Consider the following 72,089-nt stretch of genomic DNA (forward strand, 5'->3'; position numbering starts at 1 on the left):
CATTCCGAAACTCCTCGTGACATCCGGGATCTCATCCGGGACTCCGAACAACATTCGGTATACTACATACTCATATTCATACAACCCTAGCGTCACCGAACCTTAAGTGTGTAGACCCTACGGGTTCGGGAGACACGTAGTCATGACCGAGACGGTTCTCGGGCAATAACCAACAGCGGGATCTGGATACCCATGTTGGCTCCCACATGCTCCTCGATGATCTCATCGGATGAACCACGATGTCGAGGATTAGAACAACCCCGTATACAATTCCCTTTGTCATTCGGTACGTTACATGCCCGAGACTCGATCGTCGGTATCCCAATACCTCGTTCAGTCTCGTTACCGGCAAGTCACTTTACTCGTACCGTAATGCATGATCCCGTGACCAAACACTTGGTCACTTTGAGCTCATTGTGATGATGCATTACCGAGTTGGCCCAAAGATACCTCTCCGTCATACGGAGTGACAAATCCCAGTCTCGATACGTGTCAACCCAATAGACACTTTCGGAGATACATGTAGTGCACATTTATAGTCACCCAGTTACGTTGTGACGTTTGGTACACCCAAAGCACTCTTGCGGTATCCGGGAGTTACACGATCTCATGGTCTAAGGAAGAGATACTTGACATTGGAAAAGCTCTAGCAAAACGAAATACACGATCTTGTGCTATGCTTAGGATTGGGTCTCGTCCATCACATCATTCTCCTAATGATGTGATCCCGTTGTCAATGACATCCAATGTCCATAGTCAAGAAACCATGACTATCTATTGACCAACGAGCTAGTCAACTAGAGGCTCACCAGGGATGTATTGTGGTCTATATATTCACACATGTATTACGATTTCCGGATAATACAATTATAGCATGAATAAAAGACAATTATCATGAACAAGGAAATATAATAATAATGCTTTTATTATTGCCTCTAGGGCATATTTCCAACAGTCTCCCACTTGCACTAGAGTCAATAATCTAGTTACATTGTGATGAATCGAACACCCATAGAGTTCTGGTGTTGATCATGTTTTGCTCGCGAGAGAGGTTTAGTCAATGGATCTGCGACATTCAGATCCGTATGTACTTTGCAAATATCTATGTCTCCATCTTGAACATTTTCAAGGATGGAGTCGAAACGACGCTTGATGTGCCTGGTCTTCTTGTGAAACCTGGGCTCCTTGGCAAGGGCAATAGCTCCAGTGTTGTCATAGAAGAGTTTGATCGGCCCCGACGCATTGGGTATGACTCCTAGGTCGATGATGAACTCCTTCACCCAAATAGCTTCATGCGCTGCCTCCGAGGCTGCCATGTACTCCGCTTCACATGTAGATCCCGCCATGACGCTCTGCTTGCAGCTGCACCAGCTTACTGCTTCACCATTCAACATATACACGTATCCGGTTTGTGACTTAGAGTCATCCAGATCTATGTCGAAGCTAGCGTCGACGTAACCCTTTACGACGAGCTCTTCGTCACCTCCATAAACGAGAAACATGTCCTTCGTCCTTTTCAGGTACTTTAGGATATTCTTGACCGCTGTTCAGTGTTCCTTGCCGGGATTACTTTGGTACCTTCCTACCAAACTTACGGCAAGGTTTACATCAGGTCTGGTACACAGCATGGCATACATAATAGATCCTATGGCTGAGGCATAGGGGATGACACTCATCTCTTCTTTATCTTTTGCCGTGGTCGGGCATTGAGCCGAGCTCAATCTCACACCTTGCAATACAGGCAAGAACCCCTTCTTGGACTGATCCATTTTGAACTTCTTCAAAATCTTATCAAGGTATGTGCTTTGTGAAAGACCTATGAGGCATCTCGATCTATCTCTATAGATCTTGATGCCTAATATATAAGCAGCTTCTCCAAGGTCCTTCATTGAAAAACACTTATTCAAGTAGGCCTTGATGCTGTCCAAGAATTCTATATCATTTCCCATCAAAAGTATGTCATCTACATATAATATGAGAAATGCTATAGAGCTCCCACTCACTTTCTTGTAAACGCAGGCTTCTCCATAACTCTGCATAAACCCAAACGCTTTGATCATCTCATCAAAGCGAATGTTCCAACTCCGAGATGCTTGCACCAGCCCATAAATGGATCGCTGGAGCTTGCATACTTTGTTAGCGTTCTTAGGATCGACAAAACCTTCCGGCTGCATCATATACAACTCTTCCTTAAGATAACCGTTAAGGAATGCCGTTTTGACGTCCATCTGCCATATCTCATAATCATAGTATGCGGCAATTGCTAACATGATTCGGACGGACTTAAGCTTCGCTACGGGAGAGAAAGTCTCATCGTAGTCAATCCCTTGAAATTGCCGATAACCCTTAGCGACAAGTCGAGCTTTATAGATGGTGACATTACCATCCGCGTCCGTCTTCTTCTTAAAGATCCATTTGTTTTCTATCGCTCGCCGATCATCGGGCAAGTCAGTCAAAGTCCATACTTTGTTTTCATACATGGATTCTATCTCGGATTTCATGGCTTCAAGCCATTTGTTGGAATCTGGGCCCGCCATCGCTTCTTCATAGTTCGAAGGTTCACCGTTGTCTAACAACATGATTTCCAGGACAGGGTTGCCGTACCACTCTGGTGTGGAACGTGTCCTTGTGGACCTCCGAAGTTCAGTAGCAACTTGATCAAAAGTACCTTGATCATCATCATTAATTTCCTCTCCAGTTGGAGTAGGCATCACAGGAACATTTTCCTGAGCTACACTACTATCCTGTTCAAGAGGTGGTACTTCATCGAGTTCTACTTTCCTCCCACTTACTTCTTTCGAGAGAAACTCTTTTTCCAGAAAGGATCCATTCTTGGCAACAAAGATCTTTCCCTCGGATCTTAAGTAGAAGGTATACCCAATGGTTTCTTTAGGGTATCCTATGAAGACGCATTTTTCCGACTTGGGTTCGAGCTTTTCAGGTTGAAGTTTCTTGACATAAGCATCGCATCCCCAAACTTTTAGAAACGACAGCTTAGGTTTCTTCCCAAACCATAATTCATACGGTGTCGTCTCAACGGATTTAGACGGTGCCCTATTTAAAGTGAATGTAGCTGTCTCTAGAGCGTATCCCCAAAATGATAGTGGTAAATCGGTAAGAGACATCATAGATCGCACCATATCCAATAGAGTGCGATTACGACGTTCGGACACACCGTTTCGCTGAGGTGTTCCAGGCGGCGTGAGTTGTGAAACGATTCCACATTTTCTTACGTGTGTACCAAATTCGTGACTTAAATATTCTCCTCCACGATCCGATCGCAAGAATTTTATCTTTCGGTCACGTTGATTCTCTACTTCATTCTGGAATTCCTAGAACTTTTCAAAGGTCTCAGATTTGTGTTTCATCAAGTAGACATACCCATATCTACTCAAGTCATCAGTGAGAGTGAGAACATAACGATATCCTCCGCGAGCCTCAACGCTCATTGGACCGCACACATTGGTATGTATGATTTCCAACAAGTTGGTTGCTCGCTCCATTGTTCCGGAGAACGGAGTCCTGGTCATCTTGCCCATGAGGCATGGTTCGCATGTGTCAAATGATTCATAATCGAGAGACTCTAAAAGTCCATCAGCATGGAGCTTCTTCATGCGCTTGACACCAATGTGACCAAGGCGGCAGTGCCACAAATATGTGGGACTATCGTTATCAACTTTACATCTTTTGGTATTCACACTATGAATATGTGTAGTATTACGTTTGAGATTCATTAAGAATAAACCATTGACCATCGGGGCATGACCATAAAACATATCTCTCATATAAATAGAACAACCATTATTCTCGGATTTAAATGAGTAGCCATCTCGCATTAAACGAGATCCAGATACAATGTTCATGCTCAAACTTGGCACTAAATAACAATTATTGAGGTTTAAAACTAATCCCGTAGGTAAATGTAGAGGTAGTGTGCCGACGGTGATCACATCGACCTTGGAACCATTCCCGACACGCATCGTCACCTCGTCCTTCGCCAGTCTCCTCTTATTCCGTAGCTCCTGCTGTGAGTTACAAATATGAGCAACGGCACCGGTATCAAATACCCAGGAGTTACTACGAGTACTAGTAAGGTACACATCAATTACATGTATATCAAATATACCTTTAGTGTTGCCGGCCTTCTTATCCGCTAAGTATTTGGGGCAGTTCCGCTTCCAGTGACCCTTCCCCTTGCAATAAAAGCACTCAGTCTCAGGCTTGGGTCCATTCTTTGACTTCTTCCCGGCAACTGGCTTACCGGGCGCGGCAACATCTTTGCCTTCCTTCTTGAAGTTCTTCTTACCCTTGCCCTTCTTGAACTTAGTGGTCTTATTGACCATCAACACTTGATGTTCTTTCTTGATTTCAACCTCTGCCGACTTCAGCATTGAAAATACTTCAGGAATGGTCTTCACCATCCCCTGCATATTATAGTTCATCACAAAGCTCTTGTAGCTTGGTGGGAGCGACTGAAGGATTCTGTCAATGACCGCCTCATCCGGGAGGTTAATGTCCAGCTGGGACAGGCGGCTGTGCAACCCAGACATTTTGAGTATATGCTCACTGACAGAACTGTTTTCCTCCATCTTACAACTATAGGACTTGTCGGAGACTTCATATCTCTCGACCCGGGCATGAGCTTGGAAAACTAGTTTCAGCTCCTCGAACATCTCATATGCTCCGTGTTGCTCAAAACACTTTTGGAGCCCCGGTTCTAAGCTGTAAAGCATGCCGCACTGAACGAGGGAGTAATCATCAGAACGTGTCTGCCAAACGTTCAAATCATCTTGCAGTGCTGGGATAGCAGGTGGGTCACCTAACGGTGCTTCGAGGACATATGCTTTCTTGGCAGCTATGAGGATGATCCTAAGGTTCCGGACCCAGTCCGTATAGTTGCTGCCATCATCTTTCAGCTTGGTTTTCTCTAGGAACGCGTTGAAGTTCATGTTGACATGAGCGTTGGCCATTTGATCTACAAGACATATTTTGCAAAGATTTTAGACTAAGTTCATCTAATCAAATTATTTTAATGAACTCCCACTCAGATTTGACATCCCCTTAGTCATCTAAGTGTTACACGATCCGAGTCGAGTAGGCCGTGTCCGATCATCACGTGAGACGGACTAGTCATCGTCGGTGAACATTCTCATGTTGATCGTATCTTCCATACGACTCGTGTTCGACCTTTCGGTCTCCGTGTTCCGAGGCCATGTCTGTACATGCTAGGCTCGTCAAGTTAACCCTAAGTGTTTTGCATGTGTAAAACTGTCTTACACCCGTTGTATGTGAACGTAAGGATCTATCACACCCGATCATCACGTGGTGCTTCGAAACGACGAACTTTAGCAATGGTGCACAGTTAGGGGAGAACACTTCTTGAAATTGTTGTAAGGGATCATCTTATTTACTACTGTCGTTCTAAGTAAACAAGATGCATAAAACATAATAAACATCACATGCAATTTTATAAAGTAGTGACATGATATGGCCAGTATCATATAGCTCCTTTGATCTTCATCTTCGGGGCTCCATGATCATCTTGTCACCGGCATGACACCATGATCTCCATCATCGTGTCTTCATGAAGTTGTCACGCCAACGACTACTTCTACTTCTATGACTAACGCGTTTAGCAATAAAGTAAAGTAGTTTACATGGCGTTCTTCAATGACACGCAGGTCATACAAAAAATAAAGACAACTCCTATGGCTCCTGCCGGTTGTCATACTCATCGACATGCAAGTCGTGATTCCTATTACAAGAACATGATCTCATACATCACAATATATCATTCATCATTCATCACAACTTCTGGCCATATCACATGACATGACAATTGCTGCAAAAACAAGTTAGACGTCCTCTAATTGTTGTTGCATCTTTTACGTGGCTGCAATTGGGTTCTAGCAAGAACGTTTTCTTACCTACGAATAACCACAACGTGATTTTGTCAACTTCTATTTACCCTTCATAAGGACCCTTTTCATCGAATCCGCTCCAACTAAAGTGGGAGAGACAGACACCCGCCAGCCACCTTATGCAACTAGTGCATGTTAGTCGGTGGAACCGGTCTCACGTAAGCATACGTGTAAGGTTGGTCCGGGCCGCTTCATCCCACAATACCGCTGAAGCAAGATAAGACTAGTAGCGGCAAGCAAGTTGACAAGATCTACGCCCACAACAAAATTGTGTTCTACTCGTGCAATAGAGAACTACGCATAGACCTAGCTCATGATGCCACTGTTGGGGAACGTTGCAAAAAATTAAAATTTTTCCTACGGTTTCACCAAGATCCATCTATGAGTTCATCTAAGCAACGAGTCAAGGGAGTGAGTTTGCATCTACATACCACTTGTAGATCGCGTACGGAAGCGTTAGATGGAGCGGTAATGATGGAGTCGTACTCGCCGTGATTCAGATCACCGGAGATCCTAGCGCCGAACGGACGGCACCTCCGCGTTCAACACACGTACGGTGCGTGTGACATCTCCTCCTTCTTGATCCAGCAAGGGGGGAGGAGAGGTTTATGATGATGGCTCCAGCAGCAGCACAACGGCGTGGTGGTGGTGGAACAGCAGCACTCCGGCAGGGCTTCGCCAAGCACGTGACGGAGGAGGAAGAGGTGTAGCAGGGGGAGGGGGCGCCAGGACTTCAGGGTGCGGCTGCCTCTCTCCCCCCTCCCTTTATATAGGCCCCCAGGGGGGGCGCCGGCCCTGGGAGATTCAATCTCCCAAGGGGGCGGCGGCCAAGGGGGAGGAGTGCCCCCCAAGGCATGTGGTGCGCCCCCCCCCCCACCCTAGGGTTTCAACCCTAGGCGCAGGGGGTGGGCCTAGGGGGATGCACCAGCCCACTATGGGCTGGCTCCCCTACCACTTCAGCCCATGGGGCCCTCCGGGATGGGTGGCCCCACCCGGTGGACCCCCGGGACCCTTCCGGTGGTCCCGGTACGATATCGGGTGACCCTGAAACTTTCCCGATGGCCGAAATACCACTTCCTATATATAATTCTTTACCTCCCGACCATTTCGAAACTCCTCGTGACGTCCGGGATCTCATCTGGGACTCCGAACAACATTCAGTATACTGCATACTCATATTCATACAACCCTGGCGTCACCAAACCTTAAGTGTGTAGACCCTACGGGTTCGGGAGACACGTAGTCATGAGTGAGACGGTTCTCGGGCAATAACCAATAGCGGGATCTGGATACCCATGTTGGCTCCCACATGCTCCTCGATGATCTCATTGGATGAACCACGATGTCGAGGATTAGAACAACCCTGTATACAATTCCCTTTGTCATTCGGTACGTTACATGCCCGAGACTCGATCGTCGGTATCCCAATACCTCGTTCAGTCTCGTTACCGGCAAGTCACTTTACTCGTACCGTAATGCATGATCCCGTGACCAAACACTTGGTCACTTTGAGCTCATTGTGATGATGCATTACCGAGTGGGCCCAGAGATACCTCTCCGTCATACGGAGTGACAAATCCCAGTCTCGATACGTGTCAACCCAACAGACACTTTCGGAGATACCTGTAGTGCACCTTTATATTCACCCAGTTACGTTGTGACGTTTGGTACACCCAAAGCACTCTTACGGTATCCGGGAGTTACACGATCTCATGGTCTAAGGAATAGATACTTGACATTGGAAAAGCTCTAGCAAAACGAACTACACGATCTTGTGCTATGCTTAGGATTGGGTCTCGTCCATCACATCATTCTCCTAATGATGTGATCCCGTTGTCAATGACATCCAATGTCCATAGTCAGGAAACCATGACTATCTGTTGACCAACAAGCTAGTCAACTAGAGGCTCACCAGGGACGTATTGTGGTCTATGTATTCACACATGTATTACGATTTCCGGATAATACAATTATAGCATGAATAAAAGACAATTATCATGAATAAGGAAATATAATAATAATGCTTTTATTATTGCCTCTAGGGCATATTTCCAACAGTTACGTGATGCATCATTCCGTAACTAACTCATTAGCTACATTGCTTGCAAGGATTATAGTGATATGCATTACCGAGAGGGCCCAGAGATACCTCTTCGACAATCGGAGTGACAAAACGTAATCTCGAAATACGCCAACCCAACATGTACCTTTGGAGACACCTGTAGTACTCCTTTATAATCACCCAGTTACGTTGTGACGTTTGGTAGCACCCAAAGTGTTCCTCCGGTAAACGGGAGTTGCATAATCTCATAGTTACATGAACATGTATAAGTCATGAAGAAAGCAATAGCAATATACTATACGATCAAGTGCTAGGCTAACGGAATGGGTCATGTCAATCACATCATTCTTCTAATGATGTGATCCCATTAATCAAATGACAACACATGTCTATGGTTAGGAAACATAACCATCTTTGATTAATGAGCTAGTCAAGTAGAGGCATACTAGTGACTATATGTTTGTCTATGTATTCACACATGTATCATGTTTCCGGTTAGTACAATTCAAGCATGAATAATAAACATTTATTATGATATGAGGAAATAAATAATAACTTTATTATTGCCTCTAGGGCATATTTCCTTCAGTCTCCCACTTGCACTAGAGTCAATAATCTAGATTACACAGTAATGATTCTAACACCCATGGAGTCTTGGTGCTGATCATGTTTTGCTCGTGGAAGAGGCTTAGTCAATGGGTCTGCAACATTCAGATCCGTATGTATCCTGCAAATCTCTATGTATCCCACCTGGACTTGATCCCGGATGGAATTGAAGCGTCTCTTGATTGCTTGGTCCTCTTGTGAAATCTGGATTCCTTTGCCAAGGCAATTGCACCAGTATTGTCACAGAAGATCTTCATTGGTCCCGATGCACTAGGTATGACACATAGATCGGAAATGAACTCCTTCATCCACACTCCTTCATTTGCTGCTTCCGAAGCAGCTATGTACTCCGCTTCACATGTAGATCCCGCCACGACGCTTTGTTTAGAACTGCACCAACTTACAGCTCCACCGTTTAATAAAAACACGTATCCGGTTTGCGATTTAGAATCGTCTGGATCAGTGTCAAAACTTGCATCGATGTAACCATTTACGACTAGCTCTTTGTCACCTCCATATACGAGAAACATATCCTTAGTCCTTTTCAGGTATTTCAGGATGTTCTTGACCGCTGTCCAGTGATCCATTCCTGGATTACTTTGGTACCTTCCTGCCAATCTTATTGCTAAGCACACGTCAGGTCTGGTACACAGCATTGCATACATGATAGAGCCTATGGCTGAAGCATAGGGAACATCTTTCATTTTCTCTCTATCTTCTGTTGTGGTCGGGCATTGAGTTTGACTCAACTTCACACCTTGTAGTACGGGCAAGAACCCTTTCTTTGCTTGATCCATTTTGAACTTTTTCAAAACTTTATCAAGGTATGTGCTTTGTGAAAGTCCAATTAAGCGTCTTGATCTATCTCTATAAATCTTGATGCCCAATATATAAGCAGCTTCACCGAGGTCTTTCATAGAAAAACTTTTATTCAAGTATCCCTTTATGCTATCCAGAAATTCTATATCATTTCCAATTAATAATATGTCATCTACATATAATATCAGAAATGCTACAGAGCTCCCACTCACTTTCTTGTAAATACAGGCTTCTCCAAAAGTCTGTATAAAACCATATGCTTTTATCACACTATCAAAGCGTTTATTCCAACTCTGAGATGCTTGCACCAGTCCATAAATGGATCGCTGGAGCTTGCACACTTTGTTAGCACCTTTTGGATCAACAAAACCTTCTGGTTGCATCATATACAACTCTTCTTCTAGAAATCCATTCAAGAATGCAGTTTTGACATCCATTTGCCAAATTTCATAATCATAAAATGCAGCAATTGCTAACATGATTCGGACAGACTTAAGCATCGCTATGGGTGAGAAAGTCTCATCGTAGTCAACCCCTTGAACTTGTGGAAAACCTTTTGCAACAAGTCGAGCTTTATAGACAGTTACATTACGATCAGCGTCAGTCTTCTTCTTAAAAATCCATTTATTCTCAATGGCTTGCCGATCATCGGGGCAAGTCAACCAAAGTCCATACTTTGTTCTCATACATGGATTCCATCTCAGATTTCATGGCCTCTAGCCATTTTGCGGAATCTGGGCTCATCATCGCTTCCTCATAGTTCGTAGGTTCATCATGGTCAAGTAACATGACTTCCAGAATAAGATTACCGTACCACTCTGGTGTGGATCTTACTCTGGTAGACCTACGAGGTTCAGTAGAAACTTGATCTGAAGTTTCATGATCAATATCATTAGCTTCCTCACTGATTGGTGTAGTTGTCACAGGAACCGGTTCTTGTGATGAACTACTTTCCAATAAGGGAGCAGGTACAGTTACCTCATCAAGTTCTACTTTCCTCCCACTCACTTCTTTCGAGAGAAACTCCTTCTCTAGAAAGGATCCGAATTTTGCAACGAAAATCTTGCCTTCAGATCTGCGATAGAAAGTGTACCCAACAGTCTCTTTTGGGTATCCTATGAAGACACATTTCTCCGATTTGGGTTCGAGCTTATCTGGTTGAAGTTTCTTCACATAAGCATCGCAACCCCAAACTTTAAGAAACGACAACTTTGGTTTCTTGCCAAACCACAGTTCATGAGGTGTCGTCTCAAAGGATTTTGATGGTGCCCTATTTAATGTGAATGCGGCCGTCTCTAAAGCATAACCCCAAAATGATAGCGGTAAATCAGTAAGAGACATCATAGATCGCACCATATCTAGTAAAGTACTATTACGACGTTCGGACACACCATTTCGTTGTGGTGTTCCGGGTGGCGTGAGTTGTGAAACTATTCCGCATTGTTTCAAATGTAAACCAAACTCGTAACTCAAATATTCTCCTCCATGATCAGATCGTAGAAATTTTATTTTCTTGTTACGATGATTTTCCACTTCACCCTGAAATTCTTTGAACTTTTCAAATGTTTCAGACTTGTGTTTCATTAAGTAGATATACCCATATCTGCTCAAATCATCTGTGAATGTGAGAAAATAACGATACCCGCCGCGAGCCTCAACATTCATTGGACCATAAACATCAGTATGTATGATTTCCAACAAATCAGTTGCTCGCTCCATAGTTCCGGAGAACGGCGTTTTAGTCATCTTGCCCATGAGGCACGGTTCGCAAGTACCATGTGATTCATAATCAAGTGATTCCAAAAGCCCATCAGTATGGAGTTTCTTCATGCGCTTTACACTGATATGACCTAAACGGCAGTGCCACAAATAAGTTGCACTATCATTATCAACTCTGTATCTTTTGGTTTCAACACTATGAATATGTGTATCACTACTATCGAGATTCAATAAAAATAGACCACTCTTCAAGGGTACATGACCATAAAAGATACTACTCATATAAATAGAACAATCATTATTCTCTGACTTAAATGAATAACCGTCTCACATCAAACAAGATCCAGATATAATGTTCATGCTCAACGCTGGCACCAAATAACAATTATTTAGGTCTAAAACTAATCCCGATGGTAGATGTAGAGGTAGCGTGCCGACCGCGATCACATCGACTTTGGAACCATTTCCCACGCGCATCGTCACCTCGTCCTTAGCCAATCTTCGCTTAATCCGTAGTCCCTGTTTCGAGTTGCAAATATTAGCAACAGAACCAGTATCAAATACCCAGGTACTACTGCGAGCATTAGTAAGGTACACATCAATAACATGTATATCACATATACCTTTGTTCACTTTGCCATCCTTCTTATCTGCCAAATACTTGGGGCAGTTCCGCTTCCAGTGTCCAGTCTGCTTGCAGTAGAAGCACTCAGTCTCAGGCTTAGGTCTAGACTTGGGTTTCTTCTCTTGAGCAGCAACTTGTTTGCTGTTCTTCTTGAAGTTCCCCTTCTTCTTCCCTTTGCCCTTTTTCTTGAAACTGGTGGTCTTGTTAACCATCAACACTTGATGCTCCTTTTTGATTTCTACCTCCGCGGCTTTTAGCATTGCGAAGAGCTCGGGAATAGTCTTGTTCATCCCTTGCATATTATAGTTCATCACGAAGCTCTTGTAGCTTGGTGGCAGTGATTGAAGAATTCTGTCAATGACACTATCATCAGGAAGATTAACTCCCAGTTGAATCAAGTGATTATTATACCCAGACATTTTGAGTATGTGTTCACTGACAGAACTATTCTCCTCCATCTTGCAACTATAGAACTTATTGGAGACTTCATATCTCTCAATCCGGGCATTTGCTTGAAATATTAACTTCAACTCCTGGAACATCTCATATGCTCCATGACATTCAAAACGTCGTTGAAGACCCGGTTCTAATCCATAAAGCATGGCACACTGAACTATCGAGTAGTCATCAGCTTTGCTCTGCCAGACGTTCTTAACGTCATCAGTTGCATCAGCAGCAGGCCTGGCACCCAGCGGTGCTTCCAGGACGTAATTCTTCTGTGCAGCAATGAGGATAATCCTCAGGTTACGGACCCAGTCCGTGTAATTGCTACCATCATCTTTCAACTTTGCTTTCTCAAGGAACGCATTAAAATTCAACGGAACAATAACACGAGCCATCTATCTACAACAAACATAGACAAGCAAAATACTATCAGGTACTAAGTTCATGATAAATTTAAGTTCAATTAATCATATTACTTAAGAACTCCCACTTAGATAGACATCCCTCTAATCTTCTAAGTGATTACGTGATCCATATCAACTACACCATGTCCGATCGTCACGTGAGATGGAGTAGTTTCAACGGTGAACATCAATATGTTGATCATATCTACTATATGATTCACGCTCGACCTTTCGGTCTCCGTGTTCCGAGGCCATATCTGTTATATGCTAGGCTCGTCAAGTTTAACCTGAGTATTCCGCGTGTGCAACTGTTTTGCACCCATTGTATTTGAACGTAGAGCCTATCACACCCGATCATCACGTGGTGTCTCAACACGAAGAACTTTCACAACGGTGCATACTCAGGGAGAACACTTCTTGATAATTTAGTGAGAGATCATCTTAAAATGCTATCGTCAATCAAAGCAAGATAAGATGCATAAAGGATAAACATCACATGCAATCAATATAAGTGATATGATATGGCCATCATCATCTTGTGCTTGTGATCTCCATCTTCGAAGCACCGCCGTGATCACCATCGTCACCGGCGCGACACCTTGATCTCCATCGTAGCATCATTGTCATTACGCCATCTATTTCTTCTACGACTATCGCTACCGTTTAGTGATAAAGTAAAGCAATTACAGGGTGTTTGCATTTCATACAATAAAGCGACAACCATATGGCTCCTGCCAGTTGCTGATAACTTCGGTTACAAAACATGATCATCTCATACAAAATATAGCATCACGTCTTGACCATATCACATCACAACATGCCCTACAAAAACAAGTTAGACGTCCTGTACTTTGTTGTTGCAAATTTTACATGGCTGCTACGGGCTTTAGCAAGAACCGTTCTTACCTACGCATCAAAACCACAATGATAGTTCGTCAAGTTAATGCTGTTTTAACCTTCGCAAGGACCGGGCGTAGCCACACTCGATTCAGCTAAAGTGAGAGAGACAGACACCCGCCAGTCACCTTTAAGCACGAGTGCTCGTAACGGTGAAACCAGTCTTGCGTAAGCGTACGCGTAATGTCGGTCCGGGCCGCTTCATCTCACAATACCGCTGAGCCAAAGTATGACATGCTGGTAAGCAGTATGACTTGTATCGCCCACAACTCACTTGTGTTCTACTCGTGCATATGACATCTACGCATAAAACCTGGCTTGGATGCCACTGTTGGGTAACGTAGCAATTTCAAAAAAATTCCTACGTACACGCAAGATCATGGTGATGCATAGCAACGAGAGGGGAGAGTAATGTCCACGTACCCTCGTAGACCGTAAGCGGAAGCGTTATGACAACGCGGTTGATGTAGTCGTACGTCTTCACGATCCGACCGATCCAAGTACCGAACGTACGGCACTTCCGAGTTCAGCACACGTTCAGCTCGATGACGATCCCTGGACTCCGATCCAGCAAAGTGTCGGGGATGAGTTCCGTCAGCACGACGGCGTGGTGACGATGATGATGTTCTACCGGTGCAGGGCTTCGCCTAAACTCCGCGACGATATGACCGAGGTGGAATATGGTGGAGGGGGGCACCGCACACGGCTAAGGAACGATCACATAGATCAACTTGTGTGTTCTAGGGTGCCCCCCTGCCCCCGTATATAAAGGAGGGAGGGGGGTGTGGCCGGCCCCCAAGGGGTGCGCCTGGAGGAATCCTACTCCCACCGGGAGTAGGACTCCCCCCTCTTGCCTTGGTGGAGAAGGAAAGGGGGGAGGGGAAAGAGGAAAGGGGGGCGGCGCCCCCCCTCCCTCCTTGTCCTATTCGGACTAGAGGGGGAGGGGGCGCGCGGCCTGCCCTGGCTGGCCCTCCTCTTCTCTCTCATGGCCCATGTAGGCCCAATAACCCCCGGGGGCGTTCCGGTAACCCCCCGGTACTCCGGAAAAATCCCGGTTTCTCCCGGAACGTTTCCGATATCCAAATATAGGCTTCCAATATATCAATCTTTATGTCTCGACCATTTCGAGACTCCTCGTCATGTCCTGGATCACATTCGGGACTCCAAACAACCTTCGGTACATCAAAATATATAAACTCATAATAAAACTGTCATCGTAACGTTAAGCGTGCGGACCCTACGGGTTCAAGAACTATGTAGACATGACCTAGAACTATTCTCGGTCAATAACCAATAGCGGAACCTAGATGCTCATATTGGCTCCTACATATTCTACGAAGATCTTTATCGGTCAAACCACATAACAACATATGTTGTTCCCTTTGTCATCGGCATGTTACTTGCCCGAGATTCGATCGTCGGTATCTAATACCTAGTTCAATCTCGTTACCGGCAAGTCTCTTTACTCGTTACGTAATGCATCTTTCCGTAACGAACTCATTAGCTACATTGCTTGCAAGGCTTATAGTGATTTGCATTACCGAGAGGGCCCAGAGATACCTTTCCGACAATCGGAGTGACAAAACCTAATCTCGAAATACGCCAACCCAACATGTACCTTTGGAGACACCTGTAGTACTCCATTATAATCACCCAGTTACGTTGTGACGTTTGGTAGCACCCAAAGTGTTCCTCCGGTAAACGGGAGTTGCATAATCTCATAGTTACAGGAACATGTATAAGTCATGAAGAAAGCAATAGCAATATACTATACGATCAAGTGCTAGGCTAACGGAATGGGTCATGTCAATCACATCATTCTTCTAATGATGTGATCCCATTAATCAAATGACAACACTTGTCTATGGTTAGGAAACATAACCATCTTTGATTAATGAGCTAGTCAAGTAGATGCATACTAGTGACTATATGTTTGTCTATGTATTCACACATGTATCATGTTTCCGGTTAATACAATTCTTACATGAATAATAAACATTTATAATGATATGAGGAAATAAATAATAACTTTATTATTGCCTCTAGGGCATATTTCCTTCACGCACCAGCCCACTAGGGGCTGGTTCCCCTCCCACTTCAGCCCATGGGGCCCTCCGGGATAGGTGGCCCCACCCGGTGGACCCCCGGGACCCTTCCAGTGGTCCCGGTACAATACCAGTGGACCCCAAAACTTTCCCGATGGCCGAAACAGCACTTCCTATATATAATTCTTTACCTCCGGACCCTTCCGGAACTCCTCGTGACGTCCGTGATCTCATCCGGGACTCTGAACAACTTTCGGTTTGCTGCATACTCATATTCATACAACCCTAGCGTCACCGAACCTTAAGTGTGTAGACCCTACGGATTCGGGAGACATGCAGACATGACCGAGACGGCTCTCCGGTCAATAACCAACAGCGGGATCTGGATACCCATGTTGGCTCCCACATGCTCCTCTATGATCTCATCGGATGAACCACGATGTCGAGGATTTAAGCAACCCCGTATACAATTCCCTTTGTCAATCGGTATGTTACTTGTCCGAGATTCGATCGTCGGTATCCCAATACCTTGTTCAATCTTGTTACCGGTAAGTCACTTTACTCGTACCGTAATGCATGATCCCGTGACCACACACTTGGTCACTTTGAGCTCATTATGATGATGCATTACCGAGTGGGCCCAGAGATACCTCTCCGTCGTACGGAGTGACAAATCCCAGTCTCGATCCGTGTCAACCCAACAGACACTTTCGGAGATACCTGTAGTGCACCTTTATAGTCACCCAGTTACGTTGTGACGTTTGGTACACCCAAAGCACTCCTACGGTATCCGGGAGTTGCACGATCTCATGGTCGAAGGAAAAGATACTGGACATTGGAAAAGCTCTAGCAAACGAACTACACGATCTTTGTGCTATGCTTAGGATTGGGTCTTGTCTATCACATCATTCTCCTCATGATGTGATCCCATTATCAATGACATCCAATGTCCATAGTCAGGAAACCATGACTATCTGTTGATCAACGAGCTAGTCAACTAGAGGCTCACTAGGGACATATTGTGGTCTATGTATTCACACGTGTATTACGATTTCTGGATAATACAATTATAGCATGAATAAAAGACAATTATCATGAACGAGGAAATATAATAATAATCATTTTATTATTGCCTCTAGGGCATATTTCCAACAGTCTCCCACTTGCACTAGAGTCAATAATCTAGTTACATTGTGATGAATCGAACACCCATAGAGTTCTGGTGTTGATCATGTTTTGCTCGCAGAAGAGGTTTATTCAACGGAGCTGCGACATTCAGACCCTATGTACTTTGCAAATATCTATGTCTCCATCTTGAACATTTTCACGGATGGAGTTGAAACGACGCTTGATGTCCCTGGTCTTCTTGTGAAACCTGGGCTCCTTGGCAAGGGCAATAGCTCCAGTGTTGTCACAGAAGAGAGTGATTGGCCCCGACGCATTGGGTATGACTCCTAGGCCGGTGATGAACTCTTTCATCCATATTGCTTCATGTGCTGCCTCTGAGGCTGCCATGTACTCCGCTTCACATGTAGATCCCGCCACGACGCTCTGCTTGCAACTGCACCAGCTTACTGCTCCACGATTCAACATATACACGTATCCGGTTTGTGACTTAGAGTCATCCAGATCTGTGTCGAAGCTAGCATCGACGTAACCCTTTACGACGAGCTCTTCGTCACCTCCATAAACGAGAAACATGTCCTTTGTCCTTTTCAGGTACTTCAGGATATTCTTGACCGCTGTCCAGTGTTCCTTGCCGGGATTACTTTGGTACCTTCCTACCAAACTTACGGCAAGGTTTACATCAGGTCTGGTACACAGCATGGCATACATAATAGATCCTATGGCTGAGGCATAGGGGATGACACTCATCTCTTCTTTATCTTTTGCCGTGGTCGGGCATTGAGTCGAGCTCAATCTCACACCTTGCAATACAGGCAAGAACCCTTTCTTGGACTGATCCATTTTGAACTTCTTCAAAATCTTATCAAGGTATGTGCTTTGTGAAAGACCTATGAGGCATCTCGATCTATCCCTATAGATCTTGATGCCTAATATGTAAGCAGCTTCCCCAAGGTCCTTCATTCAAAAACACTTATTCAAGTAGGCCTTAATGATGTCCAAAAGTTCTATATCATTTCCCATGAAAAGTATGTCATCTACATATAATATGAGAAATGCTACAGAGCTCCCACTCACTTTCTTCTAAACGCAGGCTTCTCCATAAGTCTGCATAAACCCAAACGCTTTGATCATCTCATCAAAGTGAATGTTCCAACTTCGAGATGCTTGCACCAGCCCATAAATGGATCGCTGGAGCTTGCATACCTTGTTAGCATTTTTAGGATCGAAAAACCTTCCGGCTGCATCATATACAGTTCTTCCTTAAGATAGCCGTTAAGGAATGCCATTTTGACGTCCATCTGCCATATCTCATAATCATAGTATGCGGCAATTGTTAACATGATTCGGACGGACTTTAGCTTCGCTACGGGAGAAAAAGTCTCATCATAGTCAACCCCTTGAATTTGCCGATAACCCTTAGCGACAAGTCGAGCTTTATAGATGGTAATATTACCATCCGCGTCTGTCTTCTTCTTAAAGATCCATTTGTTTTCTATCGCTCGCTGATCATTGGGCAAGTCTGTCAAAGTCCATACTTTGTTTTCATACATGGATTCTATCTCGGATTGCATGGCTTCAAGCCATTTGTTGGAATCTGGGCCCGCCATCGCTTCTTCATAGTTCGAAGGTTCACCGTTGTCTAACAACATGATTTCCAGGACAGGGTTGCCATACCACTCTGGTGTGGAACGTGTCCTTGTGGACCTACGAAGTTCAGTAGCAACTTGATCCGAAGTACCTTGATCATCATCATTAATTTCCTCTCCAGTCGTTGTAGGCACCACGGGATCATTTTTCTGAGCTGCACTACTTTCCGGTTCAAGAGGTAGTACTTCATCGAGTTCTACTTTCCTCCCACTTACTCCTTTCGAGAGAAACTCTTTTTCCAGAAAGGATCCGTTCTTGGCGACAAAGACCTTGCCTTCGGATCTAAGGTAGAAGGTATACCCAATGGTTTCCTTAGGGTATCCTATGAAGACGCATTTTTCCGACTTGGGTTCGAGCTTTTCAGGTTGTAGTTTCTTGACATAAGCATCGCATCCCCAAACTTTTAGAAACGATAGCTTAGGTTTCTTCCCAAACCACAATTCATATGGTGTCGTCTCAACGGATTTAGACGGAGGCCTATTTAAAGTGAATATAGCTGTCTCTAGAGCGTATCCCCAAAATGATAGTGGTAAATCGGTAAGAGACATCATAGATCGCACCATATCCAATAGAGTGCGATTACGACGATCGGACACACCATTACGCTGAGGTGTTCCAGGCGGCGTGAGTTGTGAAACGATTCCACATTTTCTTAAGTGCGTACGAAATTCGTGACTTAAATATTCTCCTCCACGATCTGATCGTAAGAATTTTATCTTTCGGTCACGTTGATTCTCTACTTCATTCTGAAATTCCCTGAACTTTTCAAAGGTCTCAGACTTGTGTTTCATCAAGTAGACATACCCATATCTACTTAAGTCATCAGTGAGAGTGAGAACATAACAATATCCTCCGTGAGCCTCAACGCTCATTGGACCACACACATCAGTATGTATGATTTCCAATAAGTTAGTTGCTCGCTCCATTGTTCCGGAGAACAGAGTCTTTGTCATTTTGCCCATGAGGCATGGTTCGCATGTGTCAAATGATTCATAATCGAGAGACTCTAAAAGTCCATCAGCATGGAGCTTCTTCATGCGCTTGACACCAATGTGACCAAGGCGGCAGTGCCACAAGTATGTGGGACTATCATTATCAACTTTACATCTTTTGGTATTCACACTATGAATATGTGTAACATTACATTCGAGATTCATTAAGAATAAACCGTTGACCATCGGGGCATGACCATAAAACATATCTCTCATATAAATAGAACAACCATTATTCTTGGATTTAAATGAGTAGCCATCTCGCATTAAACGAGATCCAGATACAATGTTCATGCTCAAACTTGGCACTAAATAACAATTATTGAGGTTTAAAACTAATCCCGTAGGTAAATGTAGAGGTAGCGTGCCGACGGCGATCACATCGACCTTGGAACCATTCCCGACGCGCATCGTCACCTTGTCCTTCGCCAGTCTCCGCTTATTCCGCAGCTCCTGCTGTGAGTTACAAATATGAGAAACGGCACCGGTATCAAATACCCAGGAGTTACTACGAGTACTGGTAAGGTACACATCAATTACATGTATATCACGTATACCTTTAGTGTTGCCGGCCTTCTTGTCCGCTAAGTATTTGGGGCAGTTCCGCTTCCAGTGACCCTTCCCTTTGCAATAAAAGCACTCAGTGTCAGGCTTGGGTCCATTCATTGACTTCTTCCCGGCAACTTGCTTACCGGGTGCAGCAACATCTTTGCCATCCTTCTTGAAGTTCTTCTTACCCTTGCCCTTCTTGAACTTGGTGGTTTTATTGACCATCAACACTTGATGTTGTTTCTTGATTTCTACCTCTGCTGACTTCAGCATTGAAAATACTTCAGGAATGGTTTTCACCATCCCTTGCATATTGTAGTTCATCACAAAGCTCTTGTAGCTCGGTGGGAGCGACTGAAGGATTCTGTCAATGACCGCCTCGTCCGGGAGGTTAATGTCCAGCTGGTACAGGCGGTTGTGCAACCCAGGCATTTTGAGTATATGCTCACTAACAGAACTGTTTTACTCCATCTTACAACTATAGAACTTGTCGGAGACTTCATATCTCTCGACCCGGGCATGAGCTTGGAAAACCAATTTCAGCTCCTCGAACATCTCATATGCTCCGTGTTGCTCAAAACGCTTTTGGAGCCCCCGTTCTAAGCTGTAAAGCATGCCGCACTGAACAAGGGAGTAATCATCAGCACGTGACTGCCAAGCATTCATAACGTCTTGGTTCTCTGGGATGGGTGCTTCACCTAGCGGTCCTTCTAGGACATATTCTTTCTTGGCAGCTATGAGGATGATCCTCAGGTTCCGGACCCAGTCCGTATAGTTGCTACCATCATCTTTCAGCTTGGTTTTCTCTAGGAACGCGTTGAAGTTCATGTTGACATGAGCGTTGGCCATTTGATCTACAAGACATATTTTGTAAAAGATTTTAGACTAAGTTCATGATAATTAAGTTCATCTAATCAAATTATTTAATGAACTCCCACTCAGATTAGACATCCCTCTAGTCATCTAAGTGTTACACGATCCGAGTCGACTAGGCCGTGTCCGATCATCACGTGAGACGGACTAGTCATCATCGGTGAACATCTCCATGTTGATCGTATCTTCCATACGACTCATGTTCGACCTTTCGATCTCTGTGTTCCGTGGCCATGTCTGTACATGCTAGGCTCGTCAAGTTAACCCTAAGTGTTTTTGCATGTGTAAAACTGTCTTACACCCGTTGTATGTGAACGTAAGGATCTATCACACCCGATCATCACGTGGTGCTTCGAAACGACGAACTTTAGCAATGGTGCACAGTTAGGGGGAACACTTTCTTGAAATTATTATAAGGGATCATCTTATTTACTATCGTCGTTCTAAGTAAACAAGATGCATAAACATAATAAACATCACATGCAATTATATAGTAGTGACATGATATGGCCAATATCATATAGCTCCTTTGATCTCCATCTTCGGGGCTCCATGATCATCTTCGTCACCGGCATGACACCATGATCTCCATCATCATGATCTCCATCACCGTGTTTCCATGAAGTTGCTCGCCAACTATTACTTCTACTACTATGGCTAACGGTTTAGCAATAAAGTAAAGTAATTACATGGCGTTAAATCATTGACACGCAGGTCATACAATAATTAAGACAACTCCTATGGCTCCTGCCGGTTGTCATACTCATCGACATGCAAGTCGTGATTCCTATTACAAGAACATGATCTCATACATCACAATATATCATTCATCATTCATCACAACTTTTGGCCATATCACATCACATAGCAATTGCTGCAAAAACAAGTTAGACGTCCTCTAATTGTTGTTGCATCTTTTACGTGGCTGCAATTGGGTTCTAGCAAGAACGTTTTCTTACCTACGAATAACCACAACGTGATTTTGTCAACTTCTATTTACCCTTCATAAGGACCCTTTTCATCGAATCCGCTCCAACTAAAGTGAGAGAGAAAGACACCCGCTAGCCACCTTATGCAACTAGTGCATGTCAGCGGTGGAACCTGTCTCACGTAAGCGTACGTGTAAGGTCGGTCCGGGCCGCTTCATCCCACAATACCATTGAAGCAAAATAAGACTAGTAATGGCAAGCAAGTTAACAAGATCTACGCCCACAACAGAATTGTGTTCTACTCGTGCAATAGAGAACTACGCATAGACCTAGCTCTGATACCATTGTTGGGGAATGTTGCATAAAATAAAAATTTTCTATGTTCACCAAGATCAATCTATGAGTTCATCTAGCAACGAGAGAGAGAGATGCATCTACATACCCTTATAGATCGCATGCGGAAGCGTTCAAGAGAACGGGGTTGAGGGAGTCGTTCTCGTTGTGATCCAAATCACCGGAGATCCTAGCACCGAACGGACGGCACCTCCGCGTTCAACACACGTACGGTCAGTGTGATGTCTCCTCCTTCTTGATCCAGCAAGGGGGGAGGAGAGGTTGAGGAAGATCCAGCAGCACGATGGCATGATGGTGGATGCAGCAGGGCTCGGGCAGGGCTTCACCAAGCAACTACGGGAGGAGGATGAGGTGTAGCAGGGGAGAGGAAGGCGCCAAGACTTCAGGTGCGTCTGCCCTCCCTCCCCCCTCCTTTTATATAGGCCCCCTGGGGGGGCGCCGGCCCTGGAGATCAGATCTCCCAAGGGGGCGGCGGCCAGGGGGGTGGAGTGCCCCCAAGGCAAGTGGTGCGCCTCCCCACCCTAGGGTTTCCAACCCTAGGCGCAGGGGGGCAAGGGGGGGCGCACCAGCCCACTAGGGGCTGGTTCCCCTCCCACTTCAGCCCATGGGGCCCTCCGGGATAGGTGGCCCCACCCGGTGGACCCCCGGGACCCTTCCGGTGGTCCCGGTACAATATCGATGGACCCCAAAACTTTCCCGATGGCCGAAACAGCACTTCCTATATATAATTCTTTACCTCCGGACCCTTCTAGAACTCCTCACGACGTCCGGGATCTCATCCGGGACTCCGAACAACTTTCGGTTTGCTGCATACTCATATTCATACAACCCTAGTGTCACCGAACCTTAAGTGTGTAGATCCTACGGGTTCGGGAGACATGCAGACATGACCGAGATGGCTCTCCGGTCAATAACCAACAGCGGGATTTGGATACCCATGTTGGCTCCCACATGCTCCTCGATGATCTCATCGGATGAACCACGATGTCGAGGATTTAAGCAACCCCGTATACAATTCCCTTTGTCAATCGGTATGTTACTTGCCCGAGATTCGTTCGTGGTATCCCAATACCTCGTTCAATCTCGTTACCGGCAAGTCACTTTACTCGTATCGTAATGCATGATCTCGTGACCAGACACTTGGTCACTTTGAGCTCATTATGATGATGCATTACCGAGTGGGCCCAGAGATACCTCTCCGTCATACGGAGTGACAAATCCCAGTCTCGATCCATGTCAACCCAACAGACACTTTCGGAGATACCTGTAGTGCACCTTTGTAGTCACCCAGTTACGTTGTGACGTTTGGTACACCCAAAGCACTCGTACGGTATCCGGGAGTTGCACGATCTCATGGTCGAAGGAAAAGATACTTGACATTGGAAAAGCTCTAGCAAACGAACTACACGATCTTTGTGCTATGCTTAGGATTGGGTCTTGTCCATCACATCATTCTCCTAATGATGTGATCCCGTTATCAATGACATCCAATGTCCATAGTCAGGAAACAACGAGCTAGTCAACTAGAGGCTCACTAGGGACATGTTGTGGTCTATGTATTCACACGTGTATTACGATTTCCGGATAATACAATTATAGCATGAATAAAAGACAATTATCATGAACGAGGAAATATAATAATAATCATTTTATTATTGCCTCTAGGGCATATTTCCAGCACACCCGTATCCAACTGGATATATGTTCCTAGACCTTTCCCCACCACATGATGCTTGCAAAGAGAGAAAATGAAAAAGGAATAGAGAAGGATACTATTGACTATTTGCATAAAAGTAAATACAGGAAAGTAAAAGATAGGCCCTTCGCAGAGGGGAGAAGATGTTATCATGCGCTTTTTTGGATGCGCATATTCTTAATGTAAAGGAACATCACTTTATATTGCCCCTTCTGATAGCAACCTTTATTATGCAGTCTACGCTTTTTATTTCTTCACCATCACAAGATCGTACAAAGCTTATTTTCCCTTACAATAAAGGATCATACATATTTAGGAGGAATTTTATTACTTTACGCACTAATGACAACTTACTTGAAGGATCTGTTGGAAATATGCCCTAGAGGCAATAATAAAAGGATTATTATTATATTTCTTTGTTCATGATAGTTGTCTTTTATTCATGCTATAATTGTATTATCCGGAAATCGTAATACACGTGTGAATACTTAGACCACAACATGTCCCTAGTGAGCATCTAGTTGACTAGCTCGTTGATCAACAGATAGTCATGGTTTCCTGACTATGGACATCGGATGTCGTTGATAACGGGATCACATCATTAGGAGAATGATGTGATGGACAAGACCCAATCGTAAGCATAGCACAAGATCGTGTAGTTCGTTTTGCTAGAGCTTTTCCTATGTCAAGTATCTCTTCCTTAGACCATGAGATCGTGTAACTCCCGGATACCGTAGGAGTGCTTTGGGTGTACCAAACGTCACAACGTAACTGGGTGACTATAAAGGTGCACTACAGGTATCTCCAAAAGTGTCTGTTGGGTTGACACGGATTGAGACTGGGATTTGTCACTCCTTATAACGGAGAGGTATCACTGGGCCCACTCGGTAGTGCATCATCATAATGAGCTCAAAGTGACCAAGTGTCTGGTCACGGGATCGTGCATTACGGTACGAGTAAAGTGACTTGCCGGCAACGAGATTGAACGAGGTATTGGGATACCGACGATCGAATCTCGGGCAAGTAACATACCGTCTGACAAAGGGAATAGTATGCGGGGTTGCTTGAATCCTCGACATCGTGGTTCATCCGATGAGATCATCGAGGAGTATGTGGGAGCCAACATGGGTATCCAGATCCCGCTGTTGGTTATTGACCGGAGAGCCGTCTCGGTCATGTCTGCATGTCTCCCGAACCCGTAGGGTCTACACACTTAAGGTTCGGTGACGCTAGGGTTGTATGAATATGAGTATGCAGCAAACCGAATGTTGTTCGGAGTCCCGGATGAGATCTCGGACGTCACGAGGAGTTCCAGAATGGTCCGGAGGTAAAGAATTATATATAGGAAGTGCTGTTTCGGCCATCGGGAAAGTTTCGGGGTCACCCGGTATTGTACCGGGACCACCGGAAGGGTCCCGGGGGTCCACCGGGTGGGGCCACCTACCCCGGAGGGCCCCGTGGGCTGAAGTGGGAGGGGAACCAGCCCCTAGTGGGCTGGTGCGCCCCCCCTTGGGCCCCCCTGCACCTAGGGTTGGAAACCCTAGGGTGGGGGGCGCACCACTTGCATTGGGGGGCACTCCACCCCCCCTGGCTGCCGCCCCCTTGGGAGATTCCCATCTCTAGGGCCGGCGCCCCCCCCAGGGGGCCTATATAAAGGAGGGGGGGAGGAGGGCATCCGCACCCTGAGTCTTGGTGCCTCCCTCCCCCTGCTACACCTCTTCCTCCTCCCGCAGCTGCTTGGCGAAGCCCTGCCGGAGTCCTGCTGCATCCACCACCACACCGTCGTGCTGCTGGATCTTCATCAACCTCTCCTTCCCCCTTGCTGGATCAAGACGTAGGAGACGTCACGCTGACCGTACGTGTGTTGAACGCGGAGGTGACATCCGTTCGGCGCTAGGATCTCCGGTGATAGGATCACGACGAGAATGATTACCTCAACCCCGTTCTCTTGAACGCTTCCGCACGCGATCTACAAGGGTATGTAGATGCATCTCTCTCTCTCTCTCGTTTCTAGATGAACTCATAGATGGATCTTGGTGAACGTAGGAAATTTTTTATTTTATGCAACGTTCCCCAACAGGATCTTATTCAATCCATAGGTAGATATAGTGGAATCTCATGGCATGAAACTGGGTTCAAGGGTGTTGGATGAACAAGTAGTATCTCTATTCAGAGCAGATATTTGCCTAGAAAAATATATTGAGCAAGCACCACATGTTGGAGGATCCATAACAATATAAATTTTGTGTGAATACAAGAAAATATAACTCATTACGTTGTCTTCCTTGTCCAACATTAACTATTTGACATAAAATACTTAATGGGGGCTCACAACCATAAAAGATGTCCAAGATAGTATATTTATATGCGAATCATCTCTTGCTTTACTAATCTTTCATGAATTGCATCATTGACCAATACTATATTTGTCAACTTCCTAAAATTTTATCAAGCATACTTTTCTTTATGTGAAGTCATTACCTTCCATGGGATTGGTATATGATCTTTTCATTATTTTTATTTCTAAGATTGGAACATAAAAGTAAAGAAGCAAACTCAAACTACCCTTTATTATATAACTCTCGAACTCGATTACATAGATAGATAGATCAGGAAACTAGCACTCAAAACTAGATCATACTAAACCTTTATTCTTCTAAATCACGAAATAACTAGAGACCGAACTAAGATAGATAAATATGATAAAAGTGATGGTGATACGATACCGGGGCACCTCCCCCAAGCTTGGCACAAGCCAAGGGTGGTGCCCATACCCGTGTACTTGATACGTCTCCAACGTATCTATAATTTTTTATTGTTCCATGCTATTATAGTATCAATCTTAGATGTTTATTATGCAATTATATATCATTTTTTGAGACTAGCCTATTAACTTAGTGCCAAGTGCCAGTTGATGTTCTTGCTTGTTTTTGGTTTTCCAGGAAATTACTACCAAACAAAGTCCAAATGCCACGAAACTTTTTGATGCTTTTTTCTGGACATAAGGGACACTAGAAGCTTCGGGAGGAGACTAGAAGGTGAAGGAGTGGGCCACGAGCCACCAGGGCGCTCGCAGGGGGGTCGGCGCGCCCTGGTGCCTCATGGACCCCTCGTTCCTTCGTTTGAGCTAATTCTGACTCTATAAATTCTCTAAAATCGGGAAACCAACATAGAGACACCCAAAATACTTTTTTCGGCGCCGCAAGTTCCTATTCTCAGGAGATACCATCCAAAGGCCTTTTTCGGCACTCTACTGAGGGGGAATCAATCGCGAAGGGCTTCTACGTCAACCTTGCTGCCCCTCCGATGATGTGTGAGTAGCTTACCGCAGACCTACGGGTCCATAGAAAATAGCTAGATGGCTTCTTCTCTCTCTTTGATCTTCAATTCAATGTTCTCCTTGACGTTCTTGGAGATCTATTCGATGTAATTCTGTTTTGCGGTGTGTTTGTTGGGATCCGATGAATTGTGGGTTTATGATCAGATTATCTATGAATATTATTTGAGTCTTTTCTGAACTCATTTATGCATGATTATTATAGCTGTGTATTTCTCTCAGATCTATCAGTTTGGTTTGGCCAACTAGATTGATCTATCTTGCAATGGAAGAGGTGCTTTGTGATAGATTCGATTTTGCGGTGCTCAATCCCAGTGACAGAAGGGGACATGACACGTATCTGTATCTAAGGATAAAATGATGGGGTTTAGTCATATTGATTGGATGTACTTTGTCTACATCATGTCATCTTACCTAAGGCATTACTCCGTTCTTTATGAACTTAATACACTAGATCCATGCTGGATAGCGGTCGATGTGTGGAATAATAGTAGTAGATGCAGGAAGGAGTAGGTCTACTTGTCTCAGACGTGATGCCTATGGGCGTGTTTGGTTGGTTGGCTTGCACCTGGCTCACACCGAGCATGCAATATCCAACCTGTTTGGTTCCTCGCGTGGCATCCTCAGCCTGGCCCGACCGATGCAAAAGGAGGCCTCTCACACAGGCTCGCGGGAACGCAGGAATCGGGCGTTTCCCTCATGTAGGCCCAATTGATGCAAATCGCATGCACCCGCAATGCTGGCGTGGGGTAGCAATTCTCTCGCAGTCATGGGGGTCAGCACGTCCCCTCACCTCTTTCCCCTCATTTTCTTCTCATTCCCCGCTCGAGCTCTCACCTCACCGTTTGTCGCCGTCCTCAAATCCGCGACGGAGATGATCGAATCCCTGTCGATGTCCTCCGTCGCCAACTCTTCCTTCCCAGCGGTCGTTGCTCTGCCAAATCCACACCCCCATCCACATCAGCAGAATGGGTACTAGCCAGAGGCCGCCGCCAACGCCACATTCCAAACGCCCCTTGCTGTATCAGATCTACACCCCATCTATCAGAGTGGGGTGGATGGTAGCCAGAGGCCCAGGAGGTGCCAGGTCGTCTATGCATCGTCCAATCTAAACAGCACCTGGAGCCGCCCAACGTCTCCCATGTTCGTGCAAAATTTTCTCGCAGGGTCTTGTGATTTGCTCATGGATGGTGTGTGTGCTTTACATACTTGTTCCAGATCTTGTATCTGGCATTCCTAGTCTCCTAGTCTTCATCTTGTTTTTGCTCTGAATGGTGACTGACAAAAGAATGTTTAGTTAAACGCATGTCTTGTGTCTACTTTGCAAATTGAGACCGGAACAACGGGTTAATGCATGGTTCAGATTTGTTATAGTTGTTTGAGAATTCTATGATAAATAAAATTGAAATTGATTTTTATTTCAGAATTTCTAATGCAGTCTACCAAACAACATCTGCTGTGTACAACATCTCTCATGCACATATATCTTACAGTCCACCAAACACACATCTCAGTTCAATTTTGCATCAGCTCAACCAGGCTAGGCTCAGCCAAGATCCTCCATGCAATGTAGGGTGGAGCTACCCAGGCAACCAAACATGCCCTATACTTCACATGCATGCATGACACTAATGTGGCAGAACCAGTCTCTCTATTCCCTCGCACAATAAATCCAACCATTTCTTTCACCTTGTCTTTTTAACCATATATTCGTTTTTGGAACTTTTTTACATTTGAACTTGTTGCACCAAAACCTTTAATATGATATCAATCTTGGGTATTTTTCTACCATGTTTAACTTTGAATATATATTCCACATTTTGAAATAATCAGTTTTACAATGATACATTACAATTTCACTTTCGATGGTTACTATTTAAAAATTTAGAACCTACCTTTCACTTTCCACCGGCTTGTTTCACAAAAAAACATCTATGTCAATTACATACCTTTCAAATAACATATTTCACATGTTTGAAATAAACAATTACACATGTCAAAATAATCAGTTTCACAATGATACACTGGAATTTCACTTTCTGTAGTTACTCTTTCATAATTCAGAACCTACATGTCATTTTTCACTGGCTTGTTTAACAAAAATCACATCTATTCAATTATATAATTTTGAAATAACATATTTCAGTCTTTTGAAATAATCAGTTTCACATTGATACATTATAATTTCAATTTTTATGGTTATAATTTTAAAATTTAGAACCTACATTTTACATTCAATGGCCTATTTCACAAAACTCACATCTATTTCAATTACATGTTTTCTAAATAACATATTTGACTCTTTTGAATAATCAGTTTCACATTGGTACATTCTAATTTCACTTTTTATGGTTACTATTTCAAAATTCAGAACCTACATTTCACATTTCACAGGCCCATTTCACAAAAATCATATCTGTTTAAATTTCACATTTTTTAGATAACATTTTGCACTCTTTTGAAATAATTTGTTACAAATTTCAAAATAATAAATTTCAAAAAGTTGACATTTCAATTTCATATTTGGGTTAAATATGTTTCTAGCAAAATAGGTTGTCTTAACATATATCTATTGAAATAGTTCCTTTTTCATTTTTTTCTAGTTAAATAGGGACATTGAAATTTAAACGTGTTTGAAATGTATCCAAGATTGGTCTTATTTTAAAGGCTTTGGCGCTAGGAGCTCACACACACACACACACACACACACACACACACACACACACACACACACACACACACACACACACACACACATAAAATCAAATAGGAACTTACGATTTACAGATATGGACAATTTAGTTTAATAAAGATAAAATAAAATGTTAGATTAGAGAGAGAGAGAGAGCAAATTGTTACTCCCTCCGTCCCAAAATAAGTGTCTCAACTTTATACTACATTTAGTACAAATTTGTACTAAACTCAAGACACTTATTTTGGAACGGAGGGAGTACATTCCTGCCATGCATGCGTGCCAATGACAAATTATGAGGACCACTAGTTGTATTAGGTGTTGTATACGTACTGTATAGCATAAAATGAGAACAAAATGGTTCCAGCCACACGCATCTTGACGCGCACAACGGATGGTGGATTTCTTGCCGGTAGGCCGTTAACACGCAGAAAAAGTTTGTGGGGAGAGAGCACTTGCATGCAAAATCTTTATGCCGAGAGAGAGGGACATCACTTGCACGTTATCCAGTTAGCGATCCGCTTTACGTTGATGAGTTCATCTCGCCGAGAACTCAGAAAGTAGATCGCATGTTGCCAGGTTTGGACTAGTTGGCATGTTATGAGATGGGACACGAATGTGAAGATGGCGAGTGTGCATGTGCATCTATGCTATGCTAGGTGTTTCTAACAAAAGGAGTAAGAAATAGTATGTATTATTTCTTAGAACCAACATAGTCGACATTCCAACAGCAATTGGAGGTGCGCTTAACGGTCGATTACATTCTGAAGGGCATGTCGAGCTAGACTATGTGACTTTATATTCGACTCTCTTCTCTCTCTCGAAAAGTCAACGGGAGACGTGTTGAGTTTGGAGGCAAACATATTAGACGCCTTTAGTGCCCGTTACAGGCGTTTCAGCAAACGGGCGCATACCCCTCCGCGCTGGGCCGGCCCATCTCGCTTTCTTTTTTTCTGCTTTTTCTGTTTTCCTGAACGCACAAAAAAGGGAGGCGGCGAGGTGAGACTCGATCCCGCGAGCTCCTGCTATATTGTAATCGCACTAACCATACCGCCACCAATTCCCAGCTGACTGCTTTCATCTTTTTCTTCTATTCTTCGTTCTACGTTTTTTTTTCTTTCCTTTTTCTTTTTTCTTCTTCCTGGTTTGATGTTTTTATTAAAATTCGTAATTTTTTTCCTTAAAAATCGATGAGATTCTTATCAAATTCGACTTTCAGAATTGATGAACTTTTCTTCAAATACAATGAACTTTTTTCAAGTTTGATGAACTTTTCTTCAAATTTGATGAACTTCTTATAAAACTTGATCTGAAGTTTTTTCAAAATTTATGAACTTTTTTCAAACTTGATGAACTTTTTTCAAACTTGGTGAACTTTTTTAAAAATTGATGATCTTTTCTTCAAATTCGATGAACTTTTTTCAAGTTTGATAAACTTTTTTAAACTCAATATGACCTTTTTCCAAAATTGATGAACTTTTTTCAAACTCGGTGAACTTTTTTTAAAATTGATGAACTTTTTTTTCAAATTGGATGAACTTTTCTCAAAAGTGTTGAACTTTTTCAAAATTGATGAATCCTTTTTAAAAGTTTGTGAACTTTTCTTAAAAAATGATGAATTTTTTCAAATTCATGATTTTTTTTCAAAATTTTAAGTGATATAATAGTGGTATTGTGCAATAAATAGCGTGACCACACTTCGTCGTGTATGGTTGGTGCTTTATATCAGTCAAAAGCGGCCACTTGCTCTAGTGGTTATCGAAACTGGGTTACACATTGAGTAACGCGAGTTAAAATCCTGATTAAGGCGAAATTTATCTTGCTTTTTGTGCTGCAGCTTCGCTGCACAGTACCTCCATGGGCCGGCCCAACAGGGCGCTGTAGTGTGCGCCAGGGAGCTATTTGGGCACAACTGGCGCCGAACAGGAGCTCTCGAGTTTGGAGACACCGCGTTGGTTTTTCTCGCAGGGACAATGCTAGGCCCAAATAAAGCAAAACACCAACTTACAAAAGGCCCATCATGCCTGTCCAAACTCTCGATGCACCTCAACACAGGATTTCCTTGGAGCAACTAGTTAACGAGCGCTCCTTCGGTAGCCTCGCAACGATCACCGCCACGTGTCACATTCTGGGTGTTTTTTCGGACTTTTTTTTAATTTTTCGCATGCGTTTTCGGCTTCATAAACGTTTTCTTTTTTACTTTTCGGTTTTCAACCGGTCTTCCTTAGCTTTTGGACAAAAATATTTGAAAAAAGAAATTTGCGCGAAAAAACGCGTTTTTTCTTTCGCGAAAGTTACAGTTTTGCTTTTGCTAGAGGCACACGAAAACGGGAAAAAATGTGTTTTATGTTTTTTTTTCTTTCACGAGAGGCACGGTTTTGCTTTAACGAGAGGCATGGCCGTGCCTCTCGGAAACGAAAAAAAAGTTCTTTTCTGTTTGTTTTTCTTTCGCTAGAGGCACAGGCATGCCTCTCAGAAACGAAAAATAAACGTGTTTTTTGTTTTTTTTCTTTCATGAGAGGCACGATTTTGCCTCCGCAAGAGGCACGGTTTTCCTTTCGCGAGAGGAACGACCATGCCTCTTGAAAAAGAAAAAAAAACACATTTTCTAAAAGAAAATATTTCATGAAAGGGACGGTTTTGCTTCCGCGAGAGGCACTGTTGTGCTTTCGTGGGAGGCATGGCCGTGGCTCTTTCGGAAAGGAAAAAAACTATGCTCTCGGTTTGGTTTTTTCGTCCGATTTTTTTCATGAAAAAAAAGTTCATCAAACTTATCAACATGAGATCTAATTTTGAAGATCTTGACGCAAGAAATCCAACGGTGAAAACAGTTCAAGATTTGGACGCAGGGTTTAAGAGATAAGATGTTTTAAATAAACGGATCTACGGAAAAGGAAAAACTTCCAAGTTGCGACAAGTGGCGTACATGCTATGCGCCACTTGTCATAATCTGAGAAGGTGAGAGTGATCTTTGCAAAGAGTATTTTTCAATTAGTGATTTCAGGATTTCCTGGGAGCTTATTGTTTTAGGTGATTTCACGAGCTAGATTACATAAGTTAAACTTCCCCAACATCTTTTCGCCGAAAAACCTTCTGTAAAATTGACAAGTCTATACAAAATAAGTGCGGGAGGAATTCGCCTGGGATGAAAACGTGAAAGCAACAGACAGAAGGGAAAAGTGAGATGAAAGCCTTCTCACAAACTTGGTTGCTCGATTGTGGGCTTTGAGTAGCTTAGCAGCAACCTGGCAGGAGATTCAGAGAGCGCCCCTGGTCATACATGTCTTGTACGCATGGCGGCCTGGCTTTGCGTAACGCAAGTATGGTAGACTGCTGCGCATGGCAACACAAATGGTCACCCTGTACCATGTAGAACAGGAATAGTTAGTTGGCCGAGCTCCCGCCCATGGCGACCATCGTCGACTATATATTTACCATGAGCCATAAGTAGTTCATTCATCGTTCCACATGATACATTCTACAATTACCTTCACCACGATCGCATCGATGCCTCGCGTCCTCTTCCTCGTCGCTTTGACCCTCGCCATGGCGACCGCGACGGCTGCCGCGCGGAGCCGGCAGATCCACCTGCGCTTCTACATGCACGACATCACCGGCGGCCCGGGACAGACGGCGGTGCAGCTCGTGAAGGGGCCCGGCCCCGCGCACCCGTTCATGCCGGGCGCCCACTTCGGCGACACGACGGTGATCGACGACGCGCTGACGGAAGGCCCCAGCGCGGCATCGCGGGCCGTCGGTCGCGCGCAGGGGTCGTACATGCTGGCGGGACTCAAGGAGCCCGTGCTGATGGTGTCCATGACCGTGGCGCTCACGGGCGGTCCATACAACGGCAGCACCATCGCCGTGGTGGGCCGGGACGACATCTCCGCGGCGGTCAGGGAGCTCGCGGTCGCCGGCGGCACGGGCGCGTTCCGGAAGGCGACGGGGCACGTCCTGTGGCGGACGGCCAGGATGGAGTCGCGCGACCACATGGTGCTGCAGCTGGACGTCTACGCGACCGTGCCGGCCGCTGTTGCTGCTCCGGGCGACGGGCAGCGTGAGGTCGGCGTTTTGAATATTTAGTCAGGGCCAAAATTAAGCTGGGTTCGAATAAGTGCAATGTTTGAGTATTCTTTGTGTTCGTGATTCACACGCATATTGTTTCGAATTTTTTATCCGATTTTATTGTTTAAAATAAAGAAAAACAGAGTAAAGAAAGTGGTTTCTATTTCCTTGATTCATGCTCATAAAATCGACAAAAGAACCGCTTGAAATAATCGGTTAGCTATCTCAAAAACACTAAACAAATCGACAAAGGAGCAGCTAATTATTCTAAGCCGGCCAAAAAACATTGAAATCTGAAACTTTGCAGGTCAACATCACAGAAGTACTACCATGTGCAGTTTTTCTTTTGGATTTTTTTGGGCATAATAGAAGTATATAGAATGATAAAAAATATTTTAAATTTCTAATTTGACAAATTTATGTTGCATACAAAAGCTGAATACATTTTATACACTGACTGGTACTTGTGTGGCGTTGGCCTGCAAAGTTGGAGGTCAAATATTCTCTTGTTTGCGAGGGAGAAACTTTCTAAATAAAAATAGCACGGATCTTGACGCAAAGCAGGATGATCCAGACAGAAGGTGTAGCTAGAGAGCATAGAAACACCACGCTCAACCAGCACCGCATGGTGCGACCCGGCGATGTTGTCCTGGTGCTGGTAGTGACGGATCTGAAGAAGAGCATGTGGGAGAAGGCAACTCTGCGTCGGCCATGACCGAGGATGAGAAAAAGAAGCTTCCATGTGCGGAAATGAGGCAGAAAGGGAAGGTAATCCTGTGCCGGCCATGATTACGGACTCAAGAAGCAAGATTCCATCTGTGGAAGACGCGGAAGAAAAGGTTTCGGCTATGTCTGGGAAGTAATAAGTAGTAGATCGCAGGCGTGGTGACCGTGATCACCCCCATGTCGGGAATGGGGAGCTCGTACCTGGACAGAAACCCAGCGAAATTAGGATCTCGCCGGAAAGGAAAGGGATGATCGGCTTCCGGCCAGAATGGGGCATTGATGCAGGGAGTTGCCAGGGAATGAATAATTCCCCGATCGACGTATCCCTCTCTCTACATAAACTCCAGGACATGCCCTGAAACTTGAACCCCGACGTTGACACCAGAGGAAAAGGAATAGCTTAGCTTCTTCTCACCATGCCTCCTCTCGGAAGCAACACTCGCCGGGCCTTGTGTTTGGTGGCTCTCCTGCTCATGTCTGCCACCCTCTCGTCCTGTCATGCAGCGGGTACGTACGCTTCGTAGTTTCTCTCGGCCGTATCCATTCTCCCTTTGATGCACACAATTTTTGATGTGCAAAAGGAATCACCACCTGGTGATCGTCCGTTGCGTGCTCACCCGCTTCATTGTTCATAGGTACAGCAGATGGTTCGCAGAAGTTGTGCGTAGCCCAGAAAGCCTGCAAGCCCAAGTGGTCCATAGAACCCTGGGGCAACTATGTCTGCAAGGTTTACTGCGGAGTCCGAAGTTTTGATGAGGATAAGAGCCACTGCGCACCAGATGGTAGTGGCTTTTGCTGCTGCGAAAAATAATGTAAGCCTGCAGGTTTTCTACGCCGTGGATCGATCGGAAGGATCCATGCTTGAAGATGGAGATTACCTGTTTAATTTTTCATGTGCTAGAACGACATTGAGCAGTGAGGGGGAGACTAGTTCGTGCAGAAACAATCAGTGACCTGTAATGGTTATATATCCTAGAATAAAAGGATTGTAATGGTACATTTATATAAGAGATCTCTTTATATAATCACCATGATGAAGCACCGGAATAAATCATAAGTTGCAACAATGATGCAAATCAGGAGGAAAAAAATAAAGAGTAGCGGTAGGATGATTCATGACCACTGAAAAAGTTAGCAGGAAAAAATAACTCAAATGCACATGGTCGTTAAATAGCAAGCGAAAATAAAAAAATATAAACAACCTCTACAAATTCAAGGTTTAAAAGAGACTTCGCTCGGTTGGCTTCTTCCGTATGAAGAGGAGTCTATGCAGTCGCTTTGTATGCAAACTGCACGTGCTGCTGTCGATTGGGATGGGAGTTATTTTCTCTCTCCCAACTCTCCCCTGTTCCATTTCTTAAAGCTTTGAAATTTAAATTCTGAAAAATAAAATCTTAAAGGTTAAAAAAAATGTTCAATTTTGTTTGTAAGTTTATGTTCCCCAAACTTTCATCCATTTTCACCCGTTCCTGCCATCGCTTGCGAGTAAAATGGACCTTTTCCATGAATAGGAAGAGTACATGCATACAAAATCTTCCATCCCATGTTGACATCATCACCTTAATTGTCAAATCTGGTTTTTTTTGGGGTGATTTATCTCACAAGTCGTTAATTTGATAACCGGCTTTTTTTTTGTCATGAGTTCATCTTGGTGTGGGCATGAAAAAAATTCATATATTTGATGAGAAAAAAAATGTTGCCACTAGCTTTTAGGCGATGTCATTGTAGTTGTGATAGTTACGAGTATACAAAACTAGAGAGGCGGTATTCAAGTGTTAAAAACAAGTAAGAAGTGGTATCAACACGTACATGTATCATGACGTTAGTCTTACATTTGTGTACATTGATGTTCACTAACCTGGCAACAAAGTTAATATAATGTAGCAAATAAGTACTTAATAACTTTTTTGACTAGCACTCCTCTGTTTCTAAATATAAGCCCTTTTAAACATTTTAATATGGACTATATATGGATGTATATAGACATATTTTAGAGTGTAGATTCACTCATTTTGCTTTGTATGTAGTCCATATTAAAATCTGTAAAATGTCTTATATTTAGGAACGGAGGAAGTAATAGTCAATAACTTGACAAGTAAATACAATAATCTATATCTATACCAATATAAAAAAATACAAGGGGCTGATCCAATTAATCTTGACCATTAAACCATGCCAATCCAACGATTACTTCAATGGTGAGCGCAAAATATGTTTAACATGAAATTAATATCATAGCAAATATCAATCTCTGTGCTAATCACCTAATATAAACATGGATTCATTCCTGATATAAATATGCAATCACCTAATATAAACATGGATTCATTCGTGATATAAATATGCAATTAACACACAATTAATATCCTACCTAATATAAACGTGAATTTATTCCTCTTTCTAATATTAACGTGTGTTGCACCTACACATTTACTGGAGTAGTATGGTAAAATAGATGAAAAAGTTGCCCAAACATAACAATATGGGATCTTATTTCAAATATCTCATCTCAACAATGCCAATGGTGAAAACAGATCATCAGTTGGATTACCAGTATGAGAGATAAACATATTAAAAATTCAAACATTGAAAGTCTTTGCTAATGCCATGCTTAGACTTTTCTAAATGCATGTGTGCATATGCAAAAATTGGGAGAGTGAAGGTTTCACACCATACGACCTAGGTGCAACACCATTGTCCGCTCCAATAACAAGGGAGAACCAACCAATTGTTGGGTGGATAGGAGGGTGAATTATGCCAACCTACCAAAGAAAGAACCCCAAGTTTAGCGCCTTTCTTTAGCTTGTTAAGATAGATTATTCTTTAGTGAGAGACGGGTGCTCCCATAGATGATGAGGCGCCTCATCAATCTTGATGCTCGTTAGCATCGATCTTTAATAGACTACATATGAGGATACGCATGGGATGATGGTGTGTATGTGTGTGCACATTTATACTTACTAGGCGTTTTCTAACAAAAGTAAGAAATATATCTTGATTAAACAAAAGGAAATTGCACTTCAATCTGATAGAAAAACTAACAGTCGTTCTTTTCAAGCGCAACGAGCTAGCCACACTACGGGGAAAAAGGTGAGTACCCAATACACTCGACTTATGTTGAAAAAAGCTCGGTTTATATATAAGCCGGGTAAAACTTCTGGCTGACTAAGGACCGACTTGTAAGGTATAAACCGAGAGCCCTAGACCAAACTCTCACCTCTAGTTATCATCTCTCATATATAAGCCCATTACTTATAAGTGGCTATTGGGTCAATAAAGTAACATCACGGCATATCTTACCTATTGCGACACATACACAACACTCACCTCTAGTTATCACCTACGTGGGCTAGCCTAGATTATCGATGTTTTTCAGCAGCTCGCTCGATCCTGGGTGGACGGGTGTAGGTTGCTCAGGGTTTTTTCTCCGGTTTGCTGTTTCCTACTTGATTTTATTTTCCTTTATTATTTTTCATTTCCCTTTTCCTTTTTTCTCTTTATTTTCTTGCTTTTTGATTGGTTTTCTTGTAGGTCACTATTGGGTTCTTGGGGTAAACATTTTTCATTGGGTTTTAGCTTTTTCATTTCCTTTTTCTGTTTTCTATTCTATCTTTATTTTTTTGTCAATTTCTTTTCTATTTTATTTCCATTTTTCCATTAAAAATTCCTTTTCCATAGATATGATCATTTCTATAATGCGTGAAATTTTTATAATCATTTAAGCAAAAGGATGGAAAATTTTTGAAAGTTACATATTTTAAATATATGACCCATTTTTAATATTATTTAAACACTTTTAAGATGAAAAAAATTCCTTTTAAAAACATATGTTTCTTTAAAAAAATCATGAACATATTTTTTGAAGTACATGAACACTATTTAAATATTGTGGATTTATTTTGAATGTAGGAACACTTTTTTAACTACTTGAATATTTAATGCGCGATTTTTTTTGAAGTACATGATTTTTTAATGTGCGGACACTTTTTATGACCAGATTATATATAGTGTTTTTGCATGCATGGCTTACAGATGCATATCTTTTTTCCGATGTAGTAGTTTAATCATTGGCCAGTTTAGAGAAAGGTCAATTGTGATAGTGGTGTGCACAAGATGGGGTAAATATGTATAACTTAAGTATTTTGGTGACAGTAAGAGAAAGTAAATTAATTGTATTTGCGCACGAAGGATAAAATGATAGTTGTCTGTGTGATGTGTTGGAGGTGAAAGAAATATATTTATCAACTATATGGCATCTGAATTAATGCAATACTCCATCTTATTACTTAATACCTCATGATGTATGTTTTGGTATGGTCTTTGGGTGGAGTATTAGTTATAGATGAGTTGGTTATTTAACCGGTCTAAGATTCATGGACGTGTTGCCTATGCAATATCATCGCACCATATCATATGATTTTTCATATTTTTATTTCTCATTCATTACACATAGCTACACTTATATCTGTATGATCTTACAACTTTGACAAATGCTACTAGTGAACCTATGAACCCAGTCCAATTTTCGTCATAAAAACAATCACCATTTTACTTTTACATGCACTTTTATTTTGTGCAATTAATTATTCTAAACATACAAAGGCACTTCCAACCATATAATATGCTCATATCTTGTTGCAACTAGCAAAACTAGTGAGATTAACAAACTCGCTGTAATTGTTAGGAGCAGAGGAAGCTATAATTTTTTTGTAGGGATGATCATTTAACCTGATAATGTTGATTCTAGGGATTAATAACCGTGGTTTCTTAACCGGGGGAAACTTACCACTTGCTTCAAGCCCTTTCACTTCGGGGGCGGGCAACTTTGCTACCAAGAGTGAATACCTGGAGCAACATGTAGTGGTCTCTTCACATCCCCTCCATTGATGCATCAAGTTGTTTTTCTCATGCTTGTACTGGTTCATGGTGTCCTGGATCTAGCTTTGGTAGACTTTTTAGAGAATGATCTATAATTTTATTCAAACTTGACAAACATTGCAGATAAAATGGTTTAGGCCACATATCAGTGAAACTACAAAGTAACCCCTGTAACTAAAATATAGAATGAATTTTCTCATAAACATATTCTCTGCGATATCAATCTTTGCAATGGGAGATTCTGCCAAGACTTCCGTAAAGAGACCACAATCATATCAGAGTAGCAATACCTCCACTCACACACCTGCATGAACACGACTACCTTCATAGCTTTCATAAACCCTCTTGAGTCACCCATACAAAAGGATGGGAAGTCATGAGAGTTGAACTTACTTGGGTCGCAAATGGTCCCCTAGAGGTACATGTCATCGGATCACGGGTTCTTCACTAAAATGCCAAAGAAGAATTTCAAAGTCAACCAATAAGGGTAACATAAAACACTGACACAAACTCATCAAATTCATATGAATGAATATGTGAGAACATGAACCTACAACCTAGAAGGTCAAACATACCAAACCTATAGAGACACACACTTACTGGCTCCATATGGTGCCAATAAGACACCCCCATAGCAGGAGCACTAGAATACTGTTACTCTCAACAACAACATTACTCCACCAGGACCTTTATTATAAAACTATAATAATTATGCAAATTGAACTTATGAAAACGCCTAGGAAGATCCAAAGCCCCCTGAACTCGGAGCTTGACGACTGGAGACAAGGGGGAGCGGACAAAGTTTCCTCGTGGTTGCCCTCCTCAAACCTAACTTCTCGTTCACGATCCCCGTGATGTGATCCTCTAATGAGTATGCAGTGGCGGAGGCTAAGCGACCGAACTAGAGATCGACTAGCTTGTCTAAATTATGGATTGTTGTTAATGGTGTTTTAGCCTTTTTTTGCTGATTAGCAAGGCAACACTACTCATATTTAATCGATAGTCAAAGTTTTAGGAAGAGGAAGAAAGGTTCTCCAATAGATCTCTCTTCTCATGAGAGAAGGGAGCGCCTTTTATGCAAGCGACTCCTGTGCTACACAGCTCACAACTGACACCTTACAAGACCACACTGGCCTAACCGGGACACAATCCATGATCTATCAGGCTTTGGGATTCAGTGAATTCATTAGGGGGGTGGGGGTCTGCCAATTTTTCTATGTTATGTCGGTTTCTTCATTTTTTTTCTATTTATGTCTTTTCTTCCCTTCATTCCCATTATCCTTTTTTACTCCTTTGTTTTATTTTGTTAAAAAAATAACATATGAAGATTTTTTCCCTAAAAACGTAAACTTTTTGAACACATGAACTTTTTTAAGCTCGTGTTTTTTCTCTAAATACACAACATATCTCTCTGGATATATCAACTTTTCGTACATTTATTAATATTTTGTGTAAAACATGATTTTTTTTTTCAAAAATAAGATGGTCATTTTTAAATATATTTCATTTTAACGTTTGTAGTACATAGCTTTTCTTAATCTTGGATTCATAGCACGAAAAAAAGATGCACATAACTTAGAATGGACTGAAAAAAAGGAAATAACAGCACACTACCCAAAAAAATACCCGTGCACACGCATATGAGGCCGGCACAGCACACCCGGTGGCAAATCTAAATGGTTGGTAGGATGGGTCTAGGCCACCCTGTGATTTCCCAATAGTCTTTATATCACAACATATAAGGGCCCATTGGGCTGGTTTTGCCACTTATCATTGCACATTTCGGTGATTTACTGCTATTCGGCATTTCCTAAACAGCGACCGTGGTGCCCGTTACAGGCTAAATAGTATAGGGCGCACACACCCATGTACAATAATAGGTCTAGTAACAGGCTGGCCCACTGTCTTTTTTCCTCTTTCTTTTCTTAACGTCTTCTTCCCTCATTCTTTTCTTAAATTCCATAACTTTTGAAATCAATGTTCTTTTTTTCAAAACTGAAGAACGCTTTTTCAAATTTGATGAAATTTTCCATTAAATTAATGGATTTGTTTTCAGATTTGGTGATTTTTTTCAAATTTGAAGATTTTTTTCAAAATCAACCAACTTTTCGTTAAAATTGATGATCTTTTTCAAATTTCATGAACATTTTTCCAAATTTGATTAACTTTTTTCTCAAAAATTATGATGTTTTTTTTTCTCAAATTCGTGAACTTTTTTAAGTTTGTAAACTTTTTTCAAAATCCATGAACAATTGTAAAGTCACGAAATTTTAGGATTTTTTGTAAAAAAATTGTTTTTAAGAATTTTTTTTTTCAAAAGTCAATGGTTGACTAGTCGACTTGTCAACCATGACCGATCAAAATGCGATCAAGCGGCCGTGGGGAAACATGTCAAGCGATCGAGTGCTTCCCTTTCTGCATGGGCCGGCCCACTAGCAGGGGTGCGTGAGCGCTAGTTCCTCCAAGTGGCGCTTAAGGCTCCACATAGGAGCTCCCCTGCTATTCTCCGCTTGGGAGCATTCTTGTAAACGTGCTAGAGGTTTTTCTTTAGCAATAGCTAGAGGTGGGTTTCTTACTAGATGATGAAGTTGGACCATAGAGTTGTCCATGCCTCATGCATTCGACTCCATAGCTTGCTCCAGAATAGAGATAGCACCACCTATCAGAGGAGCGTCACTATGGATGGTTTTGGTAGCTTGCAACAAATCCAACCAAGCCTGTTGGATGCAGTTTTTTGGTTTTGGGATGTTTGGTTGTGTGTAAATATTATTGAGCCTGCACGGTGCTTAAAGCACCTTTGGGACCGAGCGATGCAGCTCAAGCTTATGTGGTGGCTGTGGTGGGTGACACGTGTTATGCTCCACTCACCTTCCTAATCACGTTCACATGATCCATTGTAATTTACACAACAGTGTTTGGATTCGAAAAAAGCTCTACACATAAAAGATGTGCATTGACTATGAGGTTCCATTCTGTCGATCGATTTCTAATTTCATGGACTCTATATCTTGAATTTTGTGCTAATTTTTGGAGGGTTTTTAGACGAATTTCAATAAAATCTTCGCACCCAGTCGGTTGTTTGAAATTTTCTTTGACCACCAGCTTCATCGCACCATTTCACATGACTTCTCTGTTGCACATTTTCTGTTTTGAACATTGTAGACGAGTAGATCTACATCTCTTATTATACCACAGAAACATTTTCATGTGTGCATGTTATGAAAACCGGAAGAATTTTGGCAGAATCTTCACACCCGGTCGATCGATCGAAATTTTCTTTGACCACTAGCTTCATTTTGCCATTTCACACGACTTTCTTGTTGTACAATTTTTTCCTTTCAACTATCGGAGACGGGTAGATCTACGTCTCCCTACTGAGTGTACAAACGTGTCACACATGGGCATTAGTCAACTGAAAAACGATTCATACCCAGTCAGTCTCGTGACCGTTGGATGAGGATTCGAGGGCTACCATACCTTTTTCTACCTTCATCCGGCCCTTCTCTTCTTCCTTCAGCACCCCGTTTCCGCGTGAGGTAAGTTCCTTACGTGGATAAACGTGAGATTAATGATTTGAGCGTACGGAAGCAAAAGAGCAACATGTTGTATTTGAGAAGAAAATGCTCGTAGAGAAATATTCGTGTGTGTTTCTTCTCAGCCCGGTAGAGGAGGATGCATGCTACCAAACTACTTGCACAGCGTGGTTTGTCTTTTCAGGCTACTTGCACAATATAGTTTTTACCTTGTTTTTTCAGAACCAGGCCCAACTCAGCCAAGCTCACCACAAACATGAAAATGTTGCAGGCTATCAAACGCATCCTATAAATTTTAAGAGATGTTTTTGTCTTCAAGCATCGACTATCACTCACGCTGGGGTGGGGTGTGTGAATTGCAGCTGGTCCAAACATCAATACAGGATCTACGAAAATCAATACAGGATCTACGAAAATCAACTCTCACTCAGGCTGTGGGCGATCGTGTCATGCCCGTATCTACGAAAATCAATACAGGATCTTATAATTCTCTCCAAAATTTTCTCATTAATATGGGAATAATTCTGTGATTTTGTTTTCCCCTATATAAACAACAGCACATCCATGGAACATCAACCAACTACCATGGACACAGGAAGGAAAGGAATATAGTTAACTGTTTCTCATGGCTCCTACCAGTAGCAACACTCGGGTCTTGTGTCTGGTGGCTCTCCTGGTCATGTCTACCACCTTCTTGTCCTGTGATGCAGCAGGTATATATCCCTCCTATTAGTTTCTCTCTAGCGTATCCTTTATCCCTTAAATTACCTTGCTGGTCGACGGTTGTGTGCTAATCTGCTTAATTGCCCTATAGGTGGGTGGACGAAGTTTTGCGTACCCGAGAAAGCCTGCAAGACCCCAGCAGGACTTCACGGCGACTATGTGTGCAAGGTTGACTGCGGACGCCAAGGTTATGATGAGGATAAAAGCCACTGCGCGAGTGGCATTTGCTGCTGTGAAAAGTAATATAAGCCGTCGATATGTTTTGTTATGTACTGGAACGATTTTGCGTAGGGAGGGAGACTTTTTTTCTATGCACACCTAGGTTCAGTTCATACAGAAACAATCAGTAAACTGTAACGGTTGTATTCTTGAGACAAATTCTGCAATGGTTGATCTGTATGTCTTCCTTCTTTTGTGAAAGATTTATTTGTTTTCCCTAGCCCTCCAATCAAAAGAAAAATCGAACAAACCTTTGATGGCTATGAAGCACCGGCATAAATCTTAACTATCAGTTGGGACATGGGACAATGGTGTAAAGCCAAAAAATCTAACAATGGCAGGATGGTTCATGACTATTCTTGCGAAAAAATAGTGGATCTAATAATTAAAATGTATAGGGGACGTTTCATTTGAGGCAAGCAACGAAGCAGAAAATTTAAACACGTGTTTGGAAATAAATAAAAGACAAAAAATATAGACAACACATGCAAAAGTACTTTCTCACGTGGTGGCATCCCACTGACATTTTTCTTACAACACAGAGAGAGCACGTTCATGCATGCAAATTCTTGTAAACACATGTTTTAAAATAAATAAAGGCCAACAAATATACACAACGTACTTGCAAAAGTGCTTTCTCACGTGGTGGCATCCCAATGACATTTTTCCTCAACAGGGAGAGCACGTTCATGCATGCAAATTCTTCCATCTCATTATTGCTAAATCTGAAGAATAAAAATCAATCATTTCACAAATGGTTAATTCAATCAGTGATCTATCTTCGATGGTGAGTTTATTTCGATGACTGCTTCAAAACGAGATCCTATCTTTTAATATTTTGACGAATTTAGCAATTAAGTTATGTCACCGTACGCTGTCATGTTAGTAGTAAATATCCACCATGATAGCTACGGGTAGTTACCAGATAATAATGGGTATGCTTTTAGACATTGTAATGTAATGCAATGCTAGAGGGTCACTGTCCAAGTGTTAACCACAAGTAAGAAGTGGTATCAACAAATACTGGTATCATGAAGTAAGCCTGCACCGGTGTACATTATTGATGTTTTTTTTGCGGGTACATTGATGTTTGTTAACTTGGCAACAATTAATACAATCTAGCAATCATGTACTCCCTCCATAAAGAAATATAAGAGCGTTTAGATTACTAAAGTAGTGATCTAAACACTCTTATATTTGTTTACAGAGGGAGTAGTTAATAAGCTGACAAGTAACTACAATATAATCTTGTAACATCCAAAGTTATTAAAAAATGTCAACATGGGATCTTGTTTCAAATATCGTATCTTAACAAGACCACAATTATAACGGGTCATCAACTGTATTATCTACTCGAAAGGTACTTTTATTCGCTAAAAAAAGTTAAGACATGACTTGTCTTTGCTAATGCCATGCTTGGACTTTTCGAAATGCATGCATACATATGCGAGATGGGAGAGAGAAGGCTCCACATCATACAACCTAGGTACAGTGTCGTTATCTGCTCCAATAAAAACTTAGAACCCTATTGGGTGGGTAGGAGGATGATTTATCCTAGCCTAACAAAAATCAAACCTCATGTTTAGCACCTTTCTTCGTCCCGTTAACGACACTGTACCTAGGTTGTATCATTCTATCATTTTTATCATTCGTTTCCTTTTCCTTTTTTCCTACTTCCTTGTTTCTTTTCTATCTTTTTCGGTTTTCCTACTTTTTATCGACTCTCTCGTAGAATTTCGTTGGGCTTTAAAGCTAAAGGGTTTTAATTGCTTTTCAGTTTTTTTATTTTCTTTTCTCTCTTTTTTGTTTTTACAATTTATTTTATATAATATAATTTATGTTTTCTATTTTATAAAAAATATTTAAGAATGCGTGAATTTATTTAATCAACATTTAATAAAAATAATGAACACTTTTTAAAAATCACAAAAACACGTTTTAAATATATGAAGACTTTTTTTATTATATGAATATATTTTTAAATGCATGTACTTTTTCTAAAACAACTTTTCAAAGAAATTGCTGGAACACTTTTAAATATTATGAACATTTTCAATGTGGGAACCCTTTTTTATTACATGAAAATGTTCTAGAAAAATGCATGAACAATTTCCAAAGTATATGATTTTTTCTTAAGTGTGTGAATACTTTTTATCACCAGATTATATATGGTGTTTTTGAATGGCTTGTTGATGTATATTTCTCTCCGATCTAGTAGATCATTGGCCATTTTAGAGAAAGCTCAATAGGGGAGGGATCTTTATGAGATTGGGCAAATCTTTGTAAGTTAAGTATTTCAGTGGGAGTAGATAAAAAAGGTTATAATGTATTGTGCCACTATGGATAGAAAGATAGTTGACTCATTGTCGCGGTGATGAGTTGGAGGTGAAAGGAATATGTTATCAACTGTATATAATTTGACTTATTGCAATACTATGTTTTATTATTTGATACCTCGGGATGCATGCTTTGTTAGTGGTTTTTGGGTGAAGCACTAGCTATAGATCAGTTGGGCGTTCAGGACCCCAATAACCCTGGCTCAAGACCCCAATAGGTTCACATCCTTTATTTCAACATGACATCTTATCAGGCTTGTTGTTTATCCTTTTTCCCACACTCACTGACTTACATGCATGGTTATAGATATTTTCTTTCGTCTCCGACTTGTTTTTACTAAGGTGTCCATTTTCAATCTGGATCAGCACTGGTATGAAAGAAAGACGAGTCATGCACTACTGACTAAAATTGTATCCTAAGCAACATTTTAAAAATTATTAACATGTGAAAAAAACACCATAATCTGATTCTACACATTTTTCTAATCAATTTTCATATATAATATGTCAACTGGAGTTGGGGTTTAAAAGATATGCATATTTTTAAAGGATATGAATCTTTCCCTAAACAACATTTAGAAATGGTTAACGGGTAAGAGGAACACCATATCAATTTCATATATAAAAGATATTAACAATAAAAAATTGAATATGTAAAAAGGTTATTTTCTAGATGTATTGCGGGTTTATTAACCGGAACCTCAGGGGATTTTATGCAAAAAGAGAAACATTTTTTATTCTCACTTAAAATAGGACTGCGGGTTGATTAAACTTAACCTTAGGGGGTTTTCTGCAAAATGCGGGCCGTTTTTATATTCTCGCTATGTAGGGAATGTGGGTTGATTTTAAGAAAGTGGGTCTGCAAAAAGCGCGACGGATGACAAGAAGCACTCCTCCTGTTGTTATCAGGTAGAGATTTTTTTCCTTATTGTTTCTTTCTTCCATTTAGTTTCCTTTGTACACTCCTCTATTTTAGTTTGTCTTAAAAACCTGAAAAGAAGACTTTTTTCCTATAAAAATAAAAAAACTGTGAACTATTTTTAAGTGCGTAGTTTTGTCCTAAATACACAATATTTCCCTTGGAGCAATAGGAACCTGGCTGTGCTAGAGGCCAGTTTCATCTTCCCAGGTGTGAAGCAGGATGGAGGGCTGTAGAATTTACAAAAAAGATATGCCCAGGCAGGCCCTGGGGGAGTGACAACCCATGCCTCCAAAATCTAGGACCCGAAAAGATTCAGAACTGATCCATGACAAACCAGAGCACCCTGACTTACATGTTGTTGCTCTTCAAGGAGAGCTCACATTTTCCGCCCGTGGGCGGAAAATATCCGGGCATTCATTGAAGGCAGGCGTGAATGGGCCAGCCCATTCTTCACTAGAGTTGTTTTTCTTTTATTTCTCTTTGGTTTTCAGTCCTTTTTTCCTAAAAACCGGCTTGTCATTTATTAGGATCTTGATATTTTAAACTTTACTAAAAATTGTAAATGAATATTTTACAAAATTATTCAGTATGTGCTTGTGAAAAGTTTAGTGTATATTAGAAAAAGTTCATCGTGTATTAAAAAACTGTTCAATGTGTATTAAAAGAATATTTGATGTATAGAAAAAAAGTTCATCATATATTAAAAATAGGTTTATGCATATAAAAAAATGTTCATCATATATAATAAAATAAGTTCGGTGTATATTAGAAAAATTTCACGATGTATTTAAAAACTGTTCAATATGCATTGAAATAATATTTAATGTATACAACAAAGTTTATCGTATATCATAAAATAATTCATTGCATATATGTAAAATGTTCACAGTATACTTCAAATATTTACTGTACATTTAAAAAAAATCACATTTGTTCTCTATAGGTACAAGAGGTGGCTGGCCGAAGCTTTGCATAGCCGAGAAAGCCTGCAAGGAAGGTTGACTGTGGAGGCCGAGGTTATGACCAGGATAAAAGCCATTGCGCAGCAGACCCTAGTTTTTTTTAGAAAAGGCGGATGTATCCCCGGTCTTTACATCTGGACAATGCATGCAGCCATATTATTAATTATTCACAAAGACCATACAAGGTGATACATCAATAAGCCTGAAGCCACCATCTTGGCAACGCTGTTGCTACTCCTATCCCCTTGATGAAGGTGTACCGAAAGTCTGGGCCTAATACCAAACAAACATCGCACCAAAGCCTAACATCTAAAGCCGGGTGTCCCATCCAAGCCACTACCTGGATTGGGTCCCACCCCGGTCTGGCACACTCCCAGCGAGCACCGCACGCTGCAAGGGCCGTCATCTCCATCATCCCTTGGTCCATCCTCAGAGCAAAAATGATGTACCGACCTTGCCAGGCCTCTCTGCTATCAATGGCACCATGACGCCAGACAGCTTCCTCCTCCTGCGCACGTCCATCCAGACACATCCGTCATCGAGAATCAGCTGCACCATGCCGCCAATACTTGTCGTCGTCGACGCGGTAGATCCAATGCCGCTCCACCTGCCGACCTTCACACCGTCGCCGCTGCAGGAACTGCCATGCAGAGCCCACCACCCACAGTTCCTCTCCCCCGAACACCCAAGCCTCCCAAGACGGCGCCTCCATGTAGGACACGACGCTAAGGGCCCCGTCGCCGCCCAATCCAAGACGGATTTTGGACTTTCGTCCGGGAGTGGGTCAGAGGTGGATAGGAGGGGACCCCGCCTTCGCCTCCAAGGAGGGTAACGACGCCAAAGCCGTCGCCGATGCCGAGTCGAGCTAGACAACCAAAGTTTCCTCCAGTCCCCAACCTGTACCACCAACCTCTGTCTGCTCCGGATCTGGCCACAAACCGAGAAACAAAACCATCTAGAGAAGAAAGCACCATGGGGCGACTCTGGTGCAGATCCGTCCAGGCTCCAGATCCAGAGAATCCAACCTGGGCAACTGTTGGAGATCGTAGCAGAAATTTAAAATTTTCTACGCATCACCAAGATCAATCTATGGAGTCATCTAGCAACGAGAGAGAGAGAGAGAGGAGTGCATCTACGTACCCTTGTAGATCGCGAGCGGACGCATTCAAGAGAACGGGGTTGATGGAGTCGTACTTGTCGTGATCCAAATCACCGAAGATCCTAGCGCCGAACGGACGGCAGCTCCGCATTCAACACATGTACGAAGCAGAGACGTCTCCCGCGCCTTGATCCAGCAAGGAGGAGGGAGAGGTTGAGGAAGAGAGCTCCAGCAGCAGCACGACGACATGGTGGTGATGGAGAGGCTGCACTCCGGCAGGGCTTCGCCAAGCTTCTGCGGAGGAGGAGAGGTGTTGGGGAGGGAAGTGGCTGCGCCTTGGAGGTGTGTATGCAGCCCTCCTCTTGCCCCTCCATTTATAGGGGAAGGAGGAAGGGGGCCGGACCCCTCTAGATGAGATCTAGAGGGGGGGCGGCCAAGGGGAGGGGGCGCCCCCTCTAGGGTCCCCCCAACCCTAGGCGCATGGGCCCAAGGGGGGGATGCGCCCAGCCCTCTAGGGGCTGGTTCCCTGCCCACTACGACCCATGAGGCCCTCCGAGAGAGGTGGCCCCTCCCGGTGGACCCCTAGAACCCCTCCGGTGGCCCCGGTACAATTCCGATAAGCCCCCGAACTTTTCCGGTGACCATATTGAAGCAAATATGCCCTAGAGGCAATAGTAAAATTATTATTTATTTCCTTATTTCATGATAAATGTTTATTATTCATGCTAGAATTGTATTAAGCGGAAACTTGATACATGTGTGAATACATAGACAAACTGAGTGTCACTAGTATGCCTCTACTTGACTAGCTCATTAATGAAAGATGGTTATGTTTCCTAGCCATGGACAAAGAGTTGTCATTTGATTAACGGGATCACATCATTAGGAGAATGATGTGATTGACTTGACCCATTCCGTTAGCTTAGCACTTGATCGTTTAGTATGTTGCTATTGCTTTCTTCATGACTTATACATGTTCCTATGACTATGAGATTATGCAACTCCTGTTTACCGGAGGAACACTTTGTGTGCTACCAAACGTCACAACGTAACTGGGTGATTATAAAGGAGCTCTACAGGTGTCTCCGAAGGTACATGTTGAGTTGGCGTATTTCGAGATTAGGATTTGTCACTCTGATTGTCGGAGAGATATCTCTGGGCCCTCTCAGTAATGCACATCACTATAAGCCTTGCAAGCAATGTAGCTAATGAGTTAGTTACGGGATGGTGTATTACGGAACGAGTAAAGAGACTTGTCAGTAACGAGATTGAGCTAGGTATTGGATACCGGCGATCAAATCTCGGGCAAGTAACATACCGACGACAAAGGGAACAACGTATGTTGTTATGCGGTTTTGCCGATAAAGATCTTCGTAGAATATGTAGGAGCCAATATGAGCATCCAAATTCCGCTATTGGTTATTGACCGGAAACGTGTTTCGGTCATGTCTACATTGTTCTCGAACCCATAGGGTCCGCACGCTTAAGGTTTCGATGACAGTTATATTATGAGTTTATGAGTTTTGATGTACCTAAGGAGTTCGGAGTCCCGGATGTGATCGGGGACATGACGAGGAGTCTCAAAATGGTCGAGACGTAATGATCGATATATTGGACGACTATATTCGGACTTCGGAAAGGTTCCGAGTGATTCGGGTATTTTTCAGAGTACCAGAGAGTTACGGGAATTCGCCGGAGAGTATACGGGCCTTATTGGGCCATACGGGAATAGAGGAGAGAGGCCGAAAGGAAGGAGGCGTGCAGCCCCCCTGGTCCGAATTGGACAAGGGGTGCAGCCCCCTTTTCCTTCCTCCTCTCCCCCTCTTTCCTTCTCTCCTACTCCAACAAGGGAAGGAGGAGTCCTACTCCCGGTGGGAGTAGGACTCCTCCCTTGGCGCGCCCTCCTCCTTGGCCGGCCGCCTCCCCCTTCCTCCTTTATATACGGGGCAGGGGGGCACCCCATAGACACAACAATTGATCTCTTGATCTCTTAGCCGTGTGCGGTGCCCCCCTCCACCATAGTCGTCCTCGATAATATTGTAGCGGTGCTTAGGCGAAGCCCTACGATGGTAGAACATCAAGATCGTCACCACGCCGTCGTGCTGACGGAACTCTTCTTGGACACTCGGCTGGATCGGAGTTCGAGGGACGTCATCGAGCTGAACGTGTGCTAGAACTCGAAGGTGCCGTAGTTTCGGTGCTTGATCGGTCGGGCCGTGAAGACGTACGACTACATCAACTGCGTTGTTCTAACGCTTCCACTTTCGGTCTACGAGGGTACGTGGACACACTCTCCCCTCTCGTTGCTATGCATCACCATGATCTTGCGTGTGCGTAGGATTTTTTTTGAAATTACTACGTTCCCCAACAGTGGCATCCGAGCCTGGTTTTATGCGTAGATGTTATATGCACGAGTAGAACACAAGTGAGTTGTGGGCGATACAAGTCGTACTGCTTACCAACATGTCATACTTTGGTTCGGCGGTATTGTTGGATGAAGCGGTCCGGACCGGCATTACGCGTACGCTTACGCGAGACTGGTTCTACCGACGTGCTTTGCACACAGGTGGCTGGCGGGTGTCTGTTTCTCCAACTTTAGTTGAACCGAGTGTGGCTATGCCCGGTCCTTGCGAAGGTTAAAACATCACTAACTTGACAAACTATCATTGTGGTTTTAATGTGAAGGTAAGAACGGTTCTTGCTCAGCCCGTAGCAGCCACGTAAAATTTTCAACAACAAAGTAGAGGACGTCTAACTTGTTTTTGCAGGGCATGTTGTGATGTGATATGGTCAAGACGTGATCCTATATTTATTGTATGAGATGATCATGTTTTGTAACCGAAGTTATCGGCAACTGGCAGGAGCCATATGGTTGTCGCTTTATTGCATGAAATGCAAACGCCCTGTAATTGCTTTACTTTATCACTAAGCGGTAGCGATAGTCGTAGAAGCAATAGATGGCATAACGACAACGATGCTACGATGGAGATCAAGGTGTCGCGCCGGTGACGATGGTGATCACGACGGTGCTTCGAAGATGGAGATCACAAGTACAAGATGATGATGGCCATATCATATCACTTATAATGATTGCATGTGATGTTTATCCTTTATGCATCTTATCTTGCTTTGATTGACGGTAGCATTTTAAGATGATCTCTCACTAATTATCAAGAAGTGTTCTCCCTGAGTATGCACCGTTGCGAAAGTTCTTCGTGCTGAGACACCACGTGATGATCGGGTGTGATAGGCTCTACGTTCAAATACAACGGGTGCAAAACAGTTGCACACACGGAATACTCAGGTTAAACTTGACGAGCCTAGCATATACAAATATGGCCTCGGAACACGGAGTCCGAAAGGTCGAGCGTGAATCATATAGTAGATATGATCAACATAGTGATGTTCACCATTGAAAACTACTCCATCTCACGTGATGATCGGACATGGTTTAGTTGATTTGGATCACGTGATCACTTAGATGACTAGAGAGATGTCTGTCCAAGTGCGAGTTCTTAAGTAATATGATTAATTGAACTTAAATTTATCATGAACTTAGTCCTGGTAGTATTTTGGAAATTATGTTGTAGATCAATAGCTTGCGTTGTTGCTTTCATATGTTTATTTTGATATGTTCCTAGAGAAAATTGTGTTGAAAGATGTTAGTAGCAATGATGCGGATTGGATCCGTGATCTGAGGTTTATCCTCATTGCTGCACAGAAGAATTATGTCCTTAATGCACCGCTAGGTGACAGACCTATTGCAGGAGCAGATGCAAACATTATGAACGTTTGGCTAACTCAATATGATGACTATTTGATAGTTTAGTGCACCATGCTTAATGGCTTAGAATCGGGACTTCAAAGACGTTTTGAACGTCATGGACCATATGAGATGTTCCAGGAGTTGAAGTTAATATTTCAAGAAAATACCCGAGTTGAGAGATATGAAGTTTCCAATAAGTTCTATAGCTAAAAAGATGGAGGAGAATCGCTCAACTAGTGAGCATGTGCTCAGATTGTCTGGATACTACAATCGTTGGAATCAAGTCGGAGTTAATCTTCCAGATAAGATAGTGATTGATAGAGTTCTCTAGTCACCATCACCAAGTTACTAGAACTTCATGATGAACTATAGTATGCAAGGGATGACGAAAATGATTCCCGAGCTCTTCGTGATGCTGAAATCAACGAAGGTAGAAATCAAGAAAGAGCATCAAGTGTTGATGATTGACAAGACCACTAGTTTCAAGAAAAGGGCAAAGGGAAAGAAAGGGAACTTCAAGTAGAATGGCAAGCAAGTTGTCACTCCCGCGAAGAAGCGTAAAGCTGGACCAAAGCCTGAAACTGAGTGCTTCTACTGCAAAGGAAATGGTCACTGGAAGTGTAAATGCCCTGAATATTTGGTAGATAAGAAGGATGGCAAAGTGAACAAGGGTATATTTGATATACAGGTTATTGATGTGTACCTTACTAGTGTTTATAGTAACCCCTGGGTATTAGATACTTGTTCGATTGCTAAGATTAGTAACTCGAAACAGGAGTTACAAAATAAACAGAGACTAGTTGAGGGTGAAGTGACGATGTGTATTGGAAGTGGTTCCAAGATTGATATGATCATCATTGCACACTCCATATACTTTCAGGATTAATGTTAAACCTAAATAAATGTTATTTGGCGTTTGCGTTGAACATGAATATGATTTGATCATGTTTACTGCGATACAGTTATTCATTTAAAGTCAAAAAATAATTGTTGTTCTGTTTACATGAATAAAACCTTCGATGGTCATACACCCAATGAAAAATAGTTTGTTGGATCTCGGTCGTAGTGATACACATATTCATAATATTGATGCCAAAAGATGCAAAGTTAATAATGATAGTGCAACTTATTTGTGGCACTGCCGTTTGGGTCATATCGGTGTAAAGCGCATGAAGAAACTCCATAAAGATGGATTTTCAAAATCACTGGGTTATGAATCATTTGATGCTTGCGAACTGTGCCTTTTGGGCAAGATGACTAAAACTCCGTTCTCCGGAACAACGGAACGATCTACTAACTTATTGGAAATAATACATACCGATGTATGCGATCCGATGAGTGTTAAGGCTCGCGGAGTGTATCATTATTTTTTGACCTTCACAAATGATTTGAGCAGATATGGGTATATCTACTTGATGAAACATAAGTCTGAAACATTTGAAAAGTTCAAAGAATTTCAGAGTGAAGTGGAAAATCATCGTAACAAGAAAAATAAAGTTTCTATAATCTGACCGTGGAGACGAATATTTAAGTTACGAGTTTGATCTTCGTTTGAAACAATGTGAAATAGTTTCGCAACTCACGCCACCTGGAACACCACAATGTAATGGTGTATCCGAACGTCGTAATCGTACTTTACTAGATATGGTGCGATCTATGATGTCTCTTATCGGTTTACCACTATTGTTTTGGGGTTATGCATTAGAGACAGCTGCATTCACGTTTAATAGGGCACCATCTAAATCCGTTGAGACGACACCGTATGAACTATGGTTTAGCAGTAAACCTAAGCTGTTGTTTCTTAAAGTTTGGAGTTGCGATGCTTATATGAAAAAGGTTTTCAACCTGATAAGCTCGAACCCAAATCGGAGAAGTGCGTCTTCATAGAATACCCAAAGGAAACTGTTGGGTACACCTTCTATCACAGATCCGAATGCAAAACATTCGTTGCTAAGAATGGATCCTTTCTAGAGAAGGAGGTTCTCTCGAAAGAAGTGAGTGGGAGGAAAGTAGAACTTGATGAGGTAATTGTACCTTCTCCCAAATTGGAAAGTTGTTCATCACAGAAATCAATTCTAGTGATTGCTACACCGATTAGCGAGGAAGCTAATGATGATGATCATGAAACTTCAAATCAAGTTACTACAGAACCTCGTAGGTATTCCAGAGTACGGTCCGCGCCAGTGTGGTACGGTAATCCTATTCTGGAAGTCATGTTACTAGACCATGAATAAACCTACGAACTATGAGGAAGCGATGATGAGCCCAAATTCCGCGAAATGGTTTGAGGCCATGAAATCTGAGATGGGATCCATGTATGAGAACAAAGTATGGACTTTGATTGACTTGCCCGATGATCAGTGAGTCATTAAGAACAAATGGATCTTCAAGAGGAAGACGGACAATGATAGTAGTATTACTATCTAAGCTCGACTTGTCGCAAATTTTTTTCCAACAAGTTCAAGGTGTTGAATATGATGAGATTTTCTCACTCGTATCGATGCTTAAGTCTGTCCGAATCATGTTAGCAATTGCCACATTTTATGAAATCTGGCAAATGGATGTCAAAACGGCATTCCTTAATGGATTTATTAAAGAAGAGTTGCATATGATGCAACCAGAAGGTTTTGTCGATCCTAAAGATGCTAACAAAATGTGCAAGCTCCAGCAATCCATCTATGGATTGGTGCAAGCATCTCAGAGTTGGAATATACGCTTTGATAAGTTGATCAAAGCATATAGTTTTATAAAGACTTGCGGTGAAGCCTGTATTTACAATAAAGTGAGTGGGAGCACTACCGCCTTTCTGATAAATATATGTGAGTAACATATTGTTGATCAGAAATGATGTAGAATTTTTCTGGAAAGGATAAAGGAGTATTTGAAAGGAGTTCTTTAAAAAGAAAGACCTCAGTAAAACTACTTACATATTGAGCATCAAGATCTATTGAGATAGATCAAGACGCTTGATAAGTTTTTCAATAAGTACATACCTTGTCAAGATTTTGAAATAGTTCAAAATGGAACAGTCAAAGAAAGAGTTCTTGCCTGTGTTGCAAAGGTGTGAAATTGAGTGAGACTCAAATCCCGACCACGGCAGAAAATAGAAAAGAAGAATGAAAGTCATTCCCTATGCCTCAGTCATAGGTTCTATAAAGTATGCTATGCTATGTACCAGACCTATTGTATACCTTGCTCTGAATTTGGCAAGGGAGTACAATAGAGATCTAGGAGTAGATCACTGGACATTGGTCAAGAATATCCTTAGAGAGGACTAAAGAAATATTTCTCAATTATGAAGGTGATAAAAGAGCCCGTCATAAAGAGTTACATCGGTGCAAGCTTTTACACCGATCCAGATGACTCTAAGTCTCAATCTGGATACATATTGAAAGTGGGAGCAATTAGCTAGAGTAGCTCCATGCAGAGCATTGTAGAAATAGAATATTTGCAAAATACATACGGCTCTGAATGTGACAGACCCGTTGAATAAGCTTCTCTCACAAGCAAAACATGATAACACCTTAGTACTCTTTGGGTGTTAATCACATAGAGATGTGAACTAGATTATTAACTCTAGTAAACCCTTTGGGTGTTGGTCACATGATGATGTGAACTATGGGTGTTAATCATATACAGATATGAATATAGGTGTTAAATCATATGGCGATGTGAACTAGATAATTGACTCTAGTGCAAGTGGGAGACTGAAGGAAATATGCCCTAGAGACAATAATAAAATTATTATTTATTTCCTTATTTCATGATAAATGTTTATTATTCATGCTAGAATTGTATTAACCGGAAACTTGATACATGTGTGAATACATAGACAAACTGAGTGTCACTAGTATGCCTCTACTTGACTAGCTCAATAACCAAAGATGGTTATGTTTCCTAGCCATGGACAAAGAGTTGTCATTTGATTAATGGGATCACATCATTAGGAGAATGACGTGATTGACTTGACCCATTCCGTTAGCTTAGCACTTGATCGTTTAGTATGTTGCTATTGCTTTCTTCATGACTTATACATGTTCCTATGACTATGAGATTATGCAACTCCCGTTTACCGGAGGAACACTTTGTGTGCTACCAAACATCACAACGTAACTGGGTGATTATAAAGGAGCTCTACAGGTGTCTCCGAAGGTACATGTTGAGTTGGCGTATTTCGAGATTAGGATTTGTCACTCTGATTGTCGGAGAGGTATCTCTAGGCCCTCTTGGTAATGCACATCACTATAAGCCTTGCAAGCAATGTAGCTACTGAGTTAGTTACGGGATGATGTATTACGGAACGAGTAAAGAGACTTGCCGGTAATTAGATTGAACTAGGTATTGGATACCGACGATCAAATCTCGGGCAAGTAACATACCGACGACAAAGGGAACAACGTATGTTGTTATGCAGTTTTGCTGATAAAGATCTTCGTATAATATGTTGGAGCCAATATGAGCATCCAGGTTCCGCTATTGGTTATTGACCGGAAACGTGTTTCGGTCATGTCTACATTGTTGTCGAACCCGTAGGGTCCGCACGTTTAAGGTTTCGATGACAGTTCTATTACGAGTTTATGAGTTTTGATGTACCAAGGAGTTCGGAGTCCCGGATGAGATCGGGGACATGACGAGGAGTCTCAAAATGGTCGACTCGTAAAGATTGATATATTGGACGACTATATTCGGACTTCGGAAAGGTTCCGAGTGATTCGGGTATTTTTCGGAGTACCGGAGAGTTACGGGAATTCGCCGGAGAGTATATGGGCCTTATTGGGCCATACGGGAATAGAGGAGAGAGGCCGAAAGGAAGGAGGCGCGCAGCCCCCCTCTGGTCCGAATTGGACAAGGGGTGCAGCCCCCTTTTCCTTCCTCCTCTCCCCCTCTTTCCTTCTCTCCTACTCCAACAAGGGAAGGAGGAGTCCTACTCCCGGTGGGAGTAGGACTCCCCCCTTGGCGCGCCCTCCTCCTTGGCCAGCCGCCTCCCCCCTTGCTCCTTTATATACGGGGGCAGGAGGGCACCCCATAGACACAACAATTGATCTCTTGATATCTTAGCCGTGTGCGGTGCCCCCCTCCACCATAGTCGTCCTCGAAAATATTGTAGCGGTGCTTAGGCGAAGCCCTGCGATGGTAGAACATCAAGATCGTCACCACGCCGTCGTGCTGACGGAACTCTCCCTCGACACTCGGCTGGATCGGAGTTCGAGGGACGTCATCGAGCTGAACGTGTGCTAGAATTCGGAGGTGCCGTAGTTTCGGTGCTTGATCGGTCGGGCCGTGAAGACGTACAACTACATCAACTGCGTTGTTCTAACGCTTCTGCTTTCGGTCTACGAGGGTACGTGGACACACTCTCCCCTCTCATTGCTATGCATCACCATGATCTTGCGTGTGCGTAGGAATTTTTTTGAAATTACTACGTTCCCCAACATGTATGACAACTTCCCATATATAAATCTTCACCTCCGGACCATTCCGAAATTCCTCGTGACGTCCGGGATCTCATCCGGGACTCCGAACAACATTCGGTAATTACTTACAAGTCTTCCTAATAACCCTAGCGTCACCGAACCTTAAGTGTGTAGACCCTACGGGTTCGGGAATCATGCAGACATGACCGAGACAACTCTCCGGCCAATAACCAACAGCGGGATCTGGATACCCATGTTGGCTCCCAAATGTTCCATGATGATCTCATCGGATGAACCACGCTGTCAAGGATTCAAGCAATCCCGTATACAATTCCCTTTGTCAACCGGCACGTTACTTGCCCGAGATTCGATCGTCAGTGTCCCAATACCTCGTTCAATCTCGTTACCGGCAAGTCACTTTACTCGTATCGTAATGCATGATCCCGTGACCAACTACTTGGGAACATTGAGCTCATTATGATGATGCATTACCGAGTGGGCCCAGAGATACCTCTCCGTCATACGGAGTGACAAATCCAAGTCTCGATCCGTGTCAACCCAACAGACACTTTTGGAGATACCTGTAGTATACCTTTATAGTCACCCAGTTACGTTGTGACGGTTGGTACACCTGAAGGAAATATGTCCTAGAGGCAATAATAAAGTTATTATTTATTTCCTTATTTCATGATAAATGTTTATTATTCATGCTAGAATTGTATTAACCGGAAACATGATACATGTGTGAATACATAGACAAACTGAGTGTCACTAGTATGCCTCTACTTGACTAGCTCATTAATCAAAGATGGTTATGTTTCCTAGCCATGGATGTCGGATGTCGGGTTCCGGCAGACCCTTGAGGTTCGAACACTAGGGTGCACGCGGAGATCACACCCCCAGCCTACCCATGTCTCACTGCCTCGCTAGGATCTAAACTACACAAAGAACAACACAAAGGATCCAAGATTTATACTGGTTCAGGCCACCATCGTGGTGTAATACCCTACTCCAGTATGTGGTGTGGTGGATTGCCTCTAGGGCTGATGAACAATACAAGGGAAGAACAGCCTTACGAGGGTCTGTTCCTATGGTGGTGTTGTCCCTTTGGAGGGGTCGATTCGAGATGCCTATCCGATCTCTAGATCAGTCTCCATCCTTCCCACTGTGGTGGCTAGTCCTATTTATAGGCGGAGGCCCTGGGCCTCTTCCCAAATATTGAGCGGGAAGGGCGCCAACAATTGGCCATTTTGAAGGGGAACATCTAGTACACTTATCCTGACTAAAGTTGGTCCTCGCCTGCCAAAGACCCTGACGATGACGCTGGCTTGGGCTCCACGATGACCTCTGTTTTGCCGCCCTGTTGGTCTTGGTATTGTTGCACCGAAATGGTTGCCTTTGCTTGATACCCTTGCCTTTGCTTGCCCCCTTTGCACCAAAGGGGAAACAAGGACTCTGCGTAGGCCGGCGCCCACCTGGCGCCCGCCTGGCCTTGGTCATCACGGCTTGCGTCACGGGCATCTCGTGAGGTACCCCGCCTTGATCTCTCCGCCTCCTCGCGAGCCAGCCTGACGAGGTCGTGCCTGAGGAAGCCTCCTGTCGCCCTTCCCCGCAAGGCTTGGCCCCTCGCGAGGGTCTTGAGCGTGTGTTGATGAAGATGGGCCGTGCTGGGCCACTCCTTGAGCCACGCCGCAGGCCGCAGGCAGGCAAGTCTGGGTACCTCCATTCCCAGAACGCCGACAGTAGCCCTCGGGCCCAAGGCGCGCTCGGACTTGGCTTAGCAGAGAAGCGAAGAGGCAAGTGCGAAGCGCCACGGGCCCCAAGAGCCTGCAGCCTTGGACGCCACATGGCGGTTGATTGGACGTGGGCATCCTGGCTCCCCCATGACGCCTTGGCAACTGCATAAACTGATAAGGGAGCGCCACCCACCCGGGCCTACCTTCTTTACCTTCTCTTTCACTACCCAGATCCCCTTTCTTGCTCCTGCCCTTCTTGTTTCCAAAATACCCAGATCTACTCCAACCCTGCATCCTAGCAAGGCATGGCGCCTCGCCCGACCCCAGCCGGAGCATGGTACTCACCCGCCTTGGATCCTCCGACGGTGTCGGAGAAGAATCTTGCTCGGATGTGCCAGATGATGGCGGCGCAAGGCATCGATGGGGCGGCCGCGCTCAAGGCTGGCTCTGCCCTTCCTGAGGGCAGAGGAAGCACCTTCTACCCGCTCTTCGTGAGCGCCATCACCGCCGGTCTGGTGCCCCCTTTTTCTGAGTTCTTCCTTTCTATTCTCCACCATTACAATCTGCCAGCTCTGCACCTCCATCCCAACTCCGTTCTTCTCATGGCAATTTTCGCCTACTACTGCGAGGCTCGTGTCGGGGTGAGGCCTTTGGTGGCCTTGCTGTGTCATTACTTCTACCTCCGGGTTTCCCGCGGCTCCATCACCGCGTGCGCGAGCTTTGTCATGCACAGCAGCTCTAACGCCATCTCGAAGCCCGGGAAGAGAATCGAGGGCTTCAGGAGCAAGTGGGTCATGGTGGATGCTGGGCGCACCCATCCCAGGCTGATTCTGCCCACGGGGCAGCCCAAGTCTGTTGACGCTTGGTCCCACGCGGAGCTCGTTGATCCCCGCGTGAGGCTGGTGCTGGAGAAGATGGATGTAGACCTGTGGCCGGACAACATGGCGACGGCGAAGCTGACCGGGGCGTCGCTCCTGAGGGAGTTCCTGGAGCATCAGGTGGCTCCGCTCCGGGAACACTCGCTTCCGCTGTGGAAGCTCGGGAGGGCCGATGCCTCCCTTCGCTCGAACCCTGAAGCCCTGGCTGACAAGGATCTGGCTGTGGTCCTCCAATCCTTGGTCGGGGGAAACGTGGCGAGGTTGGAGGATGCTCCTGTGCCCTTGTTCCTTCGGGACGATTGGGAGCAGGTGGTGAACTCCATGTCTGCTTTCAACGAGGGTGGACCTGTGCCCGCAGAGGTTCCTGAGGCTCCGGCGGCTCCGGCGACGGTGAATGTATCCTCCAGTGACTCCAGCGGAGAGGAGGGAGAAGAGGAGGAGGAGGGCGAGGAGCCCGATTCGAAGGCGACCGACGGGGAGTCGAGAACGCCCCTCCCTCGGCGTAGGTCCCGCGCCCTTCGCCTCATGCCAGATGACAACGAGGATGGCAACGAGCGGGGTGGCGAGAGCTCTCCCTTGATCCCGAAGAAGGACAGGACGGGGTTGGTTCCCCGTGGGTCCGCTCCGACTCCGAGGCGATCCACGAACATGCCTCCTGCTCCCAAGCCTCTTGAAGTTGACCCCAGCGTCAGGCTCTCGGGCTTCAAGTTCGGTCGGAGGTTGCTTGAGCCCGCGAGCGACGACGGGTAAGTGCTCGATTCTCAATTGTTTCCTGCTTTGTTGTTGAAGCTTGACGTCCATATTCCTTGGCCAGGCCGGTGCCTGCGGCGAGGAAGTTGAAAGGGGCTCCTGAGGCTCTGTCCGAGGAAGCACCCCCATCCGCGGAAGAAGGGGGCGACAAGACGAGGGCCTCTCCTACCCGGTCGTCCTCGCGAGGCCTGGCGGGGCCAGCTGGAGCAAGCTCAGCCCCCATGGCCCAAGTGATTCCCGCAATGTCTTTGCCTGGCGCCACTGCCGCAGTCGTCGGGGTGCAGAAGGCACTGACTCATGGTGCTGTGATTACGCTGCCGTCTTCACCTCCTACCCCGCCAACCGCTGTCTCTCCGACTCCTCCTACTATTCTGGATCATGCTACTGCTGAGTTGGACCGGCTGCGGAAAGATCTTCTGGGCGTCGACCCTTGCTTGGTGGCCGGGTGCCTGGAGTTGGTCTCTGGCTGGGTCCGCTCTGATGCTTTGATCTGATCGGCGCTGGCTCAGGCCACGACAGCCTGCGACATGGAGAAGCAGGCCGTCCTTGAGGCGAAGGCTGCTCGCGACGCTGCCTTGGGTGAGGTTGCGGGTGTCCAGGGCCGCTACAAGGTGCTGGAGGGCGAACTGCAAGGCCTGCGCGACCAGCTTGTGGAGGAGGCCCGCGTCCGCCAGGAGAAGGAGGAAGGCATGAAGGCCCGCGAGGCTGCCGCCAAGGACCGGGATGCCGAGCTTGACGAACGCCAAGGCCGCTTGGGTGCGCTGGAGCAGGCGTTGGAGGCGAAGAAGATCGAGCTAGACGGCAAGGCGCGGGTCGTGGCCGAGGACCGTGTGGCCTTCACGAAGCTGGAGGTGAAGGCTCGCACCCTGCTGAAGTCACTGTATGATAGCGGCCTAGAAAGCCCACTGGCTGGCGCCGAGGAGGGCCCCGCCAAGCTGCTTCCCTTTCTGGTTCGTGCCCTTGAAGATGTTGCCCTCAGCCTTGGCCCTACGGCTGAGGCTGAGGCGCGCGTCCTTGCTTCTGTGGCGCTAACGCGTGTCCTTACCCACGTCTACCTCTGTGACCCCAGCGTTGACCTCGACAACCTGCTGGAGCCTGTGAGCGGCGACCTTGCCGCTGTTGCTGCCGAGGCCGTGAAGGGTCGCGCGGAGGCTCTGCTGGCGAAGTTCCGGGCCTTCAGCACTAAGCCGAAGCGAGGCGCTGCCGGTCTTGAGGATCCACGAGGCGAAGCTGCCCAGCGTAGCACCGTCACCAGCGATGGTGCCACCAAAAAGTGATCCCTTCGCGGCTCCCGTCCTGCTTTAAATTCCTGCAACACGCATTCTGCCTTGTGGAGGCGTTTAAACTTGTGTTTGGCATTGTCAAAGTACTCTATGGACTATAATATTTGCTTTTGAATTTCTTGAGATTTGCATTTTTCCTTCCTACTTGCTTGTGTTCTACGTCGGCAGAGCCCGGCCCCGCGCATACCTCAGCCGCCGTTAGCCCCAACCAGAAACCAGGACGGGACCAAGGAGTGAGGGGCTACGTGACAAGTTAGGCTCCTGAGTCGCGATTCTCAGGAGTCCCCCTTGACGCACGAACAACAAGTAGGGAGGTGAGATGCATGGGTGAATTTACCGTTCTACATCGGCAGGGCCCGGCCCCGCGCATACCTCAACCGCCGTTAGCCTTTCGGAACTAAGGGGTGAGGGGCTACGTGACCAGTTAGGCTCCTGAGTCGTGATGCTCAGGGGTCCCCCTTGACGTTCAAACAGCCTTCGTACCTTGGCTCCGCTCGGGGAGAGGCGTGCGACGAACCAGGCCCGAGGGGCCTGGCTGGGTGGCGTGCGCCTTTGCGTGACCCTGGCGCAGCCCCCGTGCCCAGCCCCCTCGCGCGGCACTCCTGAGGGGAGGCGTTACGATGAGGCCGGACACTGAGCTCTGGGCTCCCTGAGGTTGATGCAGCCGGGGGCCACCCTCAGTTGTTTATCACCAGCGTGGAGCATAGCGCTTCCGTATGTGTACGGGCATAGCCGCTCCTTGGCAGTGTCGTCAGGCAGCGCGGAGCATGGTGCTTCCACTGGTGCGTGGGAGGGGGCTCCCCTCCAGGAGGAGCCCCCGGGGCATGTACAACCCCGCCCTGACACGTGGCTGGCATGGTAGGGCCTGGCGAGGTGTATCTGGGCACCCGTGAGCCAGCGCGGGACTCACGGGGCCCTACCTCAAGGCGGGTTGTGCCTGGCTCTGGGCCTTTTCTTGTAATGTGTCCCTGCAGGTTTGGTTAGATGTCGGTGCTCTACGTCCTCGGGTCCCGGCCCTCGAGTGGGGCTCAACCGTTGCTGGCATGCCAGGTCGCGATGCCGTGGACATGGCCAGAGGGTGAGGGCTGGAGAGCCAGTAAGAGCCCATGAGTCGTGATGCTCAGGTACCCCCCCTTTAACGTGCAAGCAGCCGACATGAAGAAAGAAGGGTGCCATGGGAAAATATCACACAACGATAATGATGGGTCAAATGCACGACCCGAATAAACATGAGAGGGATACATGTCACCGGGTCTGGCCCGTGTGGCTTGGGGATAATGCAGCCCGAGGGGCGCCCCCGATAAAGTAAGCTGAAAACATGAACTAAAGGAGATACGTGCCGCAGGGACGGACCCACGCGGCCTAGGAATGATGCAACCCTGGGGGGCGCTCCCAGCTGAAAATGAAACTCGAAGGATGTCACCTGACGATGTTGAAGATGGAGGGATGCTGAAGTAGCGGACGGCGTGTGCTGTGGGAGACGATCTTCACGAGTCCCCAGGCCCCGGGGCCTCGGGAGGCTCCGGAGGCGCTGGCGGCTCCTCACGAACCATCCTCATCTCCGCCAGGACTGCGGACTGCGTGACCGGCTAAGCCTCCAAGATGCTCCACATGAGGCGATGACGCACCGCAGCCGCGTTCGGCAGGCCGTGAGGCATGCGAACATAGCTGTGGGGTGGACCTTCATAGCGACCCACGCGTGAGGGCCAGAGGCACTCCTGAGAGGCGGCTCAGTTGAGTCCTGGTATGTCGATGCAGACAGATAGCCCACCATCCTCGCCTGGATAGGGAGCTATGGCGGGTGGGCGGCGGTTGCCGCTCATGACTCTTGACTCCTGCAGCTCCTGAATAATCTCGCTGATGAACTCCTGGGGGTTTGGCCCTCCTTGTCTTGCTCCTTCTTGAGGGAAACGTGCCTTGAAGCATGCCTCCAAGTGGTGCCCGAGCGCCTCCTTCGTGATCCTAGCGAAGTCGATGGCCCTCTAGGAGAGAGCCCCTGAGCCTTGCTCGAGGAGGGCGCCGGGCGCGCCTTCCTATGCAACAGAAGGAGGCGCTCCCTGAGTAGGCGCGGACCCTGAGGGGCCTGCCTCCCGAGGGGTCGGGCCAGGCAATGTCTTCTTCTTCTTGGGAGCAGCCCCGGGAAGCCTCGCGCTTTCGTGATCTGGGTCTTCAATTGATGCGGCTTGGAAAGCGCGTTCCAGAGAACACACTGTGTCTCTCTCTTCACAGGGCACCGTGATGACTCCACCGCTTCCTGGAATCTTGAGGACATTGTAGCCGTGATGGGTCACGGCCATGAACTTGGCCAGGGCTGGGTACCCGAGGATGGCATTGTACGGCAGGTGGATGTGAGCGACGTCGAAGTCAATGAGCTCGGTGCAGTAGTTGTTGCGCTGCCCGAAGGTGACTGGAAGGAGGACCTGCCCTATCGGACCATTAGTGACTCCTGAGAAAGGCTTGGTCGGCTGCAGTTGATTGTATGGCACTTGGAGATTGTTGAACGTCTCGACGGATAGGACATTGAGCCCAGCTCCGCCATCGATGAGGGTCCTGGTGACCTGCACATTGCTGATGATTGGGGAGCAAAGCATTGGGAGGACTCCGGCTGTGGCCGCGCACTTGAGCTGATCCGCTGAGCTGAACGTGATAGCGCATGATGACCACCTGAGAGGGCGTGTGGCCTCAAGCTTGGGGATGACTGCATTCACTTTGCGGGCAAACTTCTTGAAGATGCGCTGAGAGGCCGGGGCTTGAGCGCCGCCCAAGATGCAAGCGATTGCACGCGGCTCCTGGAAGCCCCCAGCCCCTCATCCTGGTGATGGTCTTCGTTCCTCCTCGGCTGTGGTGGCAGAGGTGGGAGGCCCGCATTGCCTTGTGGGCGATCCTCGCGAGACTGATCTCTCCAACCCCCCTCGCGAGGTGGGTCGTGCCAACCTCCCTCACGAGGCTGGTCCTGCCAGCGGTCCTCGCGAGGTTGGTCACGCCACCCTTGGTGTGGGCCACGGTCCTCTCATCGTCCTCCACCTCTTCCTCCTCCTCGGCCATAGCCCCGGTCGCTGCACTCGGGGCATCAGCCGGCACGTATGTCTCACACGGCTCTGAGCTCTTGGCATTCGTTGGTGTTGTGGGTGTGGAGGTCGTGGTACACGCAGTATCGGCTGCCCTTGGATGACTCAGGCTGATCCCTGCCTCGCTTGGTGTCTGGCTCTGCTGCAAGCACTGCAGCCCCCTTGCGCTTCACATCCTTAGTCTTGGGCTTCTTCTCTTCTTGGTCAGAACTGGCAGCTCGAGGAGGGACAGGCGCCCTTCCTCAGCCCTAGCGCACTTGGTCGCCAGATTGAACAGCTCCAGGGAGGTGCACAGGTCTTCATGGATTGCGAGCTCCTCCTTCATCTTGACGTCACGCACGCCGTCGGAGAAGGCTGAGATGATGGCCTCCTCGGACACCTTGGGGATCTTAAGGCGAGCGTTGTTGAAGTGCTGGATGAACTTCTGCAGGGTCTCTCCCGGCTGCTGCTTGATGCGGCGCAAGTCGCTCATGGACGGGGGCCGATCGCGGGTGCCTTGGAAGTTGGCGATGAATCGGGTGCGCATCTCGTCCCAGGAGGATATCATGCCTGAAGCCAGGTTCAGGAGCCAGGTGCGGGCGCCGTCCTTGAGCGCCATGGGGAACCAGTTTGCCATGACCTTCTCGTCCCCGTTGGTGGCTTCAATGCCCAGCTCGTAGAGCTGGAGGAACTCAGCAGGGTCAGCCGTGCCGTCGTAGCGTGGGGGCGGGTCTGGCTTGAACTTGCCCGGCCAGGCCACACTGCGCAGCTCGGCGGAGAAGGCACGACCGCCTGCAGTGGCCGCGGGAGGCCTTGGGCGATGGAGAGATTGACCTTGGAAGTCCTGGTGCACTGCCTCCAGGCGCAGCGCGGGGTCTTGGTGCACCAGAGCAGGTGCGCGCTCGTGCCGAGCCGGTGCAAGGAGCATGCGGGCGGCTTCTTGGGGATGAGGGATCTCCTGGCAGCTCTTCTCTTGCTGTGCTGGCACCGGACGGAGTGGGTTCCGCCCAGGGGCCATGCGCCTTGGGGCCAAGGCGCCTTCTTGAGGGGGAGGCGGCTGAGGCGCCCCCGGAGCTTCGTCGCCCGCGCTGGGCGGTGCGCGGTGCAACGAGAGGGACGGTGCAGGGGAGCCCCCAGCGGCGCTGACGAGCTCGGTGATGCAGGCGAGCCACTCGTCGTAGAGGTCGTCGACGGGACGGTAGTGCAGGAGCTCCCGCACTAGGAGCAGCGCGGCGTGCGCGTCCGCAGGAGCACGACGGGCGTGGGACGAGGAGCCGGCCGGAGTCATCATGGAGTGGCAGTGCGGCCTTCTCGCTGCACTGATGGATACAGGGACGACACCTGCTGTTCATTCCCCGCCGAGCTGGTGGCGGCGTTGACGGCAGGCGACGGGGAACGGCGGCGGCACCCGCCGACGGGGGCCGTCTGGGCGACGCGAGTGGCGAGAGCGGCCCGGTGCTCGGCGTGGGCGTGACGTGCGTCCGACATGGATGGGATGAGCGGTGAAAACACAATGCGACAGAAGGCGGATTCTGGTGCCCCCCTACCTGGCGCGCCAAATGTCGGATTTCAGGTTCCGGCAGACCCTTGAGGTTCGAACACTGGGGTGCACGCGGAGATCACACCCCAGCCTACCCATGTCTCACTGCCTCGGTAGGATCTAAACTACACGAAGAACAACACAAAGGACACAAGATTTATACTGGTTCAGGCCACCATCGTGGTGTAATACCCTACTCCAGTGTGTGGTGTGGTGGATTGCCTCTGGGGCTGATGAACAATACAAGGGAAGAACAGCCTCGCGAGGGTTTGTTCCTATGGTGGTGTTGTCCCTTTGGAGGGGTCGATTCGAGATGCCTATCCGATCTCTAGATCAGTCTCCATCCTTCCCACTGTGGTGGCTAGTCCTATTTATAGGAGGAGGCCCTGGGCCTCTTCCCAAATATTGAGTGGGAAGGGCGCCAACAATTGGCCATTTTGAAGGGGAACATCTAGTACACTTATCCTGACTAAAGTTGGTCCTCACCTGCCAAAGACCCTGACGATGACGCTGGCTTGGGCTACACGATGACCTCCGTTCTGCCGCCCTGCTGGTCTTGGTCTTGTTGCACCGAAATGGTTGCCTTTGCTTGATACCCTTGTCTGCGCTTGCCCCCTTTGCACCAAAGGGGAAATAAGGACTTTGCGTAGGCCGGCGCCCGCCTGGCACCCGCTTGGCCTTGGTCGTCACGGCTTGCGTCACGGGCACCTCGTGAGGTACCCCGCCTTGATCTCTCCGCCTCCTCGCGAGCCAGCCTGATGAGGTCGTGCCTGAGGAAGCCTCCTGTCGCCCTTCCCCGCGAGGCTTGGCCCCTCGCGAGGGTCTTGAGCATGTGTTGATGAAGATGGGCCGTGCTGGGCCACTCCTTGAGCCACGCCGCAGGCTGCAGGCAGGCAAGTCTGGGTACCCCCGTTCCCAGAACGCCGACAATGGACAAAGAGTTGTCATTTGATTAATGGGATCACATCATTAGGAGAATGATGTGATTGACATGACCCATTCCGTTAGCTTAGCACTTGATCGTTTAGTATGTTGCTATTGCTTTCTTCATGACTTATACATGTTCCTATGACTATGAGATTATGCAACTCCCGTTTCCCGGAGGAACACTTTGTGTGCTACCAAACATCACAACGTAACTGGGTGATTATAAAGGTGCTCTACAGGTGTCTCCGAAGGTACTTGTTGGGTTGGCGTATTTCGAGATTAGGATTTGTAACTCCGATTGTTGGAGAGGTATCTCTGGGCCCACTCGGTAATGCACATCACTTAAGCCTTGCAAGCATTGCAACTAATTAGTTAGTTGCGGCATGATGTATTATGGAACGAGTAAAGAGACTTGCCCGTAATGAGATTGAACTAGGTATTGAGATACCGATGATCGAATCTCGGGCAAGTAACATACCGATGACAAAGGGAACAACGTATGTTGTTATGCGGTTTGACCGATATAGATCTTCGTAGAATATGTAGGAGCCAATATGAACATCCTGGTTCCGCTATTGGTTATTGACCGGAAACGTGTCTCGGTCATGTCTACATAGTTCTCGAACCCGTAGGGTCCGCACGCTTAAGGTTTCGATGACAATTATATTATGAGTTTATGAGTTTTGATGTACCAAAGGAGTTCGGAGTCCCGGATGAGATCGGGGACATGACGAGGAGTCTCGAAATGGTCGAGATGTAAAGATCGATATATTGGACGACTATATTCGGACTTCGGAAAGGTTCCGAGTGATTTGGGTATTTTTCGGAGTACCGGAGAGTTACGGGAATTCGCCGGGGAATATATGAGCCTTATTGTCCATACGAGAATAGAGGAGAGAGGCCAAAAGGAAGGAGGCCTGCGCCCCCCTTCTGGTCCGAATTGGACAAGGGGCGCAACCCCCTTTTCCTTCTTCCTCTTCCCCTCTTTCCTTCTCTCCTACTCCAACAAAGGAAGGAGGAGTCCTACTCCCGGTGGGAGTAGGACTCCCCATGGAGGGCTCCCTCCTGGGCCGGCCGCCCCCTCCCCCCTTGCTCCTTTATATACAGGGGCAGGGGGCACCCCATAGACACAACAATTGATCCCTTGGATCTCTTAGCTGACAGAACTCTCCCTCGACACTCGGCTGGATCGGAGTTCGAGGGACGTCATCGAGCTGAACGTGTGCTAGAACTCGAAGGTGCCATAGTTTTGGTGCTTGATCGGTCGGGCCGTGAAGACGTACGACTACATCAACCGCGTTGTTCTAACGCTTCCGCTTTCGGTCTACGCGGGTACGTGGACAACACTCTCCCCTCTCGTTGCTATGCATCACCATGATCTTGCGTGTGCGTAGGATTTTTTTTGAATTTTTTTACGTTCTCCAACAGTGGCATCTGAGCCTTGTTTTATACGTAGATGTTATATGGACGAGTAGAACACAAGTGAGTTGTGGGCGATACAAGTCATACTGCTTACTAGCATGTCATACTTTTGTTCGGCGGTATTGTTGGATGAAGCGGCCCGGACCGACATTACGCGTACGCTTACGCGAGACTGGTTCTACCGACGTGCTTTGCACATAGGTGGCTGGCGGGTGTCGGTTTCTCCAACTTTAGTTGAACCGAGTGTGGCTACGCCCGGTCCTTGCGAAGGTTAAAACATCACCAACTTGACAAACTATCGTTGTGGTTTTGATGCATAGGTAAGAACGGTTCTTGCTTAGCCCATAGCAGCCACGTAAAGTTGCGACAACAAAGTAGAGGACGTCTAACTTGTTTTTGCAGGGCATGTTGTGATGTGGTGTGGTCAAGACGTGATCCTATATTTTATTGTATGAGATGATCATGTTTTGTAACTGAAGTTATCGGCAACTGGCAGAGCCATATGGTTGTCGCTTTATTGTATGAAATGCAAACGCCCTGTAATTGCTTTACTTTATCACTAAGCGGTAGGGATAGTCGTAGAATCAATAGATGGCGTCACGACAACGATGCTACGATGGAGATCAAGGTGTCACGCCGGTGACGATGGTGCTTCGAAGATGGAGATCACAAGCACAAGATGATGATGGCCATATCATATCACTTATATTGATTGCATGTGATGTTTATCTTTTATTCATCTTATGTTGCTTTGATTGACAGTAGCATTATAAGATGATCCCTCACTAAATTATCAAAGAATAAGTGTTCTCCCTGAGTATGCACCGTTGCAAAAGTTCTTCGTGCTGAGACATCACGTGATGATCGGGTGTGATAGTCTCTATGTTCAAATACAACGGGTGCAAAACAGTTGCACACGCGAAATACTCAGGTTAAACTTGACGAGCCTAGCATATAACAGATATGGCCTCGGAACACGGAGACCAAAAGGTCGAGCGTGAATCATATAGTAGATATGATCAACATAGTGATGTTCACCATTGAAACTACTCCATCTCACGTGATGATCGGACATGGTTTAGTCGATTTGGATCATGTGATCACTTAGAGGATTAGAGGGATGTCTATCTAAGTGGAAGTTCTTAAGTAATATGATCAATTGAACTTTAATTTATCATGAACTTAGTCCTGGTAGTATTTTGCTAATTATGTTGTAGATCAATAGGTCCCTATGTTTTTGCTTCCCTATGTTTTTATATGTGTTCCTAGAAAAAATTAAGTTGAAAAATGTTAGTAGCAATGATGCAGACTTGGTCCGTGATCTGAGATTTTTCCTCATCGCTGCACAGAAGAATTATGTCCTTGATGCACCGCTAGGTGACAGACCTATTGCAGGAGCAGATGCAGATGTTACGAACGGTTGGCTAGCTCAATATGATGACTACTTGATAGTTTTGTGCAACATGCTTTATGGCTTAGAACCGGGGCTACAAACGTTTTTGAAACGTCACGGAATATATGAGATGTTCCATGAGATGAAATTGATATTTCATACTCATGCCCGTGTCAAGAGGTATGAGACTTCTGACAAATACTTCGCCTAAAAGATGGAGGAGAATTTCTCAACTAGTGAGCAAGTGCTTAGATTGTCTGAGTACTACAATCGCTTGAATCAAGTGGGAGTTAATCTTCCAGATAAGATAGTGATTGACAGAGTTCTCTAGTCACCATCACCAAGTTAGTAGAACTTCATGATGAACTATAGTATGCGAGGGATGACGAAAACGATTCCCGAGCTCTTCGTGATGCTGAAATCGACGATGGTAGAAATCAAGAAAGAACATCAAGTCTTGATGATTGACAAGATCACTAGTTTTAAGAAAAGGGCAAAGGGAAAGAAAGGGAAACTTCAAGTAGAATGGCAAGCAAGTTGTCACTCCCGTGAAGAAGCCCAAAGCTGGACCAAAGCCTAAAACTAAGTGCTTCTACTGCAAAGGAAATGGTCACTGGAAGCGGAAATGCCCTGAATATTTGGTGGATAAGAAGGATGGCAAAGTGAACAAGGGTATATTTGATATACAGGTTATTGATGTGTACCTTAGTAGTGTTTATAGTAGCCCATTA

At 45.1% G+C, this 72,089-nt stretch overlaps 1 protein-coding gene and 1 long non-coding RNA gene across 2 annotated transcripts; both read left to right on the forward strand.

Moving 5' to 3' along the window:
* Nucleotides 1-33,182: 33,182 nt before the first annotated feature.
* LOC119325337 (dirigent protein 1-like) lies at nt 33,183-33,956 on the forward strand. Its single transcript, XM_037599085.1, has one exon. It carries the CDS (start codon nt 33,208-33,210, stop codon nt 33,820-33,822), a length of 615 nt encoding a protein of 204 aa, XP_037454982.1. The 5' UTR covers nt 33,183-33,207; the 3' UTR covers nt 33,823-33,956.
* A 9,578-nt stretch (nt 33,957-43,534) lies between these two features.
* Nucleotides 43,535-44,074, forward strand: LOC119320206. Its single transcript, XR_005154849.1, has 2 exons — nt 43,535-43,654; nt 43,756-44,074. It is a non-coding gene; the product is annotated as an uncharacterized LOC119320206 (long non-coding RNA).
* Nucleotides 44,075-72,089: the final 28,015 nt, after the last annotated feature.

The sequence above is a fragment of the Triticum dicoccoides genome, chromosome 6B, assembly GCF_002162155.2.
Source record: "Triticum dicoccoides isolate Atlit2015 ecotype Zavitan chromosome 6B, WEW_v2.0, whole genome shotgun sequence".
NCBI classification, from domain to species: Eukaryota; Viridiplantae; Streptophyta; class Magnoliopsida; order Poales; family Poaceae; genus Triticum; species Triticum dicoccoides.

Coding starts and splice junctions, on each gene's coding strand:
- LOC119325337 (XM_037599085.1), top strand. CDS start 33,208: ATGATACATTCTACAATTACCTTCACCACGATCGCATCGATGCCTCGC.